Source organism: Salvia splendens, chromosome 18, assembly GCF_004379255.2.
Source record: "Salvia splendens isolate huo1 chromosome 18, SspV2, whole genome shotgun sequence".
NCBI lineage: Eukaryota > Viridiplantae > Streptophyta > Magnoliopsida > Lamiales > Lamiaceae > Salvia > Salvia splendens.
In genome coordinates, this window is record NC_056049.1 from 12,150,203 (window position 1) to 12,221,845 (window position 71,643).

Here is a 71,643-nt window from a genome sequence, read left to right on the forward strand (position 1 = left end):
AATTGCTGCAGCAGAAGTTGCAAATATGATGCATGTTCTTTATATTCCTGTCGGTATGAACAAATCAAATTCCTCAATAAAATTGGTTGACTTGCATTCCCACAGGTGTGTTTATTCCATTTCTCCTTACCTCTCTTGGATTAATGTTAGATAACGATTTTTATAGATTTGTGAGATCTAAAAATAACATTCTTGGTCTAAAATGAATGCGTATTTCGTTATCTGGTTATGCAATAGGATTTAGTTACTTTTTAAATCATAATAGGTGTTGTTATAGAGTCACCATTCCTTTAGTGCATAAATAGAGATCAAATCTTAACCACTAGATAAAAATGGGAGGATTAGATTGAGTTTTAATATTTCAAAATTTTGAAAACAAGGTCATTTTAAGGACGTTATAGTTCATTTTTGAAAATTTAGATTTTAAAAACACGGAAGTAATTTTTAAATTACACGAAGGTTATTTTTAGATAGACTTTTATTAGTTTATTTAGAAAATTCGGATTTTATAAATATAAAGGTAATTTTGTGATTAACAGCAACCAAAAGACCCGAAGGATTTTCTCCAAACAACGGACCAACAATTTTACGTCTGAAAATTAATGGGTTTAAAGTTTGGATCGGATACAAAACAGGTGCATCAGACAGAGTCGTTGCCACAATCTCTTGCAGAGACTCTAATGAGATTACCGAGGGCACCATGCTCGCGATACTCACTCAACTAGCCCCATGCTAAATCGACGCTATACACACCGAGAAGGCGAGAACGACATGATACCCGACTTATGCGAGCTTCACGCCCATTGTGGCTACGAGAAAGAGTCCACCATAGATCTCGGCGGCAGACGAGATCTTATACTATAACTGGCACACCATCATCAATTGTACGTTACTTACACACGCAACCGTGCTCCAAGAATATAGCAGTGCACCCACGACCGAACATCATTGCGTCGACCGAACCTTCCGAAGACTAGCGACATACTCCCTTCGTCCCAAGTTACTTGAGTCGTATTCTATTTTAGGTTGTCTCAAGTTACTTGAGTCATTTCTTTTTTTTGCAAAAAACAAAACATCTGCCGAAAAGAAACAACTCAAGTAATGTAGGACAGAGGGAGTTTTTTTTTGGGTGTGCATGCACAAAGATGTTAAAGAGTTTGTTGCAAAATGTATAGAATATCAAGCTACCAAATACTCAACTTAAAAAATGAGAGGTCTGTTACAACCTCTCAAATTCCAAATATAATACTCTCTTCGTCCCAAGGAAGTTGGGACATTTCTTTTGGGCACGAAATTTAAGAAATTGATTTGTTAAAGATTAAAGTTGAGAGAGTAAAGTAAGATAGGGAAAAAAGTAAGTGAGATGAAGAGAGAGTAAAGTAAGGGGGCAATAACATTTTTACAAAAAAAGAAATGACTCAACTACATTGAGACAAACAAAAAAAGAATACGACTTACCTACCTTGGGACGGAGGGAGTATGTGAGAAGACTACAATGGGCTATCACAAGCCTTCCACCCTCCCTCGAGGCTTCATCGCTATTATGGTCGCGATCGATCGACTAACGAAATAAACACATTTTGGGGTGCTTCCGACAAAATTCGATGAGCCTCGAGTGGCCTCTTTATTTGTTGACATGGTCATTAAACAGCACTGTTTCCTATAGAAAATTATATCGGATGGTGACCCAGTTTTTGGAAGTACATTTTGCAGGGAAGCATTTAAATTAAGCGACACAAAACATAAATTTAGCACGACATATCACTCTCAAACAGATGACAGTCACTACTACCTCCAAATGATCGTGAATAGTGTTGCGTGTCTCTCCTTCTCTCACATGTGATTCACGGCTGCCAAAACTAGCATCCATTGTTGTCATCAATCGACCTTCGTTCGGCTAGCGTAGGCCTTGAATTAACTTCTTCAGCTCATCGAATTTAGCATCCGACATTGCCATTGTGCCTCTTGCTCGAGGAGGAGCATCGCTTGTTTCCAATAGACTTCATGGAAGGATGTTGTTATCTTCCCCAATTAATCTGTTGTTCTTCCCCATCCGCACGATCCTCCCTCAGTGCCGTCTTTGAGGATTGGCCGCCTTCCCCTTTCGATGATCAACAGCTCTGATACCACTGTTGCAACATATTTTTCTGAGCTAAACCCCAGTTGCATCTTCAAACTTCAAAGGATGTTGATCGATGGAATTCTCCACCATTGTAGGAGACAGAATTTGCAGACATGGGGAAAACATAATGAAGAATAGGAAATGTATAGATGATGCAGGAAAACATAATGAAGAATAGGAAATGTATGGATGATGCTGAAACGTGAACTAATACCCGAATGGTGTATAGGCTAGGAATGGAAGATTACAAGACATGAACTACTGAGCCAAACCTCTCGGTTACAATTCTAAAACAACGATAACTATCTATCGCCGAGTCGAGCCATATATAATACTCCCCCCGGTCCCCATTAGAAGTCTCATTTATCATTTTCATCCGGCCACCATTAGAAGTTCCATTTCACTTTACTATTTTTTGGCAAGTGGACCCCACATTCTATTAACTCACTATATTCACATTTTATTATAAAATCATTATTTAAAAGTAGGATCCATACTCTACTAACTTTTTCTATCACTTTTAATTACAAAATTAAACAATTTTCATAAAATCTGCGCCGGTCAAAAATGGGACTTCTAGTAGGGACCGGAGGGAGTAGTTGGCTCAACCTCTCAACTACTTGCTGCTACAACAGCTGGCAATGAGTTGTTATTCTCTCTACTCAAAATGTATTGCAACCTATTCCTTCCGACAAAGCTACCACAAGGAAAAATTCCGAGACTACTTATAACAGATGTAACCCTTCGGGAATCTAGGATAAAGCTACCAGATTACTTTATCTACAGCAATTATAACATCAAAATAAGTGTGGGAAAGAAGCTTCTGTTCTCATTGTCAAATTTGATATAAATATATGTGGTCACTGTCTACGTTACAACATACGGTAGTCAAAACCATTTCATGTGCACAAAATGGGGAAGACTTACATGTTTTAGTGATGCCTTTTTTCAACCTTTGTACCCACAAATGTTACCCTCAAGCTTGCACAGAATATGTATAATAGGTTAGAGACAGAGCAGGAGAAGCGCAACTAAGATAATCGAAATGAGAGGCCTGTTACTCAGAGAATTGTTGATAGGTGCTTGAGCTAGAGTTGAAGACTGTAGCTGAGATGGCGGTGGAGGTGCAAGTAAAGGTGCATCGCACTTTCCAAACGTTGTGTTTGCCTGCAATGTATCACACACAAGTTTCATTAGTATATAAACTGTCGATCTGCGAATTCAATGTAAGGGCTTCTTCACTTTTAGTTAGGGTTGGGTGTTCATTTCCTTTTGAGCTATTAGCTAGTTGATTATGAGGCGCCAATGTGAAGTTTGATAGCTTAAGACTGTTTCTAAAATGTATTTATATCTTAACATACAGATCCCTAATTCCAAGAGAGGAATTATAAGGAATAACACTGACATGAAATTGTGTTCAACACATGCAAGAGAAGATGCCCGAAAGGACAAACATCCAAAAGGTGCAACGAAAAACCGTTATAACCCAAAACATGATTTTGGTTGATGAGATGCAAATAATTCATCGATTCCATGAAGGGGGAGGGGGTGAAAATTGTAGATATTTTGTTTGAGAGTGTACACTGCAATAAGCAACGCTATCACAACCACAGGTTAAGTGCCCATTCCCCTTATCAACAGCTTCTGGGACTCCCCCTCCACCGCTCCTCTGCAACAAGAGAATAAATAACTTATGTCAAAAGCCCAAATAATATCCAAATACACTTAACATTTTTCAGGCCAAGAGATTTTAGTTAGTGGACCCCGTTGAGACTACATAGGCACATACTCTATAGAAATCAACAGCAATGAAATTTGGCCAGCGATTTCCTGCTGCTATATAACAAGTCCCCATAAGGTTGAGAAGATTAGCCGAGTTATCCACACAAACTTGCGATGCATTAGGATCAGTGTTATTAATAGCTTATGGCGGTCGGTCTAAAAACCGCCATAGGGATATGGCGTTCGGCATGGCGGTATTATGGCGTAAATGGCGGTCGATAAATTAACAAATAAATAAAATATAATACATAAAATAAGATGCAAAAAAATTAAAATAGTTATAGGAAAATTAGAAAATTAAATGGTGGAAGACAATAATTATGGAGACGCTTTCATCGAGTAGAATAGTTATAGGAAAAGAGAGATTTATACAGTGGAATTAATCCATGCATCGAGTAGAACAGTTATAAGAAAAGAGAGAGAATTAAATAGTGGAATTAATACAAATTGAGCATCCACAATAGTGGATTAGTGCCCGCCCTAGCTACAGGCTAGCGGTTAGGGCGGGTATCTAGTCCACTATTGCAATCGGCTAACGGTAAGGACGAGCGCGGAGCGGACGAGAGGTTGGGCATAGACTAACCGGCTAGCCTATCGCTGGCCGCCTATTTTGCGGCGAGCAATAGGCTACCCAATTTATTTTTTTTTTATTTTTTTATTTATACTCTATATTTACAACTCATTCCACTTCATTTTTTTAATATTTGATAAACACCAATAATTCAAATGAATTAAATCGTATTTGTCAATTTATTTGTTGGGCTAGGGCATTGGCTAGGCTATTGTTAGCCTATTGCTAGGCTGTTACTTGGCTAGGACAGTGGCTAGGCTGTAGGAAGGGCATGATGATGTGGCAGGAAGAGTTTTTTGCTAGACTATGCTAGTCTGATGCTATTGTGGATGGTCCAAGTAGTAGTACATAAAAATTTTCAGGTATCTTGAATCGTGAATGAAAATCTAGAATCTGGAGCCTTGTGCGTGTGGAGACTGGAAAGACGATAACTTGGATTGACAGCAGCGGTTATGGTTTTGAAGCCAGAAACTCCCATAAACCCTATAAATAGACTGTTTATAATGGCCAATGGGCTAGGTTACATGTCACGTGGGCCGGGTAGTGGGGTAAGTGGGGTCGTTTTACAAGGCAAAAAGGCATCTCGACCGCCATGAAAGCCATATCCTGCCACGGCGCTTCGCGAATGGCGGCCTCCATTCAAAAAAGGAAGTAAACTGTCATATCACATGGTGGCGGTGGCGTTGAGCCTAGATACTGCCACCGCCATCCGCCACGGCACCGCCATCTCCGCTTTTTAATAACACTGATTAGGATTACTTGGAAAGTGATTAATCAAAATCAGAGATCTTGAAGATGCCCTCATGGGAGAAGATTCTCCACGATTGGGACAAGAACCATCAATCATCCCATTTTTCCCATCTGCAAAAATCATATCTCAGTATAGTTCTGTATTAAATAAAAGTAAACGATCATTGTCATCAAAACGTTGTGCATATTTAAGCACTATCGGATAATCAAATAAAAGATAATTTACTCGTCGAAACAACTCTGTAAAATGAAACAAGTAAAGTTCTTCAGTTTCAAGACTGACCATACGGACTTATTAGCTCATTAATGTTTTTTCAATATATTAAGCAGGTAACTATCAAATCCAAGTAGAATAGGTTGCTATAAGGAAACACAAGAGAGAAATCACATGCAGAATAGTTATAGTCAATAGATTCGATCAAATATACAAACTGAATATCTAAGTTTGATTTGAGGGATTAGTAGTAAAACTCACACTGACTTTCCACAACATAATTCCATTCAAATGCAACCATTTCAGAAGCCTCCTTGGACGATTGAGAGGAGAAGACTACCAATCTTTGGTTCTTCATTGCCACATCATGAACTGTTGGCCAATCTTCACCATTTTTGGGCATTCGAGAGAGTGGGAACAAGTAGTGATTAAGTCCAGATGCATTGAACACTCTTGTCAGGCCTTGTGGAGTTACCACATAATCCTCAATGAAGATGGTGACAATTTCTGTTGGGCTTTTGTGAAGAAAAACTTGAATTTCTCTCAGTACATTAATAGCAGGTTGCTGGTGGTGAAATTTAATAAAAGACTAGTAAATAAATCAAAAATGGTAACAGAGACCACAATTAGCATATTAGCACCCAAATACATAGCACGGACATACTTACAAATGCAGTCACATTTAAACACCTCCCCCCAAATGAATGACACAACCAAATATCATTGTTGAAGTCGTACATGTCAAGACCTCGAACACCATTCTACAAAATGCACACAGCTTATAGTGAACAAAAATCTTGCTTTTATGTAAATAAATATCAATGTGTCAAAGTAAGTAATTGAGTTTAATTTACATCTTATAATCATGTTTCAGGATGCAGTACTAGTTCATCAGCATTGGTTCATAACTACAGCACTGAAAATTATTCAATGCTCGGACTTCTAACTAATTTCGTAAAGATGAAAAGGCCTAGATATGCTTAAGACAAAATAAATACATAAATTACTCACAAGCCTTTCAAAGAAAGGAAAAACTGAAAATGAACAACATTGGCTCATATGAATCATACTCTGGAAAACCTTCTAACTTCTAAGCATGTAGATCTTGCACGAACATTCTTCCTTCAAGAAATCAGATAGGCAAAGACCTACAACGACTATGAATTTCAACAAAGAACACTACCAAATTCAGCTTCAGCCCTGGAATATGAAGATACATTTATCCATATCACTAAGAAACCCTGCTAGTTAGTTTCTAATCCAGATTAAAATCGAGTGGCAACTAGCAACTAGTACCTCTTTCATTTTGACATCACAAACTTGAATTTTGGCTTATTAATGAAACAGGCTAGCCAATTACCAAAGAAACGGCAACTAACATAGCAGAGTACACGCATTTAGTCATATCAACTGACAAATCAGCATTACAGCAATGCCTCATTCAAATTAAATATAGCTCCAATGGTAAACAGAAACAACAAGTGATAAAAATATTAATTGTGATTACACACTCTGAGCTGATCGGTATCGGAATCCTCTTGATTAGTCGGTGCGAAGAGATCGGATCCGACACCTGATTTCCGCGCAGTCCGAGCATACGAGTTATGAGTCGTCAGCCATGAATATTTGTTAAAAGGCAGGCCTCCAACCTGCCCCAAATCAAACAAGTAATCCGCAATTGAATCAATATTATGCAACAAACAACTAGGATAGAGAAATAACCAGAAACTGCATACTTTAGTGACAGGATTTATAGGTGGAATGCGGGTGCAGCGAGGCCTGGTGTTGCTGTTGGCAGCGCAGGTGCTGCAATATGAGGCGGCGTCGCAGTTATTGGTCGAGCTCGAACAGGTTTCCCCAACCTAGGTTGAATTTTGAATTGGAGATGAGAATTAAGAAAAAAAATGCGATTTCCATTCAGAAATTGAAAATAAAATTGACCTTGAGGGTTGAAGAATAGTTGAAGAGGAAAGCTGCTGCAACGAAGAAAAGCTTTAGTGGCGCATAGTTGGGGGAAATTCCATGAAAGTACCTCATGGGAGCTCTTATCCGCTATTTGTACCCGCAAAAAAAAATCCAATGAAAGGAACGATGCGAGCGCCTCTCGCGTGTTTAAATGAAACACGCGTCTCTCTCTCGCATGTATAAACAAAAACGCATCACCGTCTCGCGTCTTTTAACAAACACGCATGAGTCTCATGCGTGTTTGCCACCAAAACGCCTCTCCCGTGGATGATTCCGTTTTTCCACTCACCGATGTACTCATTCCCGTTGCTCCACACATACCTCCCGCGCCCGTCCTGCAAATTCCTCTCCCACTGCCCCTCGTAGTAATCGCCATTGCTGTAATGCTTCACACCGTACCCGTGCTTCCGATCCCCCGACCAGTGGGAGTAAGACAGAAGCAGTATCTGTATCAAAGGCAAACACGCATGAGACTCATGCGTGTTTCTTAAAAGACGCGAGACGGTGATGCGTCTTTGTTTATACACACGAGAGAGAGACGCGTGTTTCATTGTTTATACACGCGAGAGAGAGACGCGTGTTTCATTTAAACACGCGAGAGGCGCTCGCGTCTTTCCCATCACTGGAAACATTTTTTTTCCGGGTACAAATGGCGGATATCCACTCCCATGACGTACATTCGTGGAATTTACCCCGCATAGTTGATGGCCTGAGAGTAGAGAAGATGAAAGCGCATAGATTCAAAAAGGTGACGACGAGAATGAAGGATCAAACAACTTTTGCATGACTGCATTTGATTTTTGAACTTCCTCAAAATAGCACACAGATTTATAAAGAGAAAGACGAGAGAGACTCTGTGAATTTTTTTCCTAGAGATGATTGACGTGTCTCTCTCTTGCTTCTTTTCTCGGTTTATAAAATTAAAATTTTATTATAAGAAGTATTCTTTCGCTACTCCCTCCAAACTATAGAATTAGTTATAGAATTAGGGTGTGTTCGGTTGGCAAGATTAAATCTCATGATTAAATATGTATCATGTTTGGTTCATAAGATTGAACCCTTCAACTTAATCCTAAATGGATAGTCTCATGATAATTATTCATAGCATCCCCCTCCAACTAAAATAATCCCACAACTTAATCCTAGATGGATAGTCACATAATATTAGTCATGGCAACCGAACGCCACCTTAGGATATTTAGGATTTGACATTGATTTAAATACGTAATTAATAAAGTACTAAAGAATATAAAAATAGTTAGAAATTATATAATGAAATAGGACCCATTGTCATAATAAATAGATGGACTATTTGTATGATAAAAATAGTTAGAAATTATATAATGAAATAGGACCCATTGTCATAATAAATAGATGGACTATTTGTATGAAATGAATGAAAAAAAGAAATATGATATATTTTTATTGGACGTAGAGAGCATTTCCTCCATCTTATTTTAATTGAAGCAATTATTTTTATAATAAAAAGTAAAAAAACAATTGTTTAGTGGTAAAATTGAAAAAATAAAATAAAAGAGATGCCATGCCCGCCCTTTCTAAGGATAGAAGAACGGTTGATCGCGACTAGTGGGGGATTAAAGAAGCGGGGAAGAAGGGGGAAAACAACTGTATAATTGGACTTGGCTCGGAATAATAGAAATAACTTGAATAAACTCAGAGTATCATCTCGACAGGTACATAAACTCGATCAATAATAGGTGATCTCAATCGAAAAACTGTTTTAGCGGAAGCGTACAAGAGCGAATGGCATCATGTACGGAGACACGATGCATCCAATCACTATTTATCGAAGAACATACGCCGTCTCTGCTCAACACCACCCATTGTCATCACTGCTCAACCTGAAAAACTGTTTTAGCGGAAGCGTACAAGAGCGAATGACATCATGTACGGAGACACGATGCATCCAATCACTATTTATCGAAGAACATACGCCGTCTCTGCTCAACACCACCCATTGTCATCACTGCTCAACATATGCAGAGCTAAGTACTTGATGCGCTCAGTGAACACAAGCCAAATATACTTTTCTTTAAAATAAAACTGTCATGTCAAGCCATTACTGAGTGAGCTCGAGGTTTTATTAAAAATGCCATAGGACACTAAATCATTTCATAAATCATAACCATTTATCTTTCCTTGCGTTTAGAAACTATTGTATATGTTCTTTCTGGTGCCGGGAAGGTAGCCACCTTCACCGGTCACAATAACCGGCCAACCCGTTCGATGACTCATGGTCTCTGGTGTACACTAGTCCAAGTAGGGACACTACTCACGCTGGGACCCGAATTCGATTAACCATACGTGGCAACAACCACTCTAGATAGGTCTCATAGACCACATCTGAACTATACATGAACTAGAAATGTGGCCACATTTCGAGTCCACTAGACCGGCCAACTCGAAGGATAGCTCCAATCCACATGTTGTGTACACTAGTCTGGGCAGAGACGCTCACCACACTCAGACACGAATCCGATTATAAAATAATTGGTCTAGTAGGGACTCTCCCCTTGCTAGACAAACACATACACATTTCTCAAAACAAAAACATGGCATGACGTACCCTTTGCAAACTCTACTTTTCTCATAAAACGTGTTTGAAACATAAATCATTTTTCTTTCAAGGTCGAGCATCATATCACATCACATCACATCACATCACAAAGTCGAGTAATTCAAAACCACTCAAAAGACTATACTTCGCAACACATGACAATCACTTTCACAGTACACACATAATCATGGAATAAAATAATAATTGCAGTAACACTTAATAGACATCTCTTCACATAAAATGATGCTCAAACCGATATATTAAAACGAAAGCTCTTGAAAATAATTTAGTTCGAAAAGCCACGATCATATCTTAAATAGAAAGTCCACACGTAGCAAAGATTTCAATATAAGATAGACTTGGCACGTAATTCGTATTTAAACTGAAAGCCAATCTCGTTCGTTTAAAATCCTTAACTTGCATTTCTTGCTACAATCTTAACTCATTGAGATAGCCCTTTTTCGATATTTGTGGCCGCGACGCCGGCCGGTCATTCGTGCCATCGGTCCGCATGTAACACTTTCAACACATATTTTCTGCCCAACTAATTAGGCAGCCCAACTATTAAAAAAAATTCTAGTCCAGATCCTTGTTAAACCTTGTTGGTCCAAACCTTAATTTGCAGCCCAAAAACTCTTCTCCTTTAAAACCATCGATCCACTTTTAAAGAGAGAAGGGAATTGGCTTTCTTCTTAATATTCCTACCGTCTCCAAATGCAAATCCTACAACTCTCATCTCTCCATCCTTCTCACCCTTTATTTTACTCGGTGGCAGCCTCCCCCACCGCGACATCGCCGCTGCTGCTGTCGCGAGGCTGCTGATCGGAGCAATGGTCATCGCTTACACTCCAACACGATCACGCCGTGTCTGTGTTGAGGTCAGCAAGCGCCGCCGTCTCTGCCACATCCAGCTCGCATTACAGCTGATCGGACGCGGCCCTCTCAGCCAAAGGTAAGGCTGAGCCTCCCTTGGTTAGAACTCAGCGCCGCTGCTGTCACGGTGCAGTCGGCATCGTCTCCGGCAGCCTCCAGACTCTCCAGCAGCCCCATTCTCCGCCTCTGCTGTCCGGAAGTCCGCCGCTGTGTTGAGATCAGCCCCTCACCGCAGCTGCCGTCGTGCAGCGCTGCTGTTGGCTCCGGTCCAGCCACCGCTGTTGCTGCTGTTCGTGCGGCAGCTCCGCCATCGCACTCCATCGGTAAGTTCTCACTCCCTCACTCTCTTTTCCCCTTTTCTTCTTTTCTATCTTTCTATTCTCTTTATGAATATAGAGATTTTGGTGTGTTGGCAAAAGAATATGGCGTAGCTATGTATATAATAGCGGAAACTGAAATTTGTTGGGAATTAATTTTCCATTCATTTCTGAATTTCAATGCAGGTAATGGTGAGTTCGTTACAGCGTAACGGCAAAGGAGTGGCGAATTTACTTGGATTTGATACGTGAACATGCGAGGAATGGTGAAGGAGATTATGGAAGAGGTTTACCAATAAAACCGTATAGTGATGGTTGGGTTTAATTGCTGTTAATTTCCAATTAATCATGAGGATAGTAAATGAAGTTTGAACTCCTCTTGATTGAGGATACCGTCCAATACTCCTTATACTTGAACGTAGGAAACTAAGAAAAAATTAGGCTCACAAATTCCACCTCCGTTTCAGAACGATTAAAAGAGATAGAAAAAGTCGGGGTGTTACAGAAGCTCACTTCGTTTCCATATTGATGTACCTACAAAACAAATAACGCACACACCAAAGAATGAAGAATATAGTGAGGAGCTCACTTCCCATAATATAAATCCCCTTTCCCCAAAACTCACACCCAATGTCGTTCGAAAGGCTTAGAAATTTTGGTGGCTAGATACTCTCCTTCACTTGCTCTCAATGATGATAATCCACAAGGGTAGCACAATTCACAAACAAGATATGCAACTAGACAAGTAATTACTAGTTCTAGATGCCAAAAGGTAAGTTAAAGCAAGGGGCTAGGCTAATGGGACAAATCAACAAACACTTTGTGTGTACAATTTCACCCAACAACAATAAACCCAACAATTGATGTAATTTCGGCCTACAACTTTATAACAATCAATTTGACATACCCAGTAATACATACACCAATTTATAGCTAAAGCCCATGGATATTTTTTTTAAGTATCTCTTGTTTGTTTTTTTTTTCTTTTGATAATTTTCTAACAATTACAAGAACAAGAACCAATGGCTCTTGATACCAAATAATGTGAATCTTAAGGATTCAAGACACATATGTTTCCCCGGACTTGCTCTTATAAATATTTCAACAACCCAACAAGAAATGAAACAATAAAAAAGGTGGAAAAGGAAGAAGATGATGGTGTTACGATTTAGATAGATGCTTGGAACCTATGGACCTTCTACAAAACAATGAATACAAACCAATGTAACTTTCACCAAAGCAAAAATCTAATGGCTCCACAAAACTAGCAACACAAGAACTAGAATTGCATACCTTAAAATTTAATCTAAGCCCAACAATAGATTGAAATGCAACCACAAGGGATTTTGGATAAACCTTTATAAATGAAGGAGGTGCTCAAATTTGAGTCTTTGTTCTTACAATGTCATTCAAAGATGCCATGATAAACCCTAACATGTCTATTTATACTAGGAGTGAAAATGGAGCAAAATAAAACAATTCTTGGTAAAAAATTCACATTCCGGACAAAACACCAGACGAGTGTTTCCCACGGCTCATTTCACCCGCCCGCGTGTAGTTTCTGGACAAAAATTGACCTCTCGGCAAACACGCCTGACCGGGCGTTTCATGAAGACAAACGCACGGCCGCGCGTTTCCGCGCGTTTCTTTCTACATTGTGCCACTTTCGTAAAATGATAAAAAATTTCCTCATCCAAGCTCCGATTGAGTCGTGCAAGATACTCACGCGAAAACCTTTCGACGATGAAGACAATGGTAATCTTTGAATAGAATTTGGACATCATATGGATAGGCGAATTGTTGTTCAAATCTGACCCTAGTTGCAGCTTGGCTCATTGTCACCTCTTCACCTCACTTTCCTTGGTTTAGCGCTACCCGGATTCACATCAGAATAAGCTAACATAGTTTTTAGGGATAACAATAAAAACATAAAGACTAAAGCGAATAAAACCCAAAGGTAGAATCCTTGTATTCTTGATCTTCTCTTGAATCCGTCTTCAAACACCCTTGAACAATGAAGAACTCTAAATATTTCTCTCTCTAGAATGATTGCCAGCGACCGCTGAATCCAAGTATGTAATGGTAGAAGCAATGGGGAACCCAAATTTTGAATTGAAGAGAGAGGGTAAAGCAGCGTGTATTGGTAAAAGTATTGTAAAGCAGTGTGTATTAGTAAAAGGTGAAACTAAAATCTCGGAATTATTGTTGTAGTCCGTTATTATCTGTTTTAAAAAGTAGTGACAAGATAAAAATTATTCTAATAAAAGCAGTGACAAGATAAAAATTATTCCCTCCTTAGCTCCGTTCCCACTCAAAATCACGGAATATTTTTGGATTTAGATAGTGTGGATTGGTAAAAGTATTTAACACAGTGTGTATTAGTAAAAAAGGTGAAACTAAAATCACAGAATATTTTAGGAGTTAGATAGTGTGTATTGATATAAGTATTGTAAAGCAGTGTGTATTAGGCAAAATGGTGAAACTAAAATCTCGGAATTATTGCTGTAGTCCGTTATTATCTGTTTTAAAAAGTAGTGACAAGATAAAAATTATTCGAATAAAAGCAGTGACAAGATAAAAATTATTCCCTCCGTAGCTCCGTTCCCACTCAAAATCACGGAATATTTTAGGATTTAGATAGTGTGGATTGGTAAAAGTATTTAACGCAGTGTGTATTAGTAAAAAAGGTGAAACTAAAATCACAGAATATTTTAGGAGTTAGACAGTGTGTATTGATATAAGTATTGTAAAGCAGTGTGTATTAGGCAAAATGGTGAAACTAAAATCACGGAGTATTATCTATCTTAAAAAGCAGTGACAAGATAAAAATTATTCACTCGGTTCCCACTCAAAATCAAAGGTAAAATTATTCACTCGGTTCCCACTCAAAAATCACAGAATCGGTTCCCACTCAAAATCACATAATATTTTAATGACCTCCACTAAGACTTTGTACATCAATGAAATACTTAAAAAGCTACTAAATGAAAAAAAGAAACACAAAAAATACTAGTAACATTTTCTGCAATTTCTAATTATCAAAATTGAGGGACTGCTGTAGTAGCGGGCGGAGGAAGGCTGGCTGAGACTGATTCTGGAGTGGAGTGATTGCCAGCGACCGCTGAACCCAAGTGCAACGACCGCTGATCAAGAGACAGAAGTTACGGATCACTCGCCAGTGACCGCCGAAGATTGTGCAGCGGCCCACTGGGAAAACGTGGTGCACAGATTTGACATACTGTCCTGCGAAGATTTACCATACTTTGCTGCCTTTTGCCATTATTAAGGATGCACGAATTTATGGCTATATATACCCCCTCAAGTTTCATCAAAAAGATCTTCTTTTTGCTCCATAATTCCAAAGAGATAAATATTTGATAGTTCTTCATTGTTCAAGGGTTTTTGAAGAAAGATTCAAGAGAAGATCAAGACTATAAGGATTCTACCTTTGGGTTTTATTTGCTTTAGTATTTATGTTTTCATTGTTGTCCCTAAAAACTATGTCTTTAGCTTATTCCATTACGTGTAACTAAATTCATAGAATTAGGGATATGTTAGTAATGACTTTGGTTATACAATTCTTTTTATTTAAAACCTGTTTTGTTCATGCTTCGTTTCTATTCTAAGTATTGAATAATTACTTCACGTTTGAGTGAGACATTCTGTGATGATCTATTGACTTGCTACATAATCGTGAGAGGAGGTTGGCGAGTTAGAAGAGCTTAGTTGACACTTCTATTAGTTTCCTTTAAAACGTCACTGTTAATTGAGAGTGAGGACTTTTCAAGAGTCTTAGGAGCTTAAGAGAGTTACAAATCTAGGATTGACGCCCCTAGTGTATGTAATCTACGCTTGTGTCGCATGGGCAAAACTTATGTGACTCGTCCTACTGAAGTATGAACTGTGCTAGGGTGTTGTAGTTGAAATTTGTATAACCATAACTGTGAAAGCACATCCCTGTATATCCCAGATTTATTTAGTGCTAATAAAAAAAGCATCAATCATATCCCAGGACGCAAAGACTCCAGATGGGGCTAGCCCCAAGCCAGACATCATGCCAGATGCTGATCTTCCCTCACCCAAGGACCAACGAATATAATCAAGCATGAATGACCAAATACGACGAAGACGATGCCAAGTAGGACAATCATGCGACCAACATGCAGATGTATGCAAATGACAAGGAAGGATACTGTACTTCTAGGTCATTAGCTGAGCCCAGAGAGAGTCCTAAGGAAGAAGTCTCCACCACAACTTGAACCTAAAAGCCACTGCCACCTCCCGGAATCGGCAACTGCCCAAACCCCCTGATAAGGCTCGTTTTATGCTTAGTTTTAATGGTGATTGATATGCTGAATTGGGGAGATAACGCAGGAAAAGATGAGTTTTTAGTGTGCAGAATATCAAGTTGAGCGAGTAGTAGGTTCGTCTTGATCAAGCGGACGCAAAAAGGAAAAAATGGCCTCTAAGCGGAGCAAACTGATCAAGTGGGCGAAGATGAAGTAACCATGCCAGGCAGCCGTGCTGATTGATCAAGAGGATCTACCTGATGGAGTTTTGGTGCCCCAAAACAAATAAATCAGATAAGGATCTATTTGACCGATTATGCGATTAATCAATTCACATGTTAAACATATAATTGCATGCTAGAACGAAAATAATTCATGCTTAAAGAAAGTAAATCCTAAACATGAATACTACGGTTCCCGAACTATATTTTGATATTAGGGTTGACTGATCTTATCAAAATACTAGGACTCGAATAAAGAAGACAAATCGCCCTCTTCTATATTAAGAGATGATGAAATTTCTGTAGAAGAAATAATGAATATTTATGTCTCCTTTATTCTCCTATTTATATTAAGTTACATATTAGGCCCAGTCACAGATCTATGGAAGGTTTTGGATATGACATCCCCCAATTAGATTCTTACTAATTAAATTGAATCCACAATTTAATACAAGCTTATATTGGAATATTATTAGCAGCCACTACAAAAATAATATTGCACTGCCCATCCAAATTTGAAATTACAAATAATCCGGGCTTCCTTGTTTAAATGATTATTTTCCATGCTTAAGATATAAATGTCCATTAATTAATTGAAGCCTGCTACGAGACTTAATTAATTAACATCTTATTAATTCCAAGAGTGGACTTAGAAAGAAACATTTATTTATTATTCATGGAATAATTAAATTCCAATTGTCCAGTTTCCGAATAATAAAACCTTGTCTCGAGCTCCTCTTGGGGATATTATCAAACTAGACTCACCAGGCGCGCGATTCAACATAAAAGCAATCCCAGGACCGCTAGATATTAATTAACACTACCCAATATATCAGGATAATTGGGTTGCAAAAAACCCGCACCATTTGATAAGTCAAAGTAAGGCATAATCAATAACGTATGCACAATGCTAACGTATGTTGATTAAGAAATAGTTGTTTATCAAGACCTAGTCTTCCAGTAGATAGCATGAAGACATGTCTTGCTATTAGATCCGTTCAGTGCTATACCACACCAATTTCCTCTTATTTCAGTAAGGCTTAGAAATAATCGGACTGACATTGCAACCTTTCGCGATAGGTACTCAAAGCCCATCTAGGTTGTGAAATGTTAGAGTTTGTATACTAGAAATCACCTTTCGAGTGATTGAATACTTTAAAACTCTTATTTTATTTTCCAATGAATGAAACAAATTATTTTTATCATAATGTTGTTATGTTTTAATTTAATGGATGTTTATTGCATGTTTAAATATATGAGTAACTTAATAAAGTCTAAGTCTTTATTTTAGTAGACCGGTTGTGGGCGTCGTCCACTTTAAGGTAACACGGTCAGTTCTGAACAAAGAAAAATAAAAATTTCACAACCCACATAGGCCTAGACTACCTATCGTGAAATGTTGCAATGTCAGTCTGCATATTTCTAAGCCTTACTGAAATAAGATGGCATTGGTGTGGTAGAACACTGATTTGGATCTAAAAGCGAGACAAGTCTTTATGCTATCTACTGAAAGACGAGGTCTTGATAATTATTTATTTCTTAGTTAATGTACGTTAGCATTGAGCATACTGTATTGATTAGGCACTACTTTGACTTACAAAATGGTGCGTGTTTTCCCCAACCCAATAATCCTGGTATATTGGGTAGTGGTGATTAATATCTAGCGGTGCTAGGATTGCTATTATATTGAATTGTGCACAGGTGAGTCTCGTTTGTTAACGTCCTCAAGAGGATCTTGAAACAAAGCTTTATTATTCGGAACCTAGCTACTTGGAGTTTGATTACTCTATGAATAATAAATAAGCGCTTCTTGCTAAGTCCACTCTTGGAATTAATAAGATGTTAATTAATTAAGTTCATAGCAGACACTAATTAATTAATGAACGTTTCTATCTTAAGCGCGAGAAATGAACAACAAACAATGGAAACCCGGATTACTTGTAATTTCGGATTTGGATGGACAGTGCAATATTATTTCTGTAGTGGCTGCTAATACTATTCCAATATAAGCTTGTATTAAATTGTGGGTTCAATTGAATTAGTAAAAAGCTAATTGGGGGAGGTCATATCCAAAACCTTCCATAGATCCCTGACTGGGCCCAATATGTGACTTAATATAAATAAGAGAATAAAGGAGACAGAAAAGACACTTATTTTTATTTCAAATTTTCGTGACCCTCCTTGTACACATTGAGGATGATTTTTCTCTCCTCCATGAGATAGAATTCTGTCTTCTTTATTTAAGTCCTATTATTCTGGTAAGATCAGCCCACACTGATATCAACATACAGTCCGGGAACCAGTCAGAAGATCCGTGGTCTAGTACTCAAGATCTTCACGTGGAGAAAGCGCGAGCTATCTTCGATTCTTTGGAGAATCATTAAGGTGAAATAGCTAATCCGTAGAAAAGCATGTTTTAGGTTTTAATTACGCTTAAAACATGATTTAATTCGAGTTATGAGCGTATACATGAGATAATTGCGTGAATAGAATTTGTCTAAATAATCTGCTAAATAGATCAGTATTATTATGTAATTGATTTATCTGTGCGCTTCCGCTGCCAACCGCCCACAACCGGTCTACTAAGCAAAAGACTTAGACTTTGTTTACTTCTTGTGCATTTAAATGTTTATAAAACATCTTATAAATGCACAAGCAAACACAATTTATAATAATAGTGATTCTATTCATGCGAAACTGCTCGAATAATACTGAATCGGGTTAAAAGTGGATTGTAGAGTTTTTCATATACAAGCAAAATTCTATTCGTGCTCGAAACATGCTTTTCGGTATACCAAACCTAACACTACCGATGATGGAGCTGCAAAGGATGAGTCAGATAAGAGAGAATGCAGAGTTGTCTTCTTCTGCAAGGGTATTAATGCAAATCATGAAGAGTATGCCCTAGGGATTGGAGCTCACACCGTCCTATAAAAGGAGTAGGAACCTGAAGCAGGGGGGATCATCGATTTACACCAGAATCACAAAAAACACTCACAATAGAAGAACCATGGAGAATGAGAGATAAAAGGAAGGAAGCAAGATTTCATCGAGAGAATACTTTATACCTCCTAACTTGGATGGAGAGACCTAGTTTAGCCAGAATCCACCGTTTGTTTTTATGCTCTTTGATAAGTGATGAGGCTCGTTTCATGCATGTGTTCTGTAGTAAAACTTCATCAAATTATGTTAACTGACGTCTAATTTCGAGCCAGGTGTGTGTGTAAGTCCGCTATTTTCAGAAACTGAGTTGATCAACTGGGCGGACGAATGGATCAGGAGAAGGAGCCAAATTGCTACACTAATGGATCAAGTTGAAGCAAATGACACGCAGCGGAGCACCCAATGAGAAGACTAATGCGTCGCACAAGAAAAATCCTCAAGGGCAAAGGGTAAAGATGACCTTTCAAAGAACAAATGCCCTAAGGATCAAGACCTCACGCCTTCCTATAAATGGATATAGAGAAGGAGGAAGGAGGAGAGCTTTCCGGCAGTGTCACTCATTAGTTTTCAGCTTTCTTCCAGAGCTGGAATTGGGAGCTCCAAACACTTCATCTTCCTGTTTTTGCACACACACTTGGTCCTGTTCTAGTTTAGTTTAGTTTAATTGGCGTTTTGGTGTTGGTTTCCGCACTTTTAATCTTTTGGTTCTGTTATTCCACTTCGAGAAGAAGCGATGAAACAATTTCCTACTTTCCTTGTTAGTTTTTCAGTTTAGTTTTGGATGTTATCAACTTTTGATGCTTTGATTTAGTAGATTTGAAGTTATGTTTTCATTTATGGCTGTCTCATGCTGAAGTGAGAGATGATGTGAGCCGAATCGGATCGTGTGTGTTTCGTGTGCTTACAGGGAACACTAATACAAGTGCTCGGTCAAGACACCGCGCTTCTTAAATCCACTGGATCACTAGGTCCAGGAATCCAAGGAACACAGAGTGTTGTTGTCGTTGGACACGCTCGACTCTCCTTCAAAAATTAATCCCTCAACCCAAATTACTATTAAATTAGTATAGGGAAGTGAGGTCGATCCCACGAAGATGGATTCGTGAGTAGTGTTTAGAGACTCTGGGAACAAGCGGCTGCTGCCACGCAAAGGGTTGAGGTTTATAACAACTACCACTAGACCTAGGCACGGAATTTAAATGCTAGACCTAAGAAACAGAATACTTGTAAAATCAGACATCAACACCGAAAGAAACAATAGCTCGCTAGACCGTGTAAATGATTAACTAAATATGACTAGGCAGGAAGAATTAAAAAGTGGGGACCAGGACATTCAAATAAGGTAAGTACGGTAAAAGCTGCAACTAACAAACTCATGCAATTTCCTATCCAACTCAGAAACGTAAATGAAGAAAACAGAGCATACTCCTAGATTCGAACAGAATATAGAAATCGGGACGCCGGAAACTCGCTACGAATCGGAAGTACATCAGATCTACATAAACTGAACGAAATGAAACGAAAACACGTAAGCTAGGCATAAAATTAAACCAACACGACTCAGATTCACGTCGAATGCTTAATCCACTCCGGATCCAAGACATCCGAACTCAACACCCAGCACAATAAACTCCATAGCTCCGATTCTCACAGATCTACTCAAATCAACTCCAGATCCCAACAATCACAGACAACCCTACAACATCAACAAGTTAAGAACCCGATTCATCCACAAACAGACTCCATTCTCCCAGATCCAACCACAAACCTGCGATAATCTAGAAAACAACCAGCTCCAACAATCCAACTCAGAATTCAAGTAATCATAATCGACACACAAAGATCAACATAGTCGGCATAAACTAAAACGAAACTTGCATAAACACAGAGAATATCCAGAAATCAAAGAGGTCCGAGCCTCGAACAGCGAAGCTCGGCGAATTCAGCAGAAACGTAAACAGAAAATAAATTGTTTCTTCGCCCTCAAGTAGGACGGTGTTACCACCAGATCGAAAAGTGTGTAAGCTAGAAGTGAACCCCAAGTATGCCCTGAATTTCCCACGAAAGAACCCAAGTGTGTGAAGAAAAGTGAACTAAGCTACAAGCTGTTGGCGAGGTCTCCAACCGAGAAGATCCCTCCAGCGTGCATGCTTCTCTCTTTTATAGACGCGGACATAACCTTCTAGAGTCTTTGTAGAAATCTCTATTCTACCCTTCAACTCTGAGGCTTCCTCCGTCGAGCAATTTTCCGCATAATGTCCACTCTTTCGCTTTCTTCCTAGGTCCACGCAACTGTCTCCCTTCTTTGCTGGACCTGGCGAAAATCTTCACACACCTGGCTTAAAACGCGTGTTAGACCCAGAAATTTCACGAATTAAAGCCCTAGACCTATGCATGAAATTAGCCTTATCACATGCATGATACTTCCGATCTGCCTTCGATTTCTGTTTCCCGACTCATGTCTTAGCTAAGAATATTTTGTTGTGTTCTGATTTAGTTAGATCTGATGTTTTATGCTTGAAAGTTCTTAGGATGTTTAGATATAGCAGTTTCTGTTTCGCTCCTGCATGAGTTAGTTTTTTGTTTACATAGCCGCAACTTAGATTTTAGGAGTAGATTTAATTTATGGGTTGTTATGATGTTTCTTTTTCCTTAACTTTTCAGATCTGTTCTTTGCTATGTTTTTCCATGTTGATTTGTTAAAGAAGATGAAGTTGTTAGAAAGTTTTTACTATATCGTACACCTTCCAGGGGACTGACAGTCCCGTTTATTCTGTTTGTCCATTTATGGAAAGTTCAGATTGAGTTGATCAAGTCTACTAGTTATGTTTTTATTAGTTGATCAGTTTAATATTTTAATCTATCAAGTCCAGTAGTTAACTTAACCCACCCCTAGAATGTGTGGCCGCAGCCATTCCCATTTTGTGTCCAGCATTCAAATCACAAACGTCTCATCTTTGTGGGATCGATCCTTACTTCCCTATACTAGTTAATATATTAGTGGGTTAAGGTTTTGAAAACATGCTTCTGTACTCTTCTTTTCGTCTGGCTCGAGTAGGAGTCGGTCGAGTTGATCAGGCCAAATCTTTGTTGGGTCCACTAACTTGTTCTCACAGGTAGAAGGGCGTACAATTGGCTAACTGGATCAGTTTGACAATCCAATTTGAGCAAGCCACAACGATAATAGAATGAAGAGAGAAGTCAGAACGAACTCAGCATTTTCAATAAGGCTCGTTTCATGCATGCGTTCCGTGATAAAACTACACCCAATTCTGTAATCTAACGTGCAAATGTGAGCCAGGTGTGTGTGAAAGTCCGCCATATGAAGAAATCGAATGGATCAGTTGGGCGGACGAACGGATCAAGGAGAAGGAGTTACTTTGTTGCGCAAATGGCCCAAGTCAGACTATATGGCATGCGACAGGAGCCCCCGATTAGGAGATGGTGCGTAACACAAGAAAGATCCCCAAAGGCGAAGGGCAAGAGACACTTTTCGAAGGATAGTTACCCTAGGGATTGACAAACTCATAGTTTAGGATGGTTTTAGAGGTGATTAATCCATGTTTTTGTTGAATTAAAGTGTTTATTATAGGTTTTCACCCATTTAGTCATCAATTAGATGAAGTAATGAGTTTGTTGGAGTTTTGAAGTAAAAACAGGTTAAAACGGGCAAAACGGAGTGAACGGGTGATTCCAGAGAGTTCGCCCGGTCAGGCGTTTTTTATTCAAAGAAACGCCCGCCTGAGCGTTTTGCAGAGATAGCGAGTTCCAAAGAGAACGCCCGGTCGGGCGTTTTGTTATTTGTGGATCGCCTGGTCGGGCGTTTTACATAGACTCTTCATTTTGCTGATTTTCACTCCGGATATAAAAGAGGACTTCACACATTTGAGCCTTAATTCCCACACGACGATTCTAAGCAAGAGAGCAAGGTTTTGAAGAGGATTTGAAGGCTTAGGAGCTTCCCCTCTCAAGAGATTGAAGGAGAAGACTCCCCACCATCATTTCTACCATAGGGAGTTCTAGATTCTATTTTCTATCCATGTCTTCTTTCATTTGCTTTGTATTTCTTTTTGTTTTATCTTTGACCATGAGTAGCTAGATTTCTTTAGGGATTTGGTGAAGTTTGTATAGAATTCATGGGTTGAACCTTGATTTATGTTTATCTATCTCTTTGTATGATTTTGTTGGTTATTGGGCTCTTATTATCCATTTGCTTAGCTACCAATATGATATATCTTGTTCTAATTATTATCATTGAGAAATGCTTGATTATCTTGTTAAATAATCAACAACTCCGTGCGTTTTATGTGATCGAGAGATGCATAGCTAGAGAGAGGGCTTGGGTCCGTAGAATTAGGCAGTCGGACTTGAAGTGTTGGGAGGAGACTCCAACATTAGAGTCCGATCAACGTGTTAGATGCACCCGAGAGGGGGTCTATCCAATAGTCTCGACCTTCCTAACCATGCATGAGACCCAATAGATGAGCATAATCCCTAGGTGACACCCGTGATCCATATCAATGGATCCATATCCCTACCTTTCCTATATTGTTTGAAAATCTTTCTTTATTTGCTTTCTTTGGTTATTTGATCTTAATTGTATATGTTACTTAGTTTATTATTGTCATTAGATAACAAAAACCAAAAACCCCCTTCATTAGTCTAAATAGTGCTTGACATTGCATCATAGTATTCATTTAAGCATTTAGTCTTCGAGGATCAATAATTTTAACTTGCCACGTGCTACATATCCCGTACACTTGCGGATGAAATTTTCGATTGCTAAATTAGCACGAGTCAAGTTTATGGCGCCGTTGCCGGGGACTAAATTTGCTTTTGTGTTTGATATTGTGATAAGATAGAGAATACTTGTTTAGACATTTTACCTGTTTTATTTAGTTTAACTTTCTTGTGTAGTTCTAACTTCCCTTTGTTCTTCTCTTGTGTTGTGTAGGTGTGTATGCTCACGCGCTCAAGGCGTCTACCCCTTGAGCCGATTGACTTGGAAATAGAAGCCACCAATAGAAGGAGAAGAGGACAAAGGAGGAGAGCACGAGCTCAACATCTAGTTGAGCCAATGGAAAATACACATGGAAACAATGGGGGAGTTCCACCTCCACCTCCATTGAATCAAGACCAAATCATTCTCCAACTACAACAAGAAATGACGGAGATGAGAAGGGAAAGAGAGGAGGAAAGGAGGCGAGAGGCACCGGTTAGAGATGCATTTGGGAACGTCAATATTCCAATTCCACCTTATGATACAAGGGTGAATGCCAACAATTTTGAGTTGAAGACGAGATTAATTCAATTTGTGGAGCAACGTGTTTTCTCGGGAAGGCCCACAGAGGATCCTAATAGGCACTTAGCTAAATTCTTGGAGATTTCCAATACAACTAAGCTTAATGGGGTTCCCGACGATACAATCAAGCTTAGGCTATTCCCATTCTCATTGTCGGGATATGCTAGAGATTGGTTTGATAACCTTGAGTCGGGCTCGGTTACAAGTTGGGACGACTTAGCTCAAAAGTTTTTGGATCGGTTCTTCCCTCTAAGCTCCACTCTCAACCTTCAAGCGGAGATCTCCCACTTTAAATTAAGGGCCAAGAGTCTATGTTCGAGGCTTGGGAAAGATTCAACGCCTTGTTAAAGAAATGTCCCAACCATGGGCTATCTCCGAGTCATCAAGTGAGCCTCTTCTACAATGGATACTCGGAATTAATCAAGAGTCAATTAGAATTTGGCTCGGGGGGATCATTCTTGGACAAGGGGGTCGATGAGTGCAAGAAGATGCTTCAAAGGCTTGTCTATACTAGCAATGGTTGGAGCTCGGGCTGAGATGGTTCAATGCCGGCAGCTTCGGTCGTGGATTCGGATGCATTCAATCTTCTCAACCAGCAAATGATGTTGTTGAATTAAACGGTGGATAGCCTTAGTGTGGGGGTGGCACCTATGGGAGAGCCTTTACCTACCGTGGAAGATTTCAATTATATACATCAAGGAGGAAACCAATGAGGTAATCCAAGGAATTTCAACAATTGTCGCCCTAACAATGTGGGTGGTAATTATCAACAAGGCTACCGTCCACCCTTCAATGCGCATCCAAACCTCTCATATGGAAATCCAAGTAATGCTATCCAACCACCTCCACTTCCCGGATTTGGAGCATCAAGTTATGCCACCAATGTACCTAGCCCCTCAAGATCTTTGAGTGATGTCACAATTGAGCTTCTAAAAGCTCTAATGGAGAAGACCGATGGGATCATGACACACTCTACCATGAGGATTGATAAAGTTGAGACGGCAGTAGTGGGGTCACCACAAGATTGGGGGCCTTAGAGCACCAAGTAAGTCAAATTGCTCAAGCCGTTGGGCAAATACATCAACCGGGGTAATTTCCAAGCACGAAAATTCCAAACCCGAAAGATTGCAAGGCAATCTACATGAGGAGTGGGACAAGCTATGAGAGTCCTCCTATGCCCGAGGTGGAAGCTAAGGAAGTGCCGGAAGAAGAGATAGAAGAAGAGGAGATAGAGGTGGAGTCACCTAATATGCCATCCGAGGTTCAACCCGAGGCAATTGATCTACCTAAGCTAAAGGAAGTCAAAATTCCTTTCCCTCAAGTGGTGCAAAAGAAGAAGTTAGATGAGAAGTTTGCAAAATTCCTTGAGATCTTCAAGAGGGTGCACCTCAATATTCCTCTTATTGAGGATCTCCAGCAAATGCCCGACTATCTCCAGTTTTTGAAGAAGATTATGTCCAAGAAGAAGAAGTTGGTTGATTATGAAATCGTGAGCTTGACCGAGAATTGTAGTGCAATCATCCAACAAAAGATGCCGGCAAAGATGAAGGATCCGGGGAGCTTCAACATCTCTTGTGTGATCGGGAATGATAGGCAAACCAAGGCCATATGTGATTTGGGGCAAGCATAAATCTCATGCCCCTAAGCTTCTTCCGGAAATTGAACTTCGATGTCTTGAAGCCGACCACCATCACCCTTCAAATGGTGGATAAATCCATCAAGTTCCCCAATGGAGTCCTCGAGAATGCCTTAGTGAGGGTGATACGAACCTCTATTATTATTATTTAGTTTAGATATTATAGGGATTTAGCATATCTTTTTCTATATCTTTGTTTTCTTGTTCATTAAGTCAGTAGCATTATAAATAGGATAGACTGTTATCTTTTTTATTCATTCAATCAATATACGAAATTATCATTCTTTTGGCTCAATTGAGTAGAAAACAAGAAACATCTCCTAAGGTTGCCGCCCCTTTTTTTGCCGTCCAAGTCACGACCCAACGTTGGGCGCTCGACAACGATGACATCTTGTTTCTTGATTTTGTGTGGAAATCGACGTTAAGGATTTAGGTCCTTAACAACTGGTGCTTTCATTGATAGTTGACCCTCCCACCATCTCGAACCGAAGCTACACCGCTGCCTGACGGAAAACATTCCGCGCACAGCAACTGCTTTGGCTGTCGAGTCCCGCCTGTCTGCCGAGCTCTAGCCGCAGGACAACACTACTTCTGCAACGCCCGACGGGAAGGATTCCCGCGTGCCACGTCGAAGTCTGACGATCATCAACCACCACAACCACGCCTCAGTCCGTCAACATGTCATACGACTACGCCGGCTATTGCCGTCGTCAATACGACTTCCCTCAGGACACACAGCCATTCCGTCCCTACCAGCCGGCCCAACCTCGCCGTGTAACATGGTGGGACCCTCCGAGCAGCCGGGTGGAAGTACTTCGTCCGCTGTCGTGGCCTGATCCAGAATCACCCTACGTCTCACACCACTTGGATCCACCTGATCGTCACCCACGACCGAGATACCAGCCCATCGGGTACCGCGACACCGCGGTGGCTACATCGAGAGAGGTGGCCACCTATCTGATCGCGGAGATCATCAGACCCAATTAGGGTTTGATCGCTACCCGACAATCGCAACGCAGCGGCACCGCCCAACGTGCTGGGACCAACCGGCGCAACAGCAGGGCCGCGGCTACCTGACCGTTGACCGTCCCCGATGCTCGGAGACGTGCTGGGACTGACCTCGCCCTCGGGAGGAGGTGAGAGCGCGAGTCCAGCCCGCCTCCCACCAGCCCCACTACTCCACCGAAAAGCCAACGCGGGACATGTACAGTCAGCCCACACGTGTGACCAGTCAAACTCCGGAGCTGCCACGCCTGCCGCTAATACGAGTCTCCCAGGTGGAGAAGTCAGAACTGTCCAGGTTGGGTCTCTGCTGGCACTGTTCTGAAAAATGGGTGAAGGGACATGTGTGTAAACAACGCATTCTCTGTTATGCGGATGATGGGGAGGAGTTTGAGGAGAACATTCAAGATGAGAATTTAGCCGAAGAGAAAACTGATAATACTCCCATGATAGTATTCAGTGATGATGTTCCCAATGACGTAACCGATGTTCACAATGATGGCGCTCCTCTTGATGTTCCAAACAAAGAGTCCCCTGGAGAGTTCGTCAAGAACAAAGGGATTGTCAAGAACGACAATGAGTCACCGCAAGTGCTCGTTGGGGTATATGATGAGAAGATTGGTGAAAATGAGGAGACATTGCTAGAAGATAAAGAGGAGGATGGTTCTATTGGTGAAGTGGAGAAGATAATCGCCTCACTCAATGTTGTTCAAGTGTCATCCAAAAATGTTGTTGGAAATTGTTGGAGCAAGAAAGGAGATGGTGCTTACACCGATTTGCCCGTAATTACTTGTGTCTATGTGGATTTGAATATCGGTGATGTTCCAAGTATGAATCATCGATCAACATCGCTCGACAAACATGCAAGGTTGATCCCTCCGAGTAATGATATGCCATGCTTGGGCATTCTGGGAGGCGTGGATAAGGTTTTCGATTTGGCAAGGAATTTTTCCGACAAAGTTGGGTCTCCTTTGTTGATTTTTTATGGAAGTGAAGAAGGGAGATGTTCACCTGTTCGGTGTGTGTTTGATCCAGGAGGAGTTGCCTCGCCGAAGCTTCTGCTTTCAACTCTCCTTTTTGCTTCGTTGTTCCCACCTTGAGGACAAGGTGGATTTTAACCATGGGGGAGTTGATACGAACCTCTATTATTATTATTTAGTTTAGATATTATAGGGATTTAGCATATCTTTTTCTATATCTTTGTTTTCTTGTTCATTAAGTCAGTAGCATTATAAATAGGATAGACTGTTATCTTTTTTATTCATTCAATCAATATATGAAATTATCATTCTTTTAGCTCAATTGAGTAGCAAACAAGAAACATCTCCTAAGGTTGCCGACGAGGCTGATCTCGCGCTCAACCGCCCCTTTTTTGCCGTCCAAGTCACGACCCAACGTTGGGCGCTCGACAACGATGACATCTCGTTTCTTGATTTTGTGTGGAAATCGACGTTAATGATTTAGGTCCTTAACAGAGGGTGAATGATTTTATCTTCCCCGTGGACTTTGTTGTCTTGGATATGAAGGAAGATCCAAATGTCCCTCTCATACTTGGAAGGCCCTTCCTTGCAACCGGGAAAGCTCTAATTGATGTCACTAAGGGAGAACTCACCCTTAGGCATGGAAACAAGACGGCCATGCTCTCTATGTTGGACAAGATTAAACGACACGAAATGGAAGAATCCAAGAGAGTGGAAGAGGTGCCGTTGGATATTGAAGAGTGCAAGGTGATACAAGTGACTAAGGATGTTGAAGTTGAGAAGCCCTTGGAGTAGATCTTGGTCCCCAATTGGTTATTTAAGCTTGAGAAGGTGGCCAAATTGGCAAATGGAGGATCTAAAGGAAGTGTTGTTGGGGAAGATGTGAAGCCCACTTAGTGGAAGAAGCGGCTATACAAGCTCTATTTGGCCGCTAAAGTAAAGACGGGCCCCGATGACATTATCCGAGTGAGGCTGGAAAATAAGTGCTAAGCTTGAAGACCGTCGGGCAAACGACATTAAACAATTGCGCTATGGGCGAGGCAACCCCTAGTAGGTACAATTTTATTTGTGTCAATGTGTAATACCCGCTTTTATTTCTATCTTTTTAAGTTAAGATTTTTGTTTTAAGAACAAGCGAGTGATAGACCTCGAATAAAATACTGTGTTTGTTTCGATTGGTTGTGAGTGGAAATAGTGAATGCTTGAGTTATTGTTGATTAATTGTGTGGTGTAAGTTGTCGATGAGATTGACGTGAGAGTCTTCGATGGGAAAATTTAGGCGTTCGTTTACAATGTACTTGGAATAACACCAAAGTACTAAAATAATAAAACACCACAATTTAATCAATGAACTAAAATTATATATTTTTCGGCCTATCACTTTTGTCTATTTTTCTTAGCCCATTTATCCTTATGCAACTGGGCTACTTTTAATATAGCCATTTATTCATAATTCCTATTGAATTCCTGCAGCCAACATAAATCCCTTCCTCTAAATCCGTACCAGAGCCGGACACTAACTACGTGGTGTATACCGATGCATCAAAAGTTGGACTCGGATGTGTACTTATGCAGAATGGGAAAGTGATTGCGTATGCATCAAGGCAGTTGCGGCCAAATGAGTTGAACTATCCTACACATGACTTGGAGTTGGCCGCAGTTGTACATGCTTTGAAGATTTGGAGATACCATCTTTATGGAGTTCGATGTGAGATATATACGGACCTTAAAAGCCTCAAGTACATCTTCGAACAAAAGGATTTGAACATGCGCCAGCGTAGATGGCTTGAGTTGGTGAAGGATTATGATTACAGTATAAACTACCACCCAGGAAAGACGAATGTAGTGGCTGATGCCCTAAGTAGAAAGTCTCAACCTCAATTGGCAACTTTTTTCACGAACGAAGAGAACTTGCTACGAGAGTTCAGCAAAATGCGATTGGAGGTAGTGAGAGCACCCGAGATCGTCACTTTGGTAATAGAACCCGACCTAAAGGTTAGAATCGTGGAAGCTCAAAGACGCGATACTTTACTTGAGAAAATCCGTTCGGAAGTGAGGACAGGGGAGCAAGAATATTTTCACGAGGAGGCGGATAATGCCCTCACATTCAAGGGCAGGTTGTGCGTGCCTAGAGACGAAGGGCTTAGAAATGAAATCATGAGGGAAGCACACGAAACACCGTATACTGTGCACCCAGGGAGTACCAAGATGTATCGAGATATGAAGAGACAATTTTGGTGGAATGGCATGAAAAAGCATGTAGCGACATTTGTGGAGAGGTGTCTAGCATGTCAGCAAGCGAAAGCTCTACATCAACGACCTTATGGGAGACTACAACCACTTGAGATACCGGAGTAGAAATGTGAGCACATTGAAATGGACTTCATGACCGGATTACCGAAATCCCAACGAGGAAACACTGTTATTTGGGTGATTACTGATCGTCTCACAAAATCTGCTCACTTTGTGCCGATTTGTGATACCTATGGAGCCAATAAGTTGTCTAAGATGTATGTGCAAGAGATCATACGCTTACATAGAGTACTAGTGACTATTACATGTGATCGTGATGCGAAGTTTACCTCTAGATTTTGGATTAGCCTACAACGAGAGCTGGGCACTAAGTTGAATTTCAGCACTGCATTCCACCCGCAGACTGATGGGCAATCAGAGAGGACAATACAGACTTTGGAGGATATGTTGAGAGCCGTAGTGCTAGATCGAGGAGTAGGTTGGGAGGAAGTGTTGCCACTAATAGAGTTCGCTTACAACAATAGTTATCAGGCGACTATTAACATGGCCCCGTATGAGGCATTGTATGGGATAAGTGTAGATCACCAATTTACTGGGATGAAGTGGGTGAGAGAAGAGTTCTTGGACCAGACTCGGTGGAAGAAATGATTGAGATTGTTCGACAAATTTGCGAGAGGATCAAGGAAGCTCAGGATCGACAGAAATCATATGCTGATGTTCGAAGAACCGATCTCCAATATGAGGCTGGAGATAATGTTTTTCTGAAGGTAGCTCCGTCAAAAGGAATAACTCGGTTCGGTGTGAAAGGCAAGTTGAGACCACGATTTATTGGGCCTTATGAGATTCTTGATAGAGTAGGTACCGTAGCGTATAGATTGGCGCTACCACCAAGCTTTGGGAGAGTACACAACGTTTTCCATGTGTCACAATTGAGAAAGTATGTGTTCGACCCTAACCACATAATTCATCAAGAGGATATGATGATCTTGAATCCGAATTTGAGTTACGAAGAGAAGCTTAAAGCCATTCTGGATAGGAAAATGCAAGAGTTGAGAAACAAGTCTATTGCCCCGGTGAAGGTTCGATGGAGGAATCACGGTGTTGAGGAAGCTACGTGGGAATTGGAAGACAAGATGAGGGAGAAGTACCCGGAATTGTTTGAATGATCTAAGCAAATTTCGGGACGAAATTTTTGTGAAGATGGGTAGATTGTAATACCCGCTTTTATTTCTATCTTTTTAAGTTAAGATTTTTGTTTTAAGAACGAGCGAGTAATAGACCTTGAATAAAATACCGTGTTTGTTTCGATTGGTTGTGAATGGAAATAGTGAATGCTTGAGTTATTGTTGATTAATTGTGTGGTGTAAGTTGTCGACGAGATTGACGTGAGAGTCGTCGATGGGAAAATTTGGGCGTTCGTTTACAATGTACTTGGAATAACACCAAAGTACTAAAATAATAAAACACCACAATTTAATCAATGTACTAAAATTATATATTTTTGGGCCTATCACTTTTGTCTATTTTTCTTAGCCCATTTATCCTTATGCAATTGGGCTACTTTTAATATAGCCATTTATTCATAATTCCTATTGAATTCCTGCAACCAACATAAATCCCTTCCTCTAAACCCTTCTACACGTTTTCTTTATTCACCAAAACCTCCCCTCCTAAAATCTCTCCAACAACCAAATAAATCAATATCCATAAGTTTAATATCCCTCATTCACGTCTTTCACATCCAAGTAAAATATGTGAGAAAAACCTACTACAGTTTTCTCCTCTTCTGTGAAGGTAATTTCTTCTCCTCCCATTGAATACGAAAATCTCAAGGAAATTATTTAAATCCTCAATTAAATAGAATAGGATTTAAATTTGGTAATTTCTTTATAGGAAAAGACTCCCATAAAATAGGCAACAATTAAATAAATTTCCACAAGGAAACTAAGCCAAAAAAAACGTGTGGGATGGAGACACAATAGAAGGAAAATATTCACATCCCCAATTAATTTGACTTAGGTATTAATTTGGTATTTAATTGAATAAAAGGAATTCCACAAAATAGGAAACAAATATATTATCCTCTACAAATAGGGGGGGTGTGAAAATTTGGCTTAATTAGCCACAAGGAAATAATTCAACTCTTAATTTAATTGGGGTGATGGAATAAAATGTGGCAAGATTTAATTGGATTTAAAATAGCTAAAGGAAATCAATAAGGTACCAATTAAATCAAAGAAGTTAATTCATCCTCCTAATTAAAATAGAGAATATTCGAAACTCACAAAAATAATAGGTTATAGTTCGAATTTCATGTAGCACAATTTAGGGATAATTTGATTTGGATGAATATCCCAAAACAATTAATTAAATCCAAGAAAGAATAAAATTTCCAATAATTGGAGGGGCCGACAATAGCCACTTTATTTGGCTAGAACAAGCTGCATGATCTTATTTAAATTGCTTTTCCCCACATTAAAATATAAATAGCACTTCATTCCATTTCCCCCATGACGATTTATTCCACATACTCAAACTCAATCACGTAGCAACAATTTAAATTTCATAAATGAAATTTCCAATCGACATATATTAAATAAAGGTCACAAAAATTTTGGGATGTTACAATCTAAGATCGAGAAAACATCAAAAGAGCAAGTTTTAATCTTAAGCTCTAAGGAGTTGCTACAATCATTCCTTTATTGTTTTCGTTTTGTCTTCTAGATACAAGTTCTGAATCTTTTGTTATCTCCAAGTTTTCTTAGTTTAATCCCTTTGCAAGTTGACTTTCCGTTGAATCTTGTTCGTTTGAGTTTGATAAGATACTGCTTGAATCTGAAATTCTGTGAAATGTTTATTGCAATAAAGTTTTCTGTTTGGTTTTATGTTATATATTTTGTTGGTAAGTTCGACCACGCATTATCTGCTATTTCTTGCGTTGATTGTCGTTCGATTTCTTAGATCTAGTTGTTTCGTGTTTGATTACATTAGATCTGAAGTTATGTGTTGAGGAATGCAATGAAATGAAGTAGTTACTATTTAGTTCGCCGTTGCTCAGTTGATTTGCATGGATCTAGCGACAATTTGTAGATTTCCTGTTTTTGGTTACATGCTCTGTTTCAAATCTGCCATGGTGTTTGAGTTGTTTGTTTTGCTTGTTTAATTGAGGAAGAACACGTTAGAGGTTAGTTAGGAGACCAGATCTGCATCGCCGTTTTTGCTTTAGTTGCTTTATCCTGCTTTATCTGCTACTACGTAAATTAGGAAAGTGGTCCCCCTTACTTTTCTGTTTCGTAGTGTAATTTCCGTTTTTGTCAATCTGCTTCATCCGTTGGAAATGTTAATGTTTTCACATGATTTAGTCTAGTTGATCAGTTAGGTTTTATTTTGCAATCCACTCAGTCAAGTATATAGAAACTTAACCAACTCTTTATGTGTAGCAGCAGCCATCCAAAATGTTCGTAACACATGTCAAAACACCTTCATCTATGTGGGATTCGACCCTTACTTCCCTTTACTAGTTAATAGTATTGTGGGTTAAAGCTTTGAAAGTCCTCGTTCTAGTCCGCGCGCCCAACGGCACGTGATAAAGTCCTTAGGAGTCGCCTTGATCAGTTAGATTTCTGCCGCTTGATCAGTCTGCGAGTCATTGCATGTCAGTTTAAAGCGTGTCTGATCAGTTGGTCGATGTCCTCTTGATCAGTCTGCGTTAATTTTACTTATTTACATCACGTGCGTAGTTAGAAGTGATCTATTTCACCCCTCTAATCAATCGGGAGGCAGATCTATCTCCATGAGATCCAGTGCAACTTCCTCTTGTCCTCTACAATGCCCTAGAAAAATCTAGCCAAAATCCGCTCCAGCTCGTCCAGAAAACCAATCAGTGGGCTCATAACCTGTAATATGTGCAAGGAGATGAGAGATAGTGTGCTCTTAATCAGAGCAAGGCGTCCCCCAAAAGCAAGATGACGATAGGACCAGTTGTGTATCATCCAGCATCCTTTGCCTGAATGGCAAGAGGTGATCCGCTCTCCTCGCCCCTTGAAAGATCTACACTCCTAAATATGTGAAGGGCATGATACCTCTATGAAATCCTCCAACCTCTTCCACTGTCTCAGCAAACTCCATGTGCTCATCTACCAAGTAGAAATGAATTTTCCCATTGTTGACCATTTGCCCCCCGACACAGCAATGCAGTGGTTCAGACACCCCACCAACTTCTCCATCGCCTCTCTGTGGGCTCTCAAGAAAATGATGATGTCATCTTCATAGGAGAGGTGAGTAATAACCAGTGCTTTCTTTCGGCATATATAGACCATCTCACTATCCCCCTTAATTAGTCTATATAGACATCTCGAGAGGTAGTCTGCTGCCAGCACAAAGAGAGAAGGCGATAGTAGGTCCCCCTACCTCAACCCTCTGGACGACTGGAAAAAGCCTACCGGGGTGCCGTTCACCAAAACAGAGAACCAGCAGGACGAGATACATCTACTGATCATTTCCACCTATGTGGGCGAGAATCCCATCTTCTCAAGGACCCTCAACAGGAAAGGCCACTGCACCCTATCATACGCCTTTTCCATGTCTAGCTTAAGAGCCAGATTGGGCGATCTTCCCCTGCTCGACAACTCCTTCTCCAGATCATGAATCAGCTCCTGAGCAAGCAAGGTGTTATCCCTAAGGAGACGGCCCTTGATGAATCCACTCTGATTCGGTGCGATGATAAGGGGAACAGAGGGGCATGTCTCGACGCTAATATCTTTGTGATGATCTTGTTCATGACATTGCAGAGGCTTATCGGCATGTAGTCTCCCTAATGCACTATTTTTTAGCACTACAACTACTTGCAAGTATACAAGTTAGAAATAGTATAGCTAAAGGTCAGTACCGGGATATCGAACACAGAGAATATAATTGCATCTGATTATCATATACTAAGCCTCAATACTATCTAGAGAAACAAGATTTTTGGTTTAATTAAGCAAAACCAAATAAAGCAAGTAAATTGGGCAAAGAGTGAAATTCTTAGGATAGAGCTTTCACAATTATGATTATGCAAATTCCAACTACAACACCCTAGCACAGTTCAAACTTTGATAGAGCGAGTCGCCTAAGTTTTGCCCATGCGGTACAAACGTGGATTACTAACAATAAGGGCGTCAATCCTAGATCCGTAACTCCCTAAAGCTCCTAAGACCCTTGAAAAGTCCTCACTCTCAATTAACAGTGCCGTTTTAAGGGAAGCTAATTGTAGTATCTATTAAGTGGATCTAACTCGCCAACCTCCTCTCACGATTATGTAGCAAGTTATATTAAATCATCACAGAATGTGTCACTCAAACGTGAAGCATTATCCAATTACTTAAGGAAGAAACAAAGTAAGAAAAAAACGGATATTAAATAGCAAAACGGAATTCCATAACCCAATTAAAGTTACTAACACATCCAAAGAATTCTTATAGTTTAGCTAGTCATAGACAAATAGCAAAAACTACAAATTAAATAACAAAACATAAAGAAAAGCAAACAAAACCCAAGGATGAATTGTTGTGCAATATTTAGTCTTCTCTTGCCTTGATCCAATATCCAAGAATGGTGATGGAATGGATGGAGGATTTAGGGTTGGAGAATGGAGGGAGGAGCATGAAGGCTCGCCTTTTGGGGGCAATGACTTGGTGAGTATTATGAATTAGGTTATGGGGTATATATAGGCATGGAAAATGATTTAAATTTGGTAAAAATTTTCCTCCAAGTAATATGAAAGATGGAAATTTCGTGCGCCATAGGTTAAGGAAAAGATTTGGCTTAACAAGGTAATAGTTTATTTCCTTAAATTTCTGCCAGCACTTGGCAGCTTTGCGCGACTTTGGTAGAATGACCATAACTTTCTCCATAGAACTCTTATTGGGATTCTCTTGGTACCATTGCGAAGCTCTTTCAAAGACAAAGAGAATGACATGTAGAACACCCTGGTCAGACTTCAGAATCACCGGAACAATGAGTTTGAACACAAGATGTCGTGCGCGACAGGGCTAGCGGGCCGCTAGACAGCTCCAGAACTGTCTGGACTCGGTTCAGCGACCGCTGCATTGGGTGCAGTGGGCCACTGGGTTGCGCTTCAGTTCGAGCTTCCTAATTTTGATCTTTTTACGCTCTTTTTCTGCTCTATTTTGCACATTTCTCACAAAACACGTCAAAATACCAAAATGGATAAAATATGCAAATAATGGACATGTAATGCAACCTTGACGCTCAAAACGGACCAAATAATGGCCTTAAAATAGTGCAAAATCCAAGCGTATCACTCCCCTTCGGTATGAGTATGATCATGGTCGTCGTGAATTTCCTAGGCATGGACGCCCCAGTGAAGAAGTCTCCAACAGCTGCAATCACGTTACTCCCCAAGATGTCCCAACAATGTTGAAAGAACATCGAAGTAAAACTATCCGGGCCAGACACACTATCTCCACTGATCCCAAAAACTGCATTTCGAACCTCCTTATCCTGCGGCACTGAGCACAGGGCATCCTGGTCCACCGAGTCTAGGAAACTATTGATAAGGCTCATTTCATACATTGGTTATGGGGTTAAATTCTGTGATTTCAGTGAACTAATGAGTGTTTATAAGTTCAGGTGCGTGAAAAATCTGCCAGATCTAGGGAATGCATGTAAATCAACCGGGCAGATAAAAGTGAGGAAAAGTGAAGTGAAAAGCGCCAACAATCTACCTGACCGAGGAAATGACAAAACGCTGACAGGAAGCAAAAGTGGAACAAGGAGAAATTTCTAAAGGATCCTTTTTCGGAGGGCAAATATGAAAAATTATGAAGAAGGAGAGCCCTAAGGATCTGTGCCTCAACTATATAAAGGGACAACCACTTTGAAGAGAGGCACTTTTACTTCTACTGAGCATCATCACTCTCATACTCTCCTAGTTTCACTTAGTTTTAGCTCACTTCACACATATCTCACACACTTGGTTTTTGATGGGGTAATTATGGGCATATTTGTGGCGATTTAGCTTAGTTTTGTAGTGTAACACCATCCCCAGGGGGCCGAAGATACAATCGTTTTACATTTCTGTTGTTTTTGTCTCGTCGTGAACTTCTTGCCGGAAGCTCGGCTACTGCTATTCTTTTTTAACCTATTTTCAGTAGCTATGGAAGTTTATGTTTTCTGTTTTATTTTGGTTTGATGCTTGGTGTTGGTTGTTACTGATTTGGATGCTTTTCGCAATTGGTTATTGAATCGAAGTTTAGATCAGTTGAATTGGAGTTGTTTTGTTGTTGAATCGGTTGAATCGAAGTTGATGGATGTGGATCTGGATGTGGTTGAGTTTGGATCGGGTGGATCTGGTGTGAATTGTGGTTTGGAGTTGTGGATCTGATACGTACCGATTTGGATCTGCATGGTTATGGTTGTTTTTACTGTTGCTTTCGATTTTCTCGACCTGGTAGTTTAGATCTGGTAGTTTTCAGCTTAATCTTAGTATTCGAAGTCCGATCTGAGTTTGCTCTGTTTCTCTGAGTTTGATGCTCTGTTTCGTACATGTTCATGTTAATTTGCTGAAGAAGATGAAGATTGTTGGTAGTTAGATTTAGATCCATTTTTTTGTTCGCTTATGCAGCTTTATCTATCGCAGTAGCTAAATCGGGAAATCTGTCTCATTGCCTTTTTCTTACTTATTTGTCTAACTGTTTTGGGAAACAATTTACTTGACCTGGTAGTTCGTTTAAACTTTCCTTCGTTAATTCATTTCTCGAGTCATGCATGCGCACGTGTTTTTCTTGTTTCCTAGGTCTAGTAGTTAGTTTAATATCTTCAATTTTCTTGCGTCCAGTAGTTTTAAGAAATCTTAACCCATGAGTTGCGTGGCAGCAGCCGACCCCTTTTTCCAAATCCTATGAATACTTGCTAACACCTCCGTCTCTGTGGGATCAATCCTTACTTCCGTGTACTATCCAATAGTATGATGGGTTAAGGTTTTGAAGCAGTAAAAAGTGTATCCAACGACCATTTCTGATAGATTCATGATCTCCTAGACCTTGTGATCTAGTGAATCCTCTGGACCTATTGGATTGAGAAACACATAGTACACACACTTTTTCTAGCTACTTCAACTATGAATAAGGGTCAGATCTGTAAAGGAAGATTTTTTTATTATGGTGGCACATCCTCTATTTATAGGCACTTCATACAATCTCCAGTTGGATAACGATATTGGCAGAGGATATTCGCTCACGCTGTGAGCGAGCGACTCAGCGATTGCTACGTGCCTTCCTTCTAGAATGACATCGCTTTTTAATAACAGATTCATGACTCAGCTCCGTCCTTGCGTCTCATGTATCAGCACGTGTCCCTCTTCTAGAATGTCGTACTTGCTAACAGAATGATGCCCACCATCCAGCTCATTAGCCTCACGTGTCCTCCTTCTAGAATCCAGTGGTCTCCTCCTTAACTGCTTGATTACTCCCCTTGATCAACTCCTCGAATTTTGACCTTTTTTCGCTTGTTGTACTTGCTTGATCAGTTTGGCCTTGTTGCCTTGGACAAACGGCATTTCTGCACAATTAACACTTGCTTTTGCGCGATAAACCGATCAAGTAGCGTACTTTTTACCCTAAACCGATGCATGAAATAGGCATTATCAAACTGCTCACGGTTAAAACATACTTGTCCCCAAATATAAAGAAAAAGAAAAGAAAAAGATATGACAAATTTCAGGCATGGTTTACTTATTTCAAGAAAGTAAAAGAAGACGAAAAGGGAAAACAGACTTTAAAAAAAACACATATTCACATAGATGCATTAGACCGAATAAACTTCCAACAATCATACCCGAGGTCGAGGTCAATCCATTTGCCAGCAGCTTATGTTTCTTCTCTTTCGCGTATACTTGATCAATGTGTCAGTTTGTCAAGATTGCTCAATTTAAAACAACTGTTGGATTCACTCAGTCACTCATTTCTCACCAGAGATGTTAGGACTGTTCACTTGGTATTGTCACAAGTTTAATACCTCGAATCGGACTGCACAAGATAGTTCCTTAAGGTCTTTGTTTCGGGCGTAATGGGGCTTAAGGGAGTAATGTATTAGGGTAGGGTCCTAGGGGTTCTAAGTTAAAAATACAAACTGTAAAAGGATAAACACATGAGTTAAGAGACAAAAGATTTTGTACAAACTTTGATGGATCAGATGGAATTATTAATTCTGCCTCTAGATATTTCACTGGGTCAAGTCGCGACCCTTTTGGCTTATTCTCTAACTTTCGACTTACTGGGTCAGGTTACAACTTTTTTATGCCCTCATTTTTCTCAAACTTTTCTCAACTCTTTTTCCTGACATATATTTTCCAACATTTTTTTCGACCTGATGTCTAACTTGACCAACCTGATTGACTAACTTACTCAACCCGGCTACCCTTTTATTTCAATTTTCACTGGGTCAAGTCGCGACCCTTTTTCATGCATAATGCCCTAATTATTACTAACAGATATTTTTATATATTTTTTTTCAAAAAACTTGACATGTTTGATTTTACTGGAACTAACCCTCCCCCCGCCCACTACATATGAACTTTTCCTCGAGGGATTGGATGCAGTGGAAAAAGGGTTAGGCATTGATAAGGCTCATTTCATGCATCGGTTTAGGGGTAAAATGTATGCTACTTGATCGGTTTATCACACAAGCAAGTGTTAAATATGCAGGAATGCTGCTTGACCAAGGCAACAAGGCCAAACTGATCAAGCAAGTACAATGGGCGAAAAGAGGCCTGAAATTGGGGGAGTTGATCAAAGGGAGTAACCAAGCAGGCAAGGAGGGGACCACAGGCTTCCAGAAGAAGGACACGCAAGGCAATGAGCTGGATGGTGTGCATCATTCTGTTAGCAAGGACAACGTTCTAGAAGGGGACACGTGCTGATATATGAGACGCAAGGACGGAGCTGAGTCATGAATCTGTTCAAGTACAATAGGACAACGTTCTAGAAGGGGACACGTGCTGAAAAGCGTCGTCATTCTAGAAGGAGAGCACGTAGCAATCGATGAGTCGCTCACACTCAGCGTGAGCGAATATTCCCTGCCAAGATCGTTATCCAGCTAGAGGTCATGCCGAACCTATAAATAGAGGATGTGCCACCACATTAGAGAAATCTGATCCTTTACTTTCCGTCTTTAGTTTAGTTTAGCTTAGCTCTCTAGTTTAGTTCAGTTCTCTAGATAACTTAGATAAAGTAATGCTTAGTTAGAAAGGGCGGTCGAAGGAGCGCTGCAGAATACTTGATATCTGTCGGCGTATTCTTAAGTTTCCCGCTGAGGACCTCCTCGGTTTTACTTACTTTCGTATTTTCCGAAGTGTTAGCTTAGTTTAAATTTCACGTTATACTGTTCTGAGTTTTAGTTTTAATCAAAGTTGCTTTCGTTTTCATCGTGGTGTTTACTGTTTCACGTAGTTAATTTTCATTCCAGTCTGAAATTCACTTGACCCAGTAGTTAAAATTTCCTTGATCAACTTAGTAAGTTAAATTCTGTCTAGAGTAAAATCGGTAGTTAAAAACTCCTAAAGTTAAAGCGTGGCATCAGCCAACCCCCTATTCACTACTCACACACTTGATACACTAGCTTCTCTGCGGGATCGACCCCGAACTTGCCGTTTTGCTGTTAAAGTAGTGCAAAATTAGGAGTTTATAAATTACTTTGGTTGGAAACGAGTGAGAGCGATATTGCATTGATCAAGTGGCAACGACATTTGCTAACTGATCCAACTGGTTCGGTTATCTTCCATATAACTTGATCCATACTCTATTCGTGCCCATTCTCGAGGCCTATCCAAAATGGCGTCGGTGCCGGGGAAGCATGGTGTTATTTTATGTTTGTGTGTAGCGCATAGGCGTATATAATTTTGTTTCTTTCTTTTCTCATTTGTTTTTTTCTTCTGTTGATGAGAAGGTACCACCGCGGCAGCCACTGGAATCACCCTCTTATATACAGAGGCCCTAACGCTCATTGGAGAGTTCAGGAAGCCGACGTCGTTACCACTCGTTATAGAGCCGCATTAGCAGCAGCAACAACCATTGCCAACTGACTAGTGAAGAAGAAGGAGAGCAGAACGCGCAACCGAAACCACCACCACTTGAACAAGCAGTAGCAGAGACGGCCCTCTCTGCACGCTCATGATGAGAAGGAGCCCACACATGCCATTGCCGTTACTCCTGGGATGCGGACCATCGCGATCAAGTCAGGAGTACTAGCCGTTTTGTCCCATTTTTACGGCCTTTCAAAAGAATGTCCGTACGCCTTCCTGGAGGAATTTTGCCGATACAGTGATATCCAACCCGTACCGGCTGGATCTACGTCTGAGGACTATAGGCTGAAAGCTATCCCCTTCGTCTTGAAGGGTGATGCTGGAGTATGGCCGTCGAGACTGCCAGAAGGGTCCATCAAAACATGGGCCGAGTTTCGAATGATCTTCCTAGATCGTTTCTTTCTCGCGTCAAAGACAAGTGCCCTCAAGAGGGAGATTACAGAAGCCAGACAGGAGTACAATGAGCCCCTCGGCCTGTATTGGGATAGATTCCAATGGCTGCTTCAAGCATGCCCCAACCACAAGCTGGGGGAGCGGGAGATCTATTCGATCTTCAATGGTGGACTAACAGTCGATAGCAAGAATGATCTAAACCTCGCAGCCCAAGGGGATTTCTCAAAGACCCCATTCAGCCAATCCAAGAACATCCTGAAGAGGCTCATCGAGGCCAAATGCTCGTGCGAAACGTCCTGTGGCCAGTACAGAAGGGGTGCAGTGCACGCAGCCGAGGAACGCAATAACGAAAAGCTGGAAGCTCGATTTGAGCAGATGGAGAAGAAGCTGCTCAAGGCAGTGGAGAAAGCCAGACCGCCTCCACCACCTGCACCGAAAGAGACGCAGTATGCGCAGCCACCGCCAGAAGAGCATCATTACCACTATTGCGAATTCCCCCCTGAGGTGGAGCCGCAAGCCCAAGTGAATGCCGTTGGCCACTGGAACGCAAATGGCAACTGGATCCAGGGAAAGCATAGAGACGCTCCATGGAGAGACCACCCCAATTTTAAGTGGACTGATCAGAGTCAAAACAAACTACCTCAACCCTTCACACAGCAGATGCAACCCTCTGAAGGGTAGCCGAACTGGCCTGCTCGAATCCAGGATAAGCCAAACACTGGAGGGAACAGGATACAAAGCGGAACTCAAGGGGACTGGTCTAATGGAGGACAACCCAACTGGTTAAGCAGACAATCGAGGGAAACTAGGGAAACAGACTTCAGGGCCCACAGTCAAGCAACCAGGGAAGACAACCAAACAACCAGATGGTCAGCTACGTTCCACCACACCAACGGGAAAATCTGTATCCTGGAAATAAATAGTACAATCAGACGCAATACCATCAAGAGCATTATGGGCAATATGACTACCCGCAGCCCAACTACAGTGGGGGACCGCCGAATCACAGATACAACCGACACCCCAACGATAGTCAGGGAGATATGATAGTACCGCACCATCCTAACAATGCAATGCGGGAAATCCAAGAAGCTCAGAAGGAGCAGCGGGCGGCATTGGAGATGCTGACAAAGCAACTTTCTCAAGTTGCGATGTCACTGGGCGAGCTGAGGGGAAATGAAGGAAGGATTCCAGCCACTGTGCAGCCACCTGGTTGAGAAAACATTAGCTAAGTAACCCTGAGATCAGGAAAAAGCCTACCAGGGCCCTACTCCACCTACGGAATCTCCAGCATCTATGTCTGGGCCGAGCCATAAAGGAGAAGGAGAATCCAGTGGAGCAGAGCAAACAAAAGGGAGTGAAAAGGGCAAGGCAAAAGTGAGAGGTGAATCCTCAGAGGAATGTCAGAGAGAGGAAACTGAGAAAGTTAAGCCATATCCGTACCGTGGAATGGTGACATGAAAGAGGGATGCCACAATCGATGTGGCAAGTATGTTCAAGGACATGGAGATGAAGGTGCCACTCTTGACGGCGTTAAAGATGCCCCGATCAGCAAATTTATTAAAGACTACCTGGCAGGGAAGGTCAATGAAGAAGGTAGAATGATTGCAGATGAGAATATCTCTGCCGTGATCCAGCGAAGTGATCTTCCTTCAAAAAAGACCGACCCAGGGATGTTCACTCTCCCGATTTCAATCAGAAATATTCAAGTAGAGCACGCGATGTGTGATCTCGGGGCATCCATCAATGTGCTGCCATATACTATCTATGAGAAGCTGGGAGCGGCTAAGCTCATTGACACTGACATAATGATCCAGTTGGCCGACAGATCGTGTATTCACCCTGAATGAATTCTGGAAGACGTTATTGTGAAGGTGAATAACTTTCTGTACCCAGCCGATTTTTTCGTAATCAATATGACGGAGCCAGCAGCAAGAGAGTCGAGTGGAGTCCTACTGGGACGGCCGTTCCTGTCTACGGCCAGCACCATTATAGACGTCCGTAATGGGACGATAAGCTTGGACTTCAATGGAGAACAGTTCACGTTCAATATAGATGAAGCCATGAAGAGGTCAGCCGACAACGAGAACATATTCTCGGTAGATGTGACGTGAACCCTTAGTACAGGAATTTTTGGAGGAAGAATTCCTAAAAAGGCAGTTCACTGACTCCGCTGTAGACGAGGAGGTCAAGAAAGAAGTAGAAGAGTGGTATGATACCATGAAGGTCGGAGAGATGGACGACCAGGCCATTGCGAAAGCAATAACGGATTTCTACGAGCGCCCGAAGCCAGCTGGGTCAAGTGAGACAGCTCAAGTATCTAGCCTAACGAAACGGCTTGATCCAGGCAAGCCACTGGAAAAAGAAGTGGCAGAAAATCCTCTGCCTACTGAAGAGCCAAAGCCCGCAAAGGAGTTGAAACCCCTTCCAGCACACCTTAAGCATGCCTACCTGGGGAAGGAAGAAACACTGCTCATTATCATCAACAGTCAGTTGACTCAGGGGCAGGAAGACAGATTGCTGGAAGTGTTGAGAAAGAATCAGAAGGCTATCGGCTGGAAGCTGACAGATTTGGTGGGCATCAGCCCAGACTTGTGTATGCACCACATCCGACTGGAAGAAGGAGCCAAGCCACACCGCGACCAACAACGGAAACTCAACCCCAACATGAGGGAAGAAGTGCTCAAGGAAATTGTCAAGTTGGTATCAATCGGAATTATCTACTCCATTCTAGATAGTAACTAGGTCAGCCCAGTACACATGGTGCCCAAGAAAGGAGGAATCCAAGTCGTGAAAAATGAAAAAAAATAAGTTGATTCCGACTAGGCCGGTCACGGAGTGGAGGATGTGCAAAGATTACATGAAGCTGAACCAAGCTACAAAGAAGGATCATTTCCCTCTGCCATTCATTGATCAAATGTTGGAGAAATTGGCAGGGAAGTAGTACTTCAGCTTTTTGCATGGTTATAGTGGCTACTTCTAGATCGCTGTAAATCCAAATGACCAAGAGAAGACGACGTTGACCTACCCCTTTGGCACTTACGCTTACAAGAGGATGTCGTTTGGCCTCTGCAATGCCCCGGGCACTTTCCAAAGATGCATGATGAGTATCTTCTCTGACCTGTTGGAAGACTGCATTGAGATCTTCATGGACGACTTTATTGTCTATGGGGACGACTTTGATCAAGGGTTGCGTAGCCTGAACAGGATACTGGAAAGATGCCACCAGAAGAACTTGGTAGTGAATTTCGAGAAATGCCATTTTATGGTTACTGAAGGAATAGTCTTGGGCCATGTAGTATCGAGCAGGGGGATAGAGGTCGACCCAGCAAAGGTAGCGGTCATTCCAAAGCTGCCGTATCCTACCAATTAGAAGGAGATCAGAGCCTTTTTAGGGCACGCTGGGTTCTATAGAAGGTTTATCAAGGATTTCGCAAAGATAGCCCAGCCTCTAACGAAGCTTCTCCAGATCGATGTGGAGTTTGAATTCTCTGATGCCTGCAAGGCCGCGTTCCAATTTCTTAAGGACAGATTGATAAGTTCTCCGATAATACGCACCCCGACTGGAATCACCCCTTTGAGGTGATGTGCGATGCTAGCGACTGTGCGGTGGGGGCAGTATTAGGTCAGAAAATCAAAGGAAAGAGTTATGTCATCTTCCACGCGTCAAAAACGTTGAATCAGGCACAGAAGAACTATGACGTGACCGAAAAGGAGATGCTATCGGTGGTTGTCGCATTTGAAAAATTCAGGCCGTACCTGCTAGGGTCCAAAGTGATAGTCTATACTGACCATGCTGTGATCAAGTACCTGTTGGCTAAGAAAGAATCAAAGCCAAGACTGATCAGATGGATCCTCCTCTTGCAAGAATTCGACTGGGAGGCAGTCGACAAGAAGGGATGCGAGAACAAAGTGGCGGATCACTTAAGCCGAATTTTACAAGAAGATAACGATGAAGATATCCCAGATGCATTCCCTGAGGAGCACCTCTGCCTGATCAAGTCAACATCTGACCGACCATGGGTCAACCAAGTGGAAGAGGTTGATCAAGCCGAGCAAGGAAGCGAGGGACAGCACACGCGGAAAGAGCCATGGTTTGCAGACATGGCCAACTACTTGGTGACAGGTGAGCTGCCTGGAAGTGATGAAGCTACAAGGGCACAGAAGCTAAAGCTTAAAAGCGACTCCCGATACTTCTATTGGGATGATCCTTACCTATGGAAAATGAGAGCAGATCAAGTGATCCGACGCTGTATACCAGACTGGGAGCAAGAAGATGTGATGGTCCACTGCCACGCATTGGCTTGTGGTGGTCACTTCGGACCAAAGAAAACAGCAAGGAAAGTACTGGACAGCGGATTCTACTGGCCTTCCATCCATAGAGATGCTTATGAGTTCTGCAAGAGGTGCCCTCGATGCCAGCTTACTGGAGGGATATATACAAGAGATGAGATGCATCAGGTCCCCATTATTGTCTGTGAAATATTTGATGTATGGGGAATGGATTTTATGGGACTTTTCCCATCTTCTGAAGGCAATCTCTATATCTTAGTAGCGGTGGACTGTGTGTCCAAGTGGATCGAGGCAAAGGCAACAAGGACATGCGAGTCCAGAGAAGTGGCGAAGTTCTTAAAGTCGAACATCTTTACCCGCTATGGGGTGCCACGAGCTATTATCTCGGACCAGGGAACTCACTTTGTCAACAGAACCATCGAAGCCTTGATGAAAAAATATGGAGTCCACCACTGCCTCTCCACACCCTATCACCCGCAGTCCAATGACCAAGCCATTATAGAGGTGTCAGGCGGCGCCAACTGTCGCAATGAAAGGACGTCTTAGAGAGAAAAAGGAAGCGTATCAGAGGAGCTTTTCCACCTAGCATTCTGAAAATGTGCGCTTGTATGCGAAGAGTCGCAGAGATCTCAACAGGCAGGGATCTCAACAGTCGGGATTTCAGTATAAAAGGGGTCTCTCTGATCCCAGTTTTCATCAACTGCCTTCAGAACATTCGTGCTATCCTCATCTGAATCTCTCTAAGTTCAAATCCCCTCCAAGGAATCACCCACAATCATCACCAGAAAAAAAATGCAGAGCACTCAACTCAATACTTCCTCTTCTTCTTCAAAAGCCGGTATCAACAGTGGTAATCGGAGGACCTTATCACCAGCCAACCCAGATAACCCTAACCTTTCCCCACCGACCACCAGAACCCCATTATCGCCTTCCAGATTCATCGGTCTACTCCAATATATAGACCCGGCTTACATCAGGCGTCTGGACTCCGTCTCCCAGTGGTAAATATTGAGAGGAAAGATTCTCTGCCTCTCCCCAGTGATCTCCTACTACGACGTAGGGAGGCAGAATGGAACCTCTTTTCGACTATGGAGGATGACTATGTCTAAGGAAGGATGCACCGCCGGACGACGGATCAACTGGTGAAGGAAGGTGAGGTTTTGAGGCGGCAGGTGGATGAGAAGAGACAAGCGACCTAAGGGACCGGGGCAGCCGTAGAAGCAAGCAAGGTTGTAGAGGACAGCCGGGTGAGAGCAGAGGAAGGGGGAAGTGAGTATCCTTCTGCCCAGCATGCTTCTTCACGGGAAGGAGATAAGGGAAAATATACCAAGGAGAATGAGCTTCGATGAACGCAAACGCCCTGCAGGCAATAAGGAAGGCCTGTGAAATGGAGGCAATAAGGAAGGCTTGCAACATCCCCTGTTCAACCATCTCAAAGGTAGTAGTATCACCCTTAACTCAGTTTATTTGTATAAATTGTTGTTTTCTTTTTCGTTCTCACACTTAGTCCTGTGCATGGACTAAGTGTGAGAAGTTTATGTAGGTTGCTATCCGTTTTTGCCTATGTGTTTTGTTTGTTGTTTTGGTTGGCATGTTTGATTGTTGGCACTGTCTCACACTTTGCCTAGTGTCTGGTCTAAGTGTGAGAAGTTTTCCTTGGTTTCTGTTGTGCCGTTGCCTGTACCTAACCCTTTTTCCACTGCATCCAGTCCCTTGAGGACGAGTTCATATGCAGTGGATGGGGGAGGGTTAGTTCCAGAACATAAAAATCATACATGTAAAATTTTTGAAAATATAAAATATCAGATAGTAATAAATAGACAATATGCATGAAATCAGATAAGTGGAAGATTTGATTACTTTGGGAAGAGTTAGAGAAATGAATCAGTATGTTTACATGTAGAAACTTGATTGCAAAAACGTGATCAGTTTGAACGACGCAAGTGTGATGGAAATGCTCAAATTTTAAACTTACTGTGAATCCTCTCTATATTTGTGTTATAAGCCAAAGTAGAATATTTTCTACTATTTTTACAAAGGAAAATTTTTTACGAGAGGCTGAATTTTTTATATTTAGATGAAAATTGCACAAGTAGTAAGGACTAAAGGCATTAGGACTTAACCCTTTGAGCCTTTTCTTCTTTCGCTCCACGAACCCGCCTCGTCAAGAAAGGCACCCCCTAGTTAGCTAAGTTGAGCCCATACACTTTTACCCTTTCTTTGATAACCGAGACCCACATCCATATACTTTTTATAAATACGTGAGGAAAATGGGTCAGAGAGATGAGTCATTTCAAAATAAGGGGTAGTACGATAGAAAGTAAAAATAAAAGGGTAGCCGTGTTGAGCGAGTTAGTCAATCAGGTTAATCAAGTCAGAAATCAATTAAAAAAAATGTGTTGTTATCGAGAAAAGTTTGAGAAAAAGAGGGCAGGAAAAGTTGTAACCTGACCCGATAAGTCGGAAGTTAGAAAAATAAGCCAAAAGTTCAAGGCTAGAAGTCGCCACTTGACCAAGTAAGATATTTAGTGGCAAAATAAATAGTTCAAATCTTTGGTTTCTTGACTCACGTGTTTTTCTTTTTACAGTTTATATTTTTAAACTTAGAACCCCTTGGACCCTACCTTGATACACCACTACCCTTAATCCTCATTACACCCGAAACAAAGACCTTAAGGAACTATCTTATGCAATCCGATTCGAGATATTAAATTTGTGGCAATACCGAGTGAACATTCCTAACATCTCTGGTAAGAAATGAATGACTGAGTGAATCCAATAGTGGTTTTTAAATTGAGCAATCTTGACGAATTGACACCTTGATCAAGTAAAAGCAAAAATGAAGAAACATAAGCTGCTGGCAAATGGATTTACCTCGACCTCGGGTATGATTGTTGGAAATTTATTCGATCTAATGCATCTATGTGAATATGTGTTTTTTATTTCGAGTCTTGTTTTCTTTTTTCATTTTCTTTTAATTTTTTGAAATGAGTAAACCATGCCTGAAATTTACCTTATCTTGCTCTTTTTTTTTCTTTATACTTGGGGACAAGTATGTTTTAAGTGTGAGCATTTTGATAAGACTCATTTCATGCATCGGTTTAGGGGTAAAATGCACGCTACTTGATCGGTTTATCGCGCAAGCAAGTGTTAAATGTGCAGGAATGTCGTTTGACCAAGGCAACAAGGCCAAACAGATCAAGCAAGTACAATGGGCGAAAAGAGGCCAGAAATCGGGGGAGTTGATCAAATGGAGTAACCAAGCAGGCAAGGAGGGGACCACAGGCTTCCAGAAGAAGGACACGCGAGGCTATGAGATGGATGGTGCGCATCATTCTGTTAGCAAGGACAACGTTCTAGAAGGGGACACGTGCTGATATATGAGACGCAAGGACGGAGCTGAGTCATGAATCTATTACTGAAAAGCGTCGTCATTCTAGAAGGAGAGCACGTAGCAATCGATGAGTCGCTCACAGTCAGCGTGAGCGAATATTCCCTGCCAAGATCGTTATCCAGCTGGAGGTCGTGCCGATCCTATAAATAGAGGATGTGACACCTCATTAGAGAAATCCGATCCTTTACTTTTCGTCTTTAGTTTAGTTTAGCTTAGCTCTCTAGTTTAGTTCAGTTCTCTAGATAGCTTAGATAAAATAATGCTTAGTTAGAAAGGGCGATCGAAGGAGCGCTGCATAATACTTGATATCTGTCAGCGTATTCTTAAGTTTCACGCCGAGGATCTCCTCGGTTTTACTTGCTTTCATATTTTCTGAAGTGTTAGCTTAGTTTAAATTTCACGCTGTACTGTTCTGAGATTTAGTTTTAATTAAAGTTGCATTCATTTTCATCGTGGTGTTTACTGTTTTACGTAGTTAATTTTCATTCCAGTCTGAAATTCACTTGACCCAGTAGTTAAAATTTCCTTGATCAAGTTAGTAAGTTAAATTATGTCTAGAGTAAAATCAGTAGTTAAAAACTCCCAAAGTTAAAGTGTGGCAGTAGCCAACCCCCTATTCACTACTCACACACTTGATACACTAGCTTCTCTGTGGGATCGACCCCGAACTTGCCGCTTTACTGTTAAAGTAGTGCAAAATTGGGAGTTTATAAATCACTTTGGTAGGAAACGAGTGAGAGCGAGATTGCATTGATCAAATGGCAACGACATTTGCTAACTGATCCAAGCGGTTCGGTTATCTTCCATATAACTTGACCCATAGTCTATTCGCGCCCATTCTCGAGGCCCATCCAGGCACAGGTAAACAAACCAAGGGAAACTTCTCACACTTAGACCAGACACTAGGCTAAGTGTGAGATAGTACCAATCAATCAAAACATGCCGATAAACACAGAAAATAACAAAACACAAGGGCAGGCAGAAACAGGCGATTCATGCATAACCTTTTCACACTTAGACTCAACAAGGGTCTAAGTGTAATATCAAACAAAAAAACAAATTTTACAGACCAATAAAAAAACATAAATTGTTTGAAATTTAAATGAGTTTAAGAAGGGGGGTTATACTAGCGCTGCTTGGAGGGTTGACCGAGAGATGCTGAGGGTGGCCTGGAGGATGATGGGCGCCGAGTTGGAGGAGAGCTTGTAGAGGGAGGTGGTGGTTTCCTGGTAGGGGTCTAGTTGCGGGTGGTTCCCCGCACCTGGCCAGCAGGACCAGTTGAGAGTTCGAATTTTCTACCAGCTGCGTCAACATTTGCTCCACTCGGAGCTTCCATGCGTCGTCAGCACGTGCAGCCTCCTCACGCTCCATCCTTGGGGTGGGCACCCAATGTGTACCTTCCTCTTCTTCTTCTTCAGCAGGGGTTGCTGAGGTTTGCTCATGCTTCGTTCTCCTTTTGGGTAGGCTTCTCTATTGCTCCCGCCGACCGGCTGCATAAAATTGGAACATCCCTCCTTGCGTCTTCTCGAGTACCTGAATTCTAACAAAGAAGTAGAGATCAAACGATTCGGGACTGGGGCAGAGGATGGGACGTCCGGTACACTTCACAATCCAGTTTCTCCTCAAATAGGCCCCGAGGAGGTGGAAAACGTTCAAATGGCGGACAGCGCGGGTAGCAATTTGATTTATGGAGAAGGCCAACCAGAACTCAAGATGGACTTTCCCCTGCTCTCTCATACTCCACATAAAGTAGAGCTCGGACAGGGTGATGATTGACAGCGTATTGGCTTGTCCGAGGAGATTACAGGCTAGGTAGACCTGGGCTAGGCGGAGGGCAGGATCAGCAATGTGATGACCTATGGATTCAGAGGCTGTAAAGGTAGGGGCACGTCCATTGCATAGGGCCTTCCAGATGGCCTACTGATCGAAATCGAGTTTCTTTTGAGGGAGGCCGATATCGCGCCCAAGCCAGTCCCCGTTAGCCACCTGGCCTTCTGTGTAGAAGCCCATTCTGATGGAGAATTCATTGAGGCTCATCAGTTGGTCTTGGCCAAACACCCTAAAGGAGACACTCCTGGCCTCCGGGTCTGAACTTCCAGTACAGATGTGAAAAACTCCTTGGACAGGACCTCCGGTATGGGGGTCTTATCAACCTCTAGCAACCATTCAAATCCAATGCTGACAATATATTCGGTAAACCTCTCCTTCATCATGATCTTTTCTAGGTATGGCTGGTGTAGCGTCTTCCATGCCTTCAACCTCTTCTGGGGTGTCACCCTTTGGCGGACCTCCTCCTACCACTTGGGGTCATCGAATTCCAGCATCTGTCAGAGGAGGTCCATCGCCAGTACCACAATTTGTTTGGAATAGTCGGCGGCGGGGGGTGTTGCAGGCCTTCCTTGTTGCCTGTGAGATGTTCGGGCCTATCGAAGCTCTCCAGCCTCAGATTCGCTGCCCTCATCTCCTTCTTGTGGAGGGGCAGGTTGGTCTGCATCAGCTATAACAATGCCCTGGGTTGCAGGGCGTATCCTCTTAGGATGAGGAAGAACACTTTCCTTCCCCTCCTTCTTCCTTTCTCTCTCGGCTCTCACGGGGCTGTCCTCAACAGCTGCTCTCTCCTCAACGGCCTCTCCAGCCCCTTGATTCTCTGACTCCTCCTCGTCCACCAACCGTTGCACCACGCGGGGCATTTTCTCCATCATTTCCCCCTCTTCTCTGGCCTTCAGAGTTTCTGCTTCCTCCAGGAATCGGTTCATTGTCATTCGGCGCGTCTGACGGCGTCGCGGCCCTTCCTCCTTCTCCGGTTCATCCTCCTCAGAATGAAGCATGTACACCACAGCCTCCCTATCGACGGACAACGGGTGGAAATCTCTCATCTCTTCGTCGTTGATTTCGCCGACCTCAGTCAAATGCGGTTCATGGACTGAAGTAGAGCCGCCACCGTGTGCTGGCGACGGAATAGCAAACGGCTGCTCATAGGCCTCCTTCCATCCTTCCTCGCCAGAGGTGTCCCCGTTGTATTGCACCAGCTGGATAGGGGTATCTGTTGGGGACAGAGGTGACGATTGGGCTATAGGAGATGGTGAAGGCTGGATGGGAGAGTTGGTTTTGGGAAGGGATGGTGGGGAATTTCAGAGTGTAGGTACAGGTTCGTGAGAGAGGGCTTGTGTAGATGGGCTAGGGTTTTCTGTATGGGCTGGGGAACCGATTTCTCGGTCACCATTGTCAGTGCCGACACTGGAGGATGAGGATGAAGATGGAAGTTGCTCAATCAACATTTTTACTGGTAATGGAGGTGGGTTTTTGGTGGAGAAGATGATAATTTTGGGCAAAGGTTTTGAATCTTTGGAGAAAATCGGATGAGAGCAAATGAAATATACTGTAGACGATTTGGATAAAAGTGATATATGGAGCTTAAAGCTACCTTACTGGTACAGTGGCTGTTGAGATCCCTACTGTTGAGATCCCTGCGACTCTTCACGTATAGACGCACCTTTTCAGAGTGCCAGCTGGCTTGGCTTCTCTGATATGCCTCTTCTCTCCAGTACTATTTGGTCCAATGCAGCAGTTAGCTCTTCCTGACACCTTTTCCATGACTGCACACGTCCTATCATCACCTACCCTGATCAATGCAAACACTGTACCACTAATTAAATTCAAATTTCACTGATCAAGTGGTCAATTAATTCCAGATAAAAACTCAAATATTACCACTTGATTAGTTTCTTCCTCCTTTTTAACTTTTATTTTCCTTAAAAAAACTAACTTACGAAAATTATTTACACTGATTACTAAGGACTTGACCGGGTTCCCTTAGGACGTCACTTGATCAGTTTAATAGATTAAGAATTTGTCGCTTGATCAAGTAGACTACCTATGAGTACCCAGTCACTCCTTTTACCTCTTCACTGGTGAGAGTTAGGCATGAGTAGTGGAATTTCGTCCACCACAAATGCCTCCATTCCTTCTCTGTACGGCTTTACCCTTTGACCATTCACCATAAAGGTGGGCGAGTCCGAATCGCTCCCCTGGAGTTCGACTGCTCCATTTTCTCTGATGGCGACAATGGTAAAATGGCCGATCCACCTCGACCGCAGCTTCCTGGGCTTCAATTTGAGTCTGGACTGGAAGAGAAGCACTATCTGGCCCACATTGAGTTCCTTCTTACGAAGGTTCTTATCATGCCACATCTTCGTTTTCTCTTTGTACCACTTGGCCGAATCATAGGCATCAAAGTGGAGCTCTTCAAGCTCCTGCAGCTGCAACTTCCTCTCCTCAGCGCCATCTTTGGCATTCAAATTCATTTCTTTTACTGCCCAAAAAGCTTGGTGCTCCACTTCCACCGGAAGATGGCACATTTTCCAAAATACCAGCCGGTATGGGGACATTCCGATAGGCATTTTAAAAGTGGTCCTGTAGGCCCAGAGTGCGTCCTCCAGACAACGGCTCCAGTCTTTCCTCGTAGGATTGACCGTCTTCTCTAAAATTGCCTTCATTTCTCTGTTTGACACTTCGGCTTGGCCATTGGACTGCGGGTGGTAGGGTGTGGACAAGCGGTGGTGGACCCCATACTTCCGCATTAAGGCTTCTATGGTTCTATTGACGAAATGAGTTCCCTGGTCAGAGATTATAGCCCGTGGCACCCTATATCGGGTAAAGATGTTCGATTTTAAAAACTTCGCCACTTCTTTGGACTCACACGTCTTCGTCGCCTTTGCCTCAATCCACTTGGACACATAGTCCACCGCCACTAGGATGTAGAGATTGCCCTCAGAAGATGGGAAGGGTCCCATGAAATCCATCCCCCATACATCAAATATTTCACAGACAATAATGGGGACCTGAGGCATCTCATCTCTTGTAGATATCCTGCCTGTAAGCGTCTCTGTGGATGGAGGGCCAGTAGAACCCGCTATCAAGTATTTTTCTTACTATTTTCTTTGGTCCGAAGTGACCGCCACAAGCTAGTGAGTGGCAGTGGACCAGTATGTCCTCTTGCTCTCATTCAGGTATACAGCGTCAGATTACTTGATCCGCCCCCATCTTCCATAGGTAAGGATCATCACAACAAAAGTATCGGGAGTCGCTCTTCAGTTTTTGCTTCTGGGCTCTCGTAATCGCTTCACTTTCGGGCAACTCGCCCGTTACCAAATAATTAGCCATGTCAGCAAACCATGGCTCTTTCTTCGTGTGTTGTCCCTTTCCTTGATTGGCTTGATCAACCCTCTCTACCCGGTTGATCCACTGGTATTCAGATGTCGACTTTATCAGATAGAGATGCTCTTCAAGGAAAGTGTCAGAGATGGCTTCGTCAGTTGGAACGCGGTCTTGCAATTATCAGAGAATTCAAACTCCACCTCATTCTTGAGTAGCCTCGTCAAGGGCTGGGCTATCTTTGCGAAATCTTTGATAAATCTTCTATAAACTCCACCGCGCGGACTAAAATCATCCTCCACCATATACCATATCTGAACCATCATGTGAAACGAGACTGTGGCCACAATCTCGATCACTGGACCGGCCGACCTAGGGGACGGCTCACGATCCCCATCAGTGCACTAGTCTAAGTCGGGCGTAGACCCTAGTTAGACCCGAATTCGTTAACCATCAAAGTCTAGTAGAGTTTTTTTCTAGTAGACAATCAGATAGGCAGTTTCAAAACATAAACACGGCATGACATACTTATAGAAACATCCTTATAACATCGTAAGCATATTGATTCAAAATAAACGTTAAAGAATAAAGCCCACCTCAAAAGCTTAGGATTTCCGTAAAATTCCTCGTTCCGACTTTTAGCGTGCGTGCGAACCACCTTTTCGGAAAACACATAAAATTCATATCAAACCTCTGTAACGACGATAATTAGAATGCATGCACTCTAATTAAAATCTTTTAATTCTCTTTCTCGATTTTTGCGCATTTTCGATTATTCGGCGGCCGCCCAAGGCGTCGCGTGCGACGCCGGTCGGCCGCTTACGCTCGTTCTTTCCTCCGTTGGCTCCTCGTATTTTCCATAACGTCGAAAATAATTTCTATAAATTATTTACACGCATACTTTAATTTCCGTAATTATTTACCGTTGTAAATTATTCGTACCTTCAAAAACAAAACTCCCGGGAATTAATTAAATAATTTCCCCCGATTAAAATTTTAATTATCGGCCCAAGCGAATTAATTCCTTTGCCATTTTAATCCTCCAAGAATTAATTAGGAAGTCCATCAATTTAATTAGACTTCCATTTTTTTTTAAAGCCCAACAACAATTAAACTATTCCAAGGCCCAAATAAAAGCATATGGCCCAAACCACTTATCTCCCTCTCTAACATCTCTCTCTCTCTCTCTCTCTCTCCTCCACTCTTTCTCTCTCCCCGTCTCCTCCCTCTCGGCCGGCTGCACTCACCGCAGAGCCGCCGCCGCACATCGTCGGGAGAGCTGCTGCCCGTCGGAAGACACTGCTGCCGCCGGGAGCTGCTGCCGTTGCCGAGGGCACTGCTGCCGTCGCTGCCATTTGGTCGTCGCCGTCGCAGACTGCAGGGGAGGAGCCGCTGCAGTCTCGCCGGGGAGCTACTGCCACGGGAAGGGTCGCACGACGCTGTTGCCGCGGGGGAAATCTCCTATTTTCGGAAGCCGTCGCCCGCCCCGGATCGTCAAGCACGGCTGTCCGCCGCTGCCCGTCGCCGGCGGCGGTTTTTCCTCCACCGAAACCATTCCGAACCCGCCCGGAAACACTCCGCAAAGGCTCGCAACACGTGATATTAACATAAAGCTAAGTTCTTTCTAAGTTTCGATTACGCGCGGCGATCGTTTGGAAGATTCTAAGTTGGTTTCTATTTAGTTTGGTTACGGAAGAAGATCAAGGCTATATGCATCATGCAAGACTATATTAAACTCATGCTTTGAGGATGGAAGGAATGGTATACCTCAAGAGATTAAACTTGATGTGGTTGAAACAAAAAGAAATGGAACCAACTCCTTCTCCCCTCTTCTTCCCGTCGACTTCTCTCGCCGCTTCTCCTTCTTCTCTCTTCTCTCTTCTTCTTTTTTTTTTCCAAAAGAAAGTGATGAGTGGGTTAGAGGAGGGTGTAGGTATTGAGGAGGGAAGTGGAGGGGTAGAGATAACCGATCGGTCATCATGGGGGGGAGAGGAGAACCGTCGACGTGGGGGAAAGAAGGAGGAAGGAAAAAAAATTAGCTTGGGCTTAGTTAATTTAAATTCATACTTGGGCTTCCATGATTAAATTTCTATTGGGCTAAAATCAACAATTAAATTACAAGCCCAAGAGTTATTAAAATTCAAGTTACTTTATATTTAATTGGACTTCAAATTTATTTTGGAAAGTCCAAAATAAATTCATACATTTATATATTTTTTTCGTATTTTCCTTCATCAATTAAAATTCACGGTCCTTTATTAAATTTTGTTATCTCGTTCTTCATAACCAAAAATTTAAAGTACGAGAAATCGTACATAAATTATATTTGGTGTTGTTCCAAATATAATATTCATTCAACCGTTCCTTGCTTTACGCGCGTCGTTATCCATAAAACATATATTTCTTTCCGCTTAATTCATTCGTCTTGCTAAAGAATAGCAATTTCATCATCGACCTTTTAACGAGACCTTAAACGTGTCTCCCAACGTTCATTTTTAAAAAGAAAACACATTCCTTTTTTTCCATCAAACCCATAAACCATATTTTTTCCCAAACCACATCTATCGAGAAGCATAGCGTTTTCGAAATAATTTTATCAATTATTCCGTTACATAAAAGTAAATTTCAAACTTAAGGTACGTGTGTTACATTCTACCCACCTTAACAGAAATTTCGTCCCGAAATTTACTCATTTCCAACGAAAAGTTCCGGGTATTTCTCTTTCATTTTATCCTCGAGTTCCCAAGTAGCCTCCTCGTGGCCATGGTGTTTCCAAAGTACTTTCACGGACGTGATCGATTTGTTCCTCAACTCTTGCACTTTCCTGTCCAGAATAGCTTCGGGCTTCTCCTCGTAACTCAAGTCAGGATTCAGAATCATTTCCTCTTGATGAACCACGTGTTTGGGATCGAACACGTACTTTCGTAACTGTGACACATGGAAAACATTGTGCACAGTCCCAAAACTTGGTGGTAGTGCCAACCTATACGCTACGGGTCCCACCTTCTCAAGGATTTCATAAGGCCCTACGTATCGTGGCTTCAACTTCCCCTTTACACCGAACCTTGTTATCCCCTTCGACGGAGACACTTTCAAGAACACCTTATCTCCCATATTGAACTGTAAATCCGTACGCCGGACATCAGCATACGACTTCTGTCGGTCTTGAGCTTCTTTTATCCTTTGTCGAATTTGTCGCACAATCTCAATCATCAACTCAACCGAATCTGGCCCGAGTATTCTTCTTTCACCAACCTCATCCCAGTAGAGTGGTGATCTACACTTCCTCCCATACAATGCTTCATATGGGACCATATTTATTGTCGCCTGGAAACTATTGTTGTAGGCAAACTCGATCAAAGGTAGTACTACTTCCCAATTTTCTCCTTTGTCGAGCACCACAGCTCTTAGCATGTCCTCAAGAGTTTGAATCGTTCTCTCGGACTGTCCATCGGTTTGTGGATGGAAAGCAGTACTAAAATTCAGTCGTGTACCAAGCTCCCGTTGCAGACTTATCCAAAATCTTGAAGTAAACCTTGTATCCCGGTCTGACGTGATTGTCACTGGTAGTCCATGTAGCCGAATGATTTCTTTTACGTAAATCCGAGCTAGCTTGTCGGATCCATGAGTTATAGGGATAGGTATAAAATGCGCACTCTTGGTGAGGCGGTCTATGATTACCCAAATGGCCGTATTCCCTTGCCGGGTCTTTGGTAAGCCTGTCACAAAATCCATAGTGATATGTTCCCATTTCCACTCCGGAATCTCCAACGGTTGCAACTTCCCATAGGGTCGTTGATGTAAAGCTTTTACTTGTTGACATGCCAAACATCTCTCTACAAACGAAGCTATGTCCCTCTTCATTCCATCCCACCAAAATGATCCCTTCAAGTCCTGGTACATTTTTGTACTTCCAGGATGGGCAGTGTATGGAGTCTCGTGTGCTTCGGTCAAAATTTCGTTTCGAAGTCCTTCGTCGCCTGGCACACATAGTCTCCCCTCGTAGGTGAGAGCATTGTCAGCCTCTTCTCGAAACTTCTCTTGTTCGCCCTTCCTCACCTTCAGTCGAATTTTCTCCAAACTTTCATCATTGCGTTGCCCTTCTATTATCCTCGTTCGTAGATCGGACGCAATTACCAAGGTGGCAATCGTTCCCTTCACAGTTTCCGGAGCTCTCACCACCTCCAATCGCATCTTGCTAAATTCGCGAATCAACTCCGCTTCCTGAGTGAGAAAAGTAGCCAACTGCGGTTGAGCTTTCCGGCTCAAAGCATCCGCCACCACGTTTGCTTTACCCGGATGGTAGTTAATACCACAATCATAATCCTTGACTAGCTCGAGCCATCTGCGTTGCCTCATGTTCAAATCTTTCTGCTCAAAGAAGTACTTCAGACTTTTATGGTCGGTAAAAATCTCACACCGAACTCTATAGAGGTGGTGCCTCCAAATCTTCAATGCGTGCACAACAGCCGCTAGTTCTAAGTCATGAGTAGGGTAGTTCAACTCGTGTGGCCTCAACTGCCGCGAAGCGTAGGCAATCACCTTACCATTCTGCATCAGAACACACCCCAGTCCAATCTTCGATGCATCAGTGTAAACCACGTAGTCTACTCCCAGTTCAGGCACGGCTAGAACAGGTGCGGTGGTCAATTTCTCTTTCAACAACTGGAAGCTAGCCTCACACTCCTGTGTCCAATTGACCTTGGTCCCCTTCTTCAATTGTTGGGTCATTGGTCTTGCGATTTTAGAAAATCCTTCAATAAATCTTCGGTAGTATCCCGCCAGACCAAGGAAACTCCGAATCTCGTTTGGGGTGTTTGGCGCCTTCCACTGTTGTACGGCCTCCACCTTTGCGGGGTCAACTCGAATCCCTTCGGCTGTCACAACATGCCCCAGAAAATTTACTTCCTTTAGCCAGAATTCACACTTACTGAACTTGGCGTATAACCTCTCTGTTCGGAGTGTTTCCAGTGTGATCCTTAGATGCTTCTCATGTTCCTTTTCATCCTTCGAGTAAACTAGCACATCATCTATGAATACCAGGACGAACTTGTCCAAGTATGGATGGAATACTCGATTCATTAAGTCCATAAATACCGCCGGTGCATTTGTCAGTCCAAACGGCATTACTACAAACTCGTAATGCCCATACCTCGTTCGGAAAGCCGTCTTGGGTATGTCCTCCCTTCGTACCCTCAACTGATGATATCCCGACCTTAAATCCATCTTCGAAAATACTCCTGCTCCCCTGAGTTGGTCGAACAGGTCGTCTATTCTCGGTAGAGGATACTTATTCTTGAGAGTCAACTTGTTCAATTCCCGATAGTCTATGCACATTCTCAGTGTCCCGTCTTTCTTCTTCACAAACAGCACCGGTGCTCCCCACGGCGACACACTCGGTCGGATGAAACCCAAGTCCAGTAGTTCCTGTAGCTGGATTTTGAGTTCTTCCAACTCCTTCGGTGCCATCCTATATGGCGCTTTCGATACAGGTGCGGCTCCTGGTTCCAGATCGATAGTAAACTCCAGCTGTCGGTCAGGAGGAGGGCCTGACAACGCATTGGGAAATACGTCGGGAAACTCACGTACCACTGCCACATCTTCAACTTTCCTCTTTTTCTTGTCATGTCCTTGTAGATACACGAGATAGGCCGGACGCCCCTTCTAATCATCGTGGTTGCTTGCAGTGCTGATATCATACAAGTTCGTTGATTCATCGAAATTCCGTGGAAGGTAGAGGGCTCCTTCCCCGGGGTTTGTAACGAGATTTGCCTCTCTTGGCATCGGATAGTGGCATAGTTTTCAGCTAGCCAGTCCATCCCCAGAATAATGTCCACATTATCCATCGGCATAACGTGCAAGTTGTGCGCCACTAAACTAAGTTCTCCCACCGTGAGTTCTATGTTCGAGCAAGATTGTGAAATTTCTACAAGGCCTCCTACCGGTGAGTTCACATTCATCTCATGTTCAAGTTCATCAACAGGCAGTCTTAAAGCATTCACGCAGGAGTGCGATATAAAAGAGTGCGACGCACCCGTATCAAACAGAACAGCAACAGGCATGTCAAGTAATGTTCTCATACCTGCCAGATTTTCTTGTTTCGGCTCTCCCTGTGGGGCTTTCGCTTGCTTGCGTCCCAAGGCATAGGCCCTAGCTTGAGTCGGGTATGGTTGGCGACGCTGCTGCTGCTGCGGAGGTGGTGTAGGATTCCCTCGGGGTCCGTTCGGCATTCCCCCACCTCCAGTATTGTTGTTGCTCGGGCACTCTTTGGCGAAGTGTCCAACTCCACCACACTTGTAGCACACGTTGATCCCAACTCTGCATTCTCCCATGTGGTTCTTCTGACATTTGGCACAAGGAGGTGCTCTCTGACGGAAATCTCCACTTTGGAAGGGAGCAGCTTGCTTTCCTTTTCCCTGGGAAGAGTTTGGGGTACTCTGGAACCTCTTGTTGTCGAAGGGTGCGCGGTTCTCGTCCCATTTCCTCTTATCCTGGAAATTCTGCTGTGAGGTCGGCGGTGTTGGAGTAGTGGGTATAACCGTCCTTTCCCGTGGCATCGCTTCCTCCACGTCCAACGCACGAGATAATGACTCGGCATACGAGAGTCTACCACGGCATGCCAACGCCATCCTGATTTCGTGCCTCAGACCGGCACAAAACTTCTCCGCCACCTTCTCATCGGTGTTTACTTGCTCGGGTGCATAACGAGACATGTCACATAGGGCACGGTCATATTCTGTCACAGTCATCCGCCCCTGTTTTAAATTGTAGAACTCGGCCTCCTTTGCCTTACGGTAGCTCCTTGGAATGTATTTGTCATACAGTTCCTCCTTAAAGTCTTCCCACGTCAGGGTGTCTAACTGCTCCTGCGTCATTGTCTGTTGCTTAGTCTCCCACCAGAATTCTGCGGACCCGGTGAGCTGATAAGTCACGCACGATAGGCGCTCCTGGTCAGTACACCTCAAGAACTTAAAGATGCGTTCTATGGCCCGAATCCAGGTCTCAGCCTTGGTTGGATCTCTCATTCCATCGAACACGGGAGGACGTTCCTTTCGGAACTCTTTCTCGATGTTCCGTTCCGGCTGTGGCGGTGGTGGAGGTGGTGGTGGTGGTTGTCCTTCAGGACCCACACTGCTTTGGGTCTCGTTGCTTGCCCCATTCTCGTGGTGAACTGCGGCACGTCGGGGAGGCATTCTGTTCAACACATGCATTAGTATAAAAACCAACTTTACCATCACCACTCCACACAACCTTTCCAAAGCGATAACACAACTTTCCATACACAACATGGTAAAACGAACACAACGATAAAACAACGGGAAACTTCATTATCTTAAAACCAACAAGTGCGTGTTTCACAAGGTCTTTGAAACAGGGAAGGAAAAACAAACGTCAAAAGAAACTACTACATAGTTCGTCAAAACAAAACATTCGAAACTAACAAAACAGTAAAAGAACACTACTCCTCGGGAGCTCTCTCATAATTCGCCCCTTCCTCGCTATTAACTTCAACCTCTCTCGCAAGGGGCTCTTCTTCGGGGTCTTCCTCATCCTCCATGGGATCCTCCTCATCTTCAAGGGGATCTTCTTCCTCTTCCTCATCACTCTCCCGCACATCAGTAGCGTCGTCGATATGCTCATCGACTACAAGAACTTCCGTAGCGAGAGGTGCGGAGGTGCGCATCCCAAGCCTTCTCCTCTTAGGACAGTTTGGTTGCGGTGTCTCACTCTCGTATCGACCCCTGCTGTAGGGACTGCGGCTCGATGAGGACGCCTCCTTCCTAGGAGGAGCATAGGGTGGCGGTCCACCACGAGCATCGACCAGTGCTTCCAAGAGAACCTTCACAAAACCATGCATGTCTCCCTGCATGCTGTAGTCGGGAAGCTTATGCCAGGTGTATGACCGTGAAACCTCGTCGGCCCACCTATTCCAAGGTGCCGGTAGTCCATCAATCAATCTCTTGATTCCCTCATAGTGCCTCACTCCACAGCCATGAGCATCCCGCCATAAGGTCAAGTAATCGGCGACATAAGATATCAAAGGGGCCCTCGCGTCCCTCTCGAACTCGCGATACATTTCCACCGCCCGCAATCCATTCTTGACGTACCTTCCCCTTTGTCACGACCACAACTTCCTAGTCAAAGAAAGCGCAGCTATTTCGCGACTAACAATACTAAACTGTCTCAACACATCATCATAATTACTGAAATTAAGGAAATACTGTCTAAAAGTCATCAAGATAGCAAGTTATTACATCAGAGTGAAAAGTGGGACATTGTCTTTACTGAGACAAAGCTAGGTCTATGCAGCGGAAGAGTTCCAAGACAAGTATAACATGTATGGAGACATACTACACTAGCTACCCTTCTTTTATTTTATCTTCAGTCCCAACACCTCCTCTGCCTCGATCGATCAACCTGCACATTAAGGAAAACAATATGCAGGGCTGAGTACTTGATATACTCAGTGGCTTATGCCGAAAACTGTTTTTCTTTTAATTGTCTGCCAAGCTGAGTGAACGCGGGGTTTTTTTTTCTGAAAACAAGTCCCGGTCACTAAAATCTGTTATTTCTTTCTGAAATAGACTGCAGTCTTTTAACTTTCTGATGATATACCATGTCAAGCTGTGTGAATCGGGAATGTGGCCACATTCCACGATCACTGGGTCGGCCAACCTGGCGCTAGCTCACGACCCCTAGACCGGCCAACCTTGCGCTAGCTCACGGTCCGTAAGTGTACACAAGTCCGAGTAGGATTTACTGACCTACTGGGACCCGAATTCGTTTTATCCATGAATGGCAATCACAAAATAAAACATGGCATGACAACTCATTCAAAAGTTCACACTTATTCTCATAGAGTTCTGTAAATAAAAAGGAAAGAAGCCCACACATAATGTAGGATAGAAAAGCCCACCTCGTTTGCTTAACCCTTTCAAACGGGTACTGTCTGACTTGAGATTTACTCGTCGAGCGACGACGTCCCTTTTCAAAAAATAATGTACTTAAATTAGGCTTTGAGTAATCATTCAATCTTGCATGAATGCATGCCTAAGCGTGTGCTCATTATTTTAATTTCTGCCTTCTAAAATTAGAAGTCTTAAATCTTTAATTAAATCTGCGATTTAATTTATTCTGAAACTGGCCGATCTGTTCGGGTATAATATATATATTCCCGGATTATCTTAAGTATTTTTAAAATACTTTCTGTGACTATTAAAGTCCGCTTAATTATTCATTGGCTTTTATTTCACTCACGGCTTATAAGTTCTTTTCTTCCGTGGCTTAAGGAATTAATTCCATTAACTCTTGGAGATAATCTAAGATAAAAGGGCTTCAAATAAATTCCGGGTCCAGCTAGGGAATTTATTTAATCTGGCCCAATCTCTACATCTCTTCTCTTTTATTTGATTAAGGCTGAGGCCCAAGATATACTCCCATCCGTCTAATGTTTCTCCCATTTCATCTTCATCAAGGAGAAATCCTCAAACTGAGGAAATCAAATCCCTAATCGGGAAACCACTGTTCCTGTCCACTAATCGGAGAATCGCCGACGGGCCTCTCGGCTCGGCTGTCGGAGCACCGCTGGCTCGAACCCTTTGCGTCATGGGTTGACCGCGATTCGCACCCGCCGGATTCGGTGGGAACAGCCCCCCTCCGTCGCGTTTCCTTTACTCCAGTGGACGCCGTCTCCACTGCCTCCGTCTCCGGCGAGGGTTGATCGGGGCCCAGAGATCCCTCTCTCTCTGACGTACCGCCGCTGTCGCGACACCCCGTCGCCGCGGCCTCTGTACCCGACTCGGCAAGTAATTGTCGCTGCTTGTTCGTGGTGGAGACGCTGGTCGCGCCGTTTGTCGCTGTTTCTCGTCAGGTCGCTACCTCTCAACACCATCAGAGCAGGCAAGAGGAATGTCACTGTCGAGCCTGGCCGCGGTTGACCGTGCTGCTGTCGTCGTGCACTCAGCACGGCGTCTGACCACGCGGTCTTCTCCCGGACCGTCGGCTTGCTCCAGCTGCCTTGTCGCAGTTCAGTTCTCGTTGCCCCTCAAGCCCACCCGAAGCTAAGTCCCTCACTCACCTATTATTTGATTTATTTGCGAAACTTGATTGCGGAACAACTATTTTGTCGTCCTAAGTTCTAAATCCTCAGTTTCACTTACTGGTCTGATAAGATGTGGGATTCTAAAGCATGCTCCTATGTTCTTGAGCTTCTGTGCTCTTAGTTCTCATGCTTTAGCTATTTGTGTGCTATATGATGCAACTGAGTTGTTGGGAGATTACCTGCTGTGTGTTGATTTTGGCTGCTATCTGTAACTCGGCTCTGGGTCTCCCTCACTTCCACCCGTTGCTTCGGCCACTCCCTCTCTTGGCTCACTGTATTGATTGTTTGTGGTGTTGAGGGAGAATGAGGCCGAGTGGTTTTTCCTTTATATAGAGGGGAAGTATAACAGAAAGCTGCTAGGTTTGTTGTTTGGCTGGAAAGAATAAGTCTTAAGGCTGCCCCATGTTGGCTGCCATCCCTGCAGCATCCTTTAACTGATTTGGAGTTTTGTGCTGCCTTGTACTCTGATTCATTCATGGATTTTGTCTTCTTTTGCAGGTGCACACTAGAGGTGGCATTGTGGGGCTGATTTCCGGACTATAACCGGTCTGGGTAGGGAAAGCAAAGGCTGTTACCTGCAGCTTGGCAGAGTATTAGCTGGAGGGGAGCCTGCTGGCTGGAGTTTGCTTCTTTCGGTCCAACGCCCACTCGCCTTTCTGCAAGGTATTGTTTCCCCTTCCCTTTCTTAATACACTTCTCTTGTTGTCTCTGTAAACGATTGAGGAGATCTAACATCTGTTGAAACGAGTTGTCATAACAGCCGAGCTCTTCTTCATGTTTTGATCTTTCTCTCCAGATCACGGAGTTGCCGAGCTTGGTGCCGAACTGCCGAGCTTGATGGCGAACTGCCGAGCTGCCGTGCTTGGTGGCGAATTGCCGGAGCTCGGTGCCGTACTGCCGTGCTTGGTGGCGAACTGCCGAGCTCGGTGCCGAATTGCCGGAGCTCGGTGCCGAACTGCCGTGCTTGGTGGCGAACTGCCGAGCTCGATGCCGAACTGCCGTGCTTGGTGGCGAACTGCCGGAGCTCGGTGCCGAACTGCCGTGCTTGGTGGCGAGCTATCACAATCCACCAACAGTCTCTATTCATGCAACTAATTCTCTTTCGTGCGCTTTGGCAGGAGTTGCGACTGGCCAACGAGGCTGTCTTCCCTCGTGGCCTCGCCCTCCCGGCTCGTTTGGAAAAACCCTGGGGCCGAGACGGCCCGATGACGAAGGCCACAGTAGCCCTTAGGGTTTTCTAAAAGTAGTAGTGTAGCTCGACTTTTATTTTCATTGTCAACGATTGTAATTTAGTTTGAGATTCTGAAAATTGTAGTTTGTACCCCCTTTTTTTTTTCAAGAAATAAAAATACTCTTTCATTTGTCAATAAAAGTTCTAGTATTTTATTTCATAACTCCTGAGAAATCTAAGTCTCGGCTATTACATTCTACCCCCCTTAACAAAAATTTCGTCCCGAAATTTTGTCTCGGTTAGGCAAAAAGCTGTGGGTACTTCTCCTTCATCTGGTCCTCGAGCTCCCACGTCGCCTCCCTGCGGTCGTGATGCTTCCAAAGGACTTTCACTGTCACAATATTTTTATTTCGCAGTTCTTTAACTTTTCTGTCCAGAATTGCTTCTGGCTTTTCTTCATAGCTCAAATCTGGTTCTAACACCATCTCTTCTTGGTGCACTATGTGTTTAGGGTCAAACACGTACTTCCTCAACTGTGATACATGGAACACATTATGAACATTCCCGAAACTTGGCGGAAGCGCTAATCTGTACGCCACAGGGCCGACTGTTTCTAGGATCTCGTAAGGTCCGATAAAACGCGGTTTCAGCTTGCCCTTGACGCCAAATCTGGTTATCCCTTTTGATGGGGATACTTTCAGGAAGACCTTGTCTCCTGCTTTAAACTGTAAATCCGTTCTGCGAGCATCTGCATAGGATTTCTGTCTATCTTGAGCTTCCTTGATTCTCCCTCGGATTTGTCGGACAATTTCTATCATTTCCTCTACCGAGTCCGGTCCGAGAATCCTTCTCTCACCAACTTCATCCCAGTAAAGTGGTGATCTGCACTTTTTCCCATATAATGCCTCGTATGGAGCCATGTCAATAGTTGCCTGGTAACTGTTATTGTAGGCGAACTCTATAAGTGGGAGTACTGACTCCCAGCTCACTCCACGGTCGAGCACTACAGCTCTTAACATATCTTCCAATGTCTGGATCGTCCTTTCGGACTGTCCGTCCGTCTGTGGATGGAACGCTGTGCTGAAATTCAGCTGAGTGCCTAACTCTCGCTGTAGGCTTATCCAAAATCTAGAAGTAAATTTTGAATCTCGATCTGAGGTGATCGTTACTGGGACACCATGTAAACGTACGATCTCTCGCACGTAAATCTGTGCCAACTTGTCTGAACCGTATGTGATACGAATTGGTATGAAATGAGCACTTTTGGTGAGGCGATCGATTACAACCCAGATGGCCGTGTTTCCCCGTTGTGATTTTGGCAATCCTGTCACAAAATCCATTGCTATATGCTCCCATTTCCATTCTGGAATCTCGAGAGGCTGCAACTTTCCATAGGGTCGTTGATGCAAAGCTTTCACTTGCTGACAAGCCAGGCATTTTTCCACAAATGACGCTATGCTTCTCTTCATGCCATCCCACCAAAATTGCTTCTTCAAGTCCTGATACATCTTCGTACTTCCAGGATGGGCAGTATAGGGTGTCTCATGAGCTTCACTCATGATCTCATTTCTGAGGGTCTCCTTATTGGGTACGCATAATCTCCCTTTGAAAGTGAGAGCATTATCCGCCTCTTCGTGGTAGTAATCCCCTTTTCCCGTCCTTACTCTGAGACGGATCTTTTCTAGAGCGTCATCGTTTCTCTGGGCTTCCACAATTCTGGCTCTTAAATCTGGTTCTATGACCAAGGTGGATATTCTGCTGTCAACTGTCTCCGGGGCTCTTACTATTTCCAGCCGCATCTTGGCGAATTCCCGGATAAGCTCTTCCTCTTGTGTGAGGAAAACAGCTGCTTGAGGCGCTGTCTTTCTGCTCAAAGCATCTGCTACTACATTGGCTTTGCCTGGGTGGTAGTTTATACCACAGTCGTAGTCTTTGACTAATTCCAGCCATCTGCGCTGTCTCATATTCAGATCCTTCTGTTCGAAAAAGTATTTGAGACTCTTATGATCTGTGAAGATCTCACACCGAACTCCGTAGAGGTGATGTCTCCAAATCTTCAGCGCATGGACCACTGCTGCTAATTCCAGATCGTGCGTCGGATAGTTCAACTCGTGCGGCCTCAATTGGCGTGACGCATATGCTATCACCTTACCCCTCTGCATCAGCACGCACCCGAGTCCGACCTTCGATGCATCTGTATACACCACATAGTCGACTCCCGCCTCTGGTACGGCTAGCACCGGCGCTGTGGTCAACTTTTCCTTAAGCAATTGGAAACTTGCTTCACATTCTGGGGTCCAGTTGACTTTAACTCCTTTCTTGAGTTGTTGAGTCATCGGCCTTGCTATTTTAGAAAACCCCTCAATGAATCTTCGGTAGTATCCTGCCAGTCCTAGGAAACTTCGAATTTCATTGGGCGTTGCTGGTGACTGCCAACGTTGCACGGCTTCAACTTTAGCGGGGTCTACTCGGATCCCTTCTGCTGTCACTATGTGTCCAAGGAAATTCACTTCATTGAGCCAGAACTCACACTTGCTGAACTTAGCATAGAGTTTCTCGGCTCTTAACGTTTCCAAGGTGGCTCTCAAATGTTCCTCGTGTTCCTTTTCGTTCTTCGAATTGATGAGCACATCATCTATGAAGACCAGAACGAACTTGTCCAGGTACGGGTGGAACACGCGGTTCATTAGGTCCATGAACACAGCTGGAGCATTGGTAAGCCCAAAAGGCATTACCGTAAATTCATAATGGCCATATCTGGTGCGGAACGCAGTCTTTGGTATATCGTCTTGTCGAACTCTCAACTGGTGATAACCCGATCTCAAATCCATCTTCGAGAACACTCCAGCTCCTTGCAGCTGATCGAAGAGGTCGTCGATTCTCGGTAAAGGATACTTGTTCTTGAGGGTTATTTTGTTCAGCTCTCGATAGTCGATACACATCCTTAAGGTGCCATCTTTCTTCTTTACAAAAAGTACTGGTGCGCCCCACGGCGACACACTGGGTCGAATGAAGCCCAGGTCTAGTAGTTCCTGTAATTGCATTTTGAGTTCCTCTAACTCCCTTGGTGCCATTCTGTAAGGCGCCTTTGATATTGGAGCTGATCCTTGTTCCAGATCGATGCTGAACTCCAATTGCCTGTTTGGTGGCAAGCCTGGTAGCTTTTCTGGGAATACATCAGGATATTCTCGTACTATTGTCACGTCCTCAATTTTCTTGTCCTTTTTCTCTTCTTCGTTCAAAAAGACGAGGTATGCAGGACATCCTTTCCTCATCATGGTTGTTGCTTGTAGGGCAGAAATAATCGATTTTCGTTTCCTCATGGAGATCCCATGAAACATTACGGGTTCTGTCCCAGGGTATTGTAGCGCTATCTGTCTCTCCTTACAACGGATTGTGGCGTAGTTCTCGGCTAACCAATCCATTCCTAGTATAATGTCGACGCTCCACATCAACATCACATGTAAGTTATGAGCTACTAGGTTCAGGTTTCCCATGGAAAATTTTATGTTTGAGCACGTTCGTGTGATATCTATCAGGCCTCCTACGGGTGAGGACACCCTCATACTATGTTCCATCACATCCGTAGGCAAGTTCAAAGTATCCACACAAGATGTTGATATAAAGGAGTGTGATGCACCGGTATCAAACAAAAGGGCGATTGGTACGTTGAGGAGAGTTCCCATACCTGCCAAATTGCCTTGCTCCCGTTTCCCTTCCTCGGCCCTGGCCTGCTTCTGCTGCAGTGCGAAGGCTCTTGCCTGTGGGGGAAGTCTCGGGCGTAGCTGTCGCTGAGGACGTGGTGCAGGGAGCATCGCATTCTCTCTCCTTGGTTCAACCTGGAGTGCCCGCAGTTGCGGACGCTGTCCTCCCATTCCAGTCGCCTTGCTCGGGCAGTTTCTGGCAAAATGTCCCTTCTGCCCGCAGTGGAAACATCCACCAGTCCCGGCCTTACACTCGCCGTCATGTCTCTTCGAGCATCTCGCACATAGAGGTGCCTGGGCTCCGCGCTCCGCAGCTGGAGTCGGGGCAGTTTGGTACCAACGGTTCTGCTGTGGCTTAGGGGCAAACTATGGTTTCTTAGCATCAGTCGGGACTCGGTCTCCTTCCCATTTCCTCTTTTCTCGAGGGAACCGCTGCTGTGGCGGCGGTGGAGCAGTGGTGACATGTGTCGTCGGCCTCTCTTTGGGCATAGCTGCCTCAATGTCCAGGGCCCGGCCCAATGACTCGACATAAGACAGACCTCCATGACTGGCCAGAGCCATTCTTATTTCCGATCTCAGGCCAGTACAAAACTTTTCGGCCATTTTCTCGTCCGTGTCTACTAGTTCAGGCGCATAGCGTGACATGTCACAGAACAACCTATCGTACTCGGTCACTGTCATCTTTCCCTGTTTCAAACTGTAAAACTCCACCTCTTTGGCCTTGCGGTAGCTCTTGGGGATGTACTTGCCGTACAGCTCATTCTTAAACTCCTCCCAGGTCAGGTGCTCCAACTGTTCACGAGTCATAACTTTTCGCCTGGCTTCCCACCAGAAGTCGGCGGACTCCACCAGCTGAAACTTCACACATGAGAGTCGCTCTCTGTCGGTGCACCGAAGAAAATCAAAGATGCGCTCGATCGCACGCACCCAGGTCTCTGCTGCAGCAGGGTTCCCCAGACCATTGAACACAGGTGGGTTCTGTTTGAGAAATGTTTCTTCCACTCGCCTCTCCGGCACTGCAGGAGGCGGTGGTGGAGGAGGTGGCGGTTGTGCTCCTGCTCCCCCAGCCTGGTCTCTCCTAGGTACCTGCTCTGGTACTTGCGCGTACCTTCTCGGCCTGCCTGCTTGTCTTCTGGGAGGCATTCTGTTTATAACACGATATCAGTACTAGTTATTCACTTTCATCAATACAGAGTTTATACTTCCTTAGGATTCGTTTCACAACCCATGCATTCATTTTCATGCATATGTTTAACAAAATCAAATAGGAGTCATAAAGTGGTACATCATATGCATTCATCATAAAGTGGGCAAATTGCCTCTCACGAGGTCTTAATATCTTTTACATATGACATCACTGCAGTTCTTACAAAAGAAAGGGAAACTAATCTACTAAGCTAGCACGGCTATGTCCCGCCTGACCGACCCCTACTCCAAGTCACTGTCGATCCACATCGGGTCGTCGTGGCTCGTCCCAGGGAGGGGCATCTCTATAGGTGACCATACCTCCTCCTCGCCCTCGGAGGCGACGACCGGCTGCGGGATCTCTGGGGCCATGCAAGGCGCCACTGGTACGTCGAGGTCGAAGACGAGATCCTTGTCCACATGCTTGGCGTAGTAGTATAGCCCCTTGTAGAACGCCTCATCTATTGGGTGGAGGGGCTGCTCCAACTCCTCGGGAAATGGCTCCTTGGGTGGTGGAGGAATCTCTGGTGGTGGCTCGAGGGGCTGTGGAGGGTTGACCCCCACTATCTGGTCCGTGAGACTGCCAATCTGCGGCTCCTCGTCATCATCATCGTCCCCTACTATGTCCTCCTCGGGATCCTCCTCCTCGGGATCCTCCTCCTCTGGATCCTCCTCCTCTGGATCCTCCTCACTCTCTCCACCCCCGATACCGCTCTCTAACTGCTCAACCTCGTCGCTGGACCCCGACACATCTCCCATCTCTGCCCTACCTCTGCGACGGCCGGGAGCTCGGGACGACTGTCCCTCCTCGAACACTCCGTCTGCCGCCCGCATCAGGGCCAAAGGTGGCAGGCTACGGAACCGCTCACTCCCCGGGGCCTGCATGTCTGGCGGGGGCCCGTTCCCAAAGTGGAAACACCCTGCCGAGACTGCACTCAAGAAGCCCGGCATGTCTCCTATCGGCTCATAGGTCGGAGGCCGCGAAGAAGTGTACAACTGGGCTGTGGTTGCCATCCACCCCTGCCACTCCGGTGGGAACAACTCCACCAGTCTCACGATGCCCTCGTAGGGTTTCACCCCATGCCAATTCGCCTCCTCCCATAGCTTACCATAATGGGCGACGAATTCGGCGAGAGTGTCCCCGTGGCAACGCCGGTACGTCCTGTAGTAACGTACCACCGCATCTGGATCAGCACCTGTCCGGAGTGGGCGTCGGTGGGTAAAACGCTGTCGTGCCATCTCTACATAAAAGAAGAAAAGCCCTCAAAACGGCTCGTAACCGAAAGTATGCATATACAAGTATGCGAAAAGCTGTAAAAGATGGTATGAACTGAGTCGTTGTCTCTCGAAGAGGTCGTACTAGGTT

At 43.2% G+C, this 71,643-nt stretch overlaps 6 protein-coding genes across 6 annotated transcripts in view; 3 read left to right on the forward strand and 3 right to left on the reverse strand.

Annotated features, from left to right (window-relative positions):
- LOC121777335 (nicotinate phosphoribosyltransferase 2-like) overlaps window positions 1–100 on the forward strand; it is a 7,665-nt gene extending 7,565 nt beyond the window's left edge. Inside the window, exon 15 of the mRNA XM_042174563.1 lies at window positions 1–100. This exon is cut by the window's left edge and continues 187 nt beyond it. The gene's annotated coding sequence lies outside the window, so the exon portion shown is untranslated.
- Window positions 101–2,929: 2,829 nt separating this feature from the next.
- LOC121776745 (PI-PLC X domain-containing protein At5g67130-like) lies at window positions 2,930–7,476 on the reverse strand. The gene is made up of 9 exons (XM_042173915.1): window positions 7,381–7,476; window positions 7,176–7,301; window positions 6,951–7,088; window positions 6,108–6,200; window positions 5,701–6,004; window positions 5,235–5,336; window positions 3,912–4,045; window positions 3,705–3,791; window positions 2,930–3,289 (listed from the first exon to the last, which is right to left on the reverse strand). Exons 1-9 carry the CDS (start codon window positions 7,474–7,476, stop codon window positions 3,128–3,130), a joined length of 1,242 nt encoding a protein of 413 aa, XP_042029849.1. The 3' UTR covers window positions 2,930–3,127.
- Window positions 7,477–7,598: 122 nt separating this feature from the next.
- On the reverse strand, window positions 7,599–10,820 carry LOC121776746 (phosphatidylinositol 4-phosphate 5-kinase 3-like). Its single transcript, XM_042173916.1, has 3 exons — window positions 10,688–10,820; window positions 8,082–8,113; window positions 7,599–7,850 (listed from the first exon to the last, which is right to left on the reverse strand). The coding sequence occupies exons 1-3, from the start codon at window positions 10,818–10,820 to the stop codon at window positions 7,599–7,601; spliced, it is 417 nt and encodes a 138-aa protein (XP_042029850.1).
- A 14,248-nt stretch (window positions 10,821–25,068) lies between these two features.
- LOC121776747 lies at window positions 25,069–25,557 on the forward strand. Its single transcript, XM_042173917.1, has one exon. It carries the CDS (start codon window positions 25,069–25,071, stop codon window positions 25,555–25,557), a length of 489 nt encoding a protein of 162 aa, XP_042029851.1.
- Window positions 25,558–42,731: 17,174 nt separating this feature from the next.
- On the forward strand, window positions 42,732–43,124 carry LOC121776749. The gene has a single exon (XM_042173918.1). The coding sequence runs from the start codon at window positions 42,732–42,734 to the stop codon at window positions 43,122–43,124; it is 393 nt and encodes a 130-aa protein (XP_042029852.1).
- A 26,334-nt stretch (window positions 43,125–69,458) lies between these two features.
- On the reverse strand, window positions 69,459–70,235 carry LOC121776750. Its single transcript, XM_042173919.1, has one exon. The coding sequence runs from the start codon at window positions 70,233–70,235 to the stop codon at window positions 69,459–69,461; it is 777 nt and encodes a 258-aa protein (XP_042029853.1).
- Window positions 70,236–71,643: the final 1,408 nt, after the last annotated feature.

Excerpts from the sequence above, each read along its gene's own strand:
- LOC121776750 (XM_042173919.1), bottom strand. The coding sequence starts at position 70,235 with ATGCCTCCCAGAAGACAAGCAGGCAGGCCGAGAAGGTACGCGCAAGTA.
- LOC121776746 (XM_042173916.1), bottom strand. The coding sequence starts at position 10,820 with ATGACCATTGCTCCGATCAGCAGCCTCGCGACAGCAGCAGCGGCGATG. Across the intron at positions 8,114-10,687 it reads AGGATTTGCATTTGGAGACG|GCCATCAACTATGCGGGGTA; the intron begins GTAGGAATATTA and ends CTCTACTCTCAG. Across the intron at positions 7,851-8,081 it reads GCGGGGTAAATTCCACGAAT|ATACTGCTTCTGTCTTACTC; the intron begins GTACGTCATGGG and ends CCTTTGATACAG.
- LOC121776745 (XM_042173915.1), bottom strand. The coding sequence starts at position 7,476 with ATGAGGTACTTTCATGGAATTTCCCCCAACTATGCGCCACTAAAGCTT. Across the intron at positions 7,089-7,175 it reads CTATAAATCCTGTCACTAAA|GTTGGAGGCCTGCCTTTTAA; the intron begins GTATGCAGTTTC and ends GATTTGGGGCAG. Across the intron at positions 3,290-3,704 it reads ATAGCGTTGCTTATTGCAGT|GCAAACACAACGTTTGGAAA; the intron begins GTACACTCTCAA and ends GATACATTGCAG.
- LOC121776747 (XM_042173917.1), top strand. The coding sequence starts at position 25,069 with ATGAGGAGTGGGACAAGCTATGAGAGTCCTCCTATGCCCGAGGTGGAA.
- LOC121776749 (XM_042173918.1), top strand. The coding sequence starts at position 42,732 with ATGAAAGAGGGATGCCACAATCGATGTGGCAAGTATGTTCAAGGACAT.